Source organism: Triturus cristatus, chromosome 1_2, assembly GCF_964204655.1.
Source record: "Triturus cristatus chromosome 1_2, aTriCri1.1, whole genome shotgun sequence".
In the NCBI taxonomy this organism is placed as follows: Eukaryota; Metazoa; Chordata; class Amphibia; order Caudata; family Salamandridae; genus Triturus; species Triturus cristatus.
In genome coordinates this window covers 391,054,851-391,126,939 of record NC_140580.1, presented here as the reverse complement: position 1 = coordinate 391,126,939, position 72,089 = coordinate 391,054,851, and positions in this window count along the sequence as shown.

The following is a 72,089-nucleotide window of genomic DNA, read 5'->3' as shown; positions in this document are numbered from 1 at the left end:
ATGCTTTCACCTTCTAGTATGTTATTGCATGATTTGCACATGGTACACCGTATAGTTCCTTTGATGGGGTTACTGCCATCAATGGTTTTTTGTACAGAAGAAGATTTTGTTTCTTTAGGAGTAAATCTAGAGTGTACTATAAGGACTTTAATATTTTTATTTCGACGGTGTGCAAAAACCGGTTTAGTAATCTTTTTCTGATCTGGGTTGCAGTTTAGGAGGTGCCAATTGGAGTTGATGATCTGTTTAACTTTCAAGTTCAGAGTAGAGTGTTTGGTGATGCATACTAGTTTTTGGTTTGTTTCTGTTTTATTTGTGTTGAAAAGGTGGTCTCTATCGAAATAACGAGCTCTTTTGTATGATTCTCTTATTAATCGGTGTGGGTAACCTCTTGCTAGAAATTTCTTTTTCATGGTTGTTGCTTGAATGTCAAAGTCTGAAAGGTTTGTGCAGTTGCGCCTTACTCTTAGGAATTGGGAGAAGGGGATGCTTTGTTTTTGGCTACGTGGGTGATTGCTTTCAAAATGTAGCAAGGTGTTTCTTGCTGTCGGTTTTACAAAAAGGTTGACTTCCAGTTTTCCTGTATTATGTCTAATCCAGATATCTAAGAATTCTACTTTTTCTGAACTTATATTAGCGGTGAATTTCAGATTGACATCTGTTAAGTTCAGCCAGGATAGGAATTCTCTGAGAGTCTGTTCTCCATTGGTCCAGACAAAAAAGATGTCATCTATGTATCTGGACCAATGGGAAACAGACTCAAAGAAAGGTGCCACCTCGTTCAGCTCTAGAAGCAGTAGACTGGTTTATAGATAAATTCAACATTCCCTGCTCTAAATCATTCATTTTAACAGGACTACACCTTATCCTCACTGAAAACATCTTTGAATTTGGGCAACAATACTATCGTCAAACTAAGGGAGTAAGTATGGGTGCTTCTGTAGCGCCATCTATAGCAAACAACTATATGGCCCACTATGAGGAGAAACATATCTACAACGAGGTGGCACCTTTCTTTGAGTCTGTTTCCCATTGGTCCAGATACATAGATGACATCTTTTTTGTCTGGACCAATGGAGAACAGACTCTCAGAGAATTCCTATCCTGGCTGAACTTAACAGATGTCAATCTGAAATTCACCGCTAATATAAGTTCAGAAAAAGTAGAATTCGTAGATATCTGGATTAGACATAATACAGGAAAACTGGAAGTCAACCTTTTTGTAAAACCGACAGCAAGAAACACCTTGCTACATTTTGAAAGCAATCACCCACGTAGCCAAAAACAAAGCATCCCCTTCTCCCAATTCCTAAGAGTAAGGCGCAACTGCACAAACCTTTCAGACTTTGACATTCAAGCAACAACCATGAAAAAGAAATTTCTAGCAAGAGGTTACCCAAACCGATTAATAAGAGAATCATACAAAAGAGCTCGTTATTTCGATAGAGACCACCTTTTCAACACAAATAAAACAGAAACAAACCAAAAAATAGTATGCATCACCAAACACTCTACTCTGAACTTGAAAGTTAAACAGATCATCAACTCCAATTGGCACCTCCTGAACTGCAACCCAGATCAGAAAAAGATTACTAAACCGGTTTTTGCACACCATCGAAATAAAAATATTAAAGACCTTATAGTACACTCTAGATTTACTCCTAAAGAAACAAAATCTTCTTTTGTACAAAAAACCATTGATGGCAGTAACCCCATCAAAGGAACTATACGGTGTACCATGTGCAAATCAGGTGGTGAAGGTGAAAGCATGATATTCAACAATGTCACTATTAAAGCACAAGGGTTATGGAACTGCAAAACCCAAAATGTTATTTATCTCCTCCTTTGCCCTTGTAATTTAGGCTATGTAGGAGAGACATCCAGAATCATCCAGACCAGACTCACCGAACACCGTTCAGCAATTAAGACCATCAAAATGACAGCACCTCTTGTCAAACGCTACACAGACTTCAAACACAAACCAGATGACATCCGATGGCGAATATTGGAAAAAATTAAGACCTCAGACACAGAAGGTGGCCAAAAAATCCGGAAGAAAAGAGAAGTATACTGGATTTTTAGTCTAGAAACATTTAAAAATGGGATAAATAATGACCTACCATGGGAAAATGCCATCATCTAATACCTCCAGTTCATGATATCCACCAACCTCCCTCTACTTCCGCATACTACACATACCTCCAGTAATTCAACCACTGTACTGCTTCCAACAATAGTCACTCATAATGTTCCATATATACTGCCCCTATAATAACCATTGTATTTTACACATACAATTAGTTTTTTACCGACATAGAAATAAACCTCTAATATGGATTTTCTTTCCACCTGCTAATATTGTTATCTGTTCAGTTTTGCCCACCTTCTTATCATGTTGTCAAATACACTGCCATTAGCTGTTATACCGGTAACCAGTTCTTCTCTTTTGACCTTTTTTAACAATCGGAGGTCTATGTAGTGTTATTGGAATTTCTTTGTCGTTTGCCGTTTCCCTCATCGTGGACCAATCGTGTCCGTCCACAGACATTGTTAACTTACACTTCACCAATAACCAATGAGATACATTCACATGCTTTCCTCTTGTAATCACATCGTAGGTGGTTTGGAACCCCAAACAAACCAATCACATATAAGCTATCTTTAGCTTTAGGTCCCCCTACCCAACCAAACGCAAGTATACATATTAGATTACGCACATTGCGTCAAAACCACGTGAACTTATCGTTCTCACCTATTCCCCCTATTTAATGCCTCATCACTCGCTTCACAAACGACTGCATCACGCCGCCGACCTTTGCCAGCTCCGGTACTCTTTTCAATCGAGATACATTGCTATCCGGTAAGTGAACTAACCGCCCCCAAGCGTTTGCTCTTAACTTTAAATCCGCATTACAATCCATCCTGTATACTTACTATCTCCTGCTTGTCCTTTTGTTTCGGCCTTTATTAGATCACCGAGACCATCTTTGGTAAGCATTAATTTGTATACCTGTATCTTTAGACACCATTCCCCACACTCATTTTAACCTAACTCTCAGTTTATTTCTTTCTTTCAAGCATATCCCCATGCACGTCTCCCAGCTCCGCTCACATGTAATTCGCAAGTTCATCAACTAACTGCTCTCCTGTGACCAAGCGGACCTAAGAGTACCTTCTGATATAAAACGTACCTTAAGGTAAAAACAAATCATAGTATCATGACAAGATCACATAAATAGACACGTATTTAATTATAAGTATCTGTCACTATATTTTAACAAAGAGCTTTGTTTAACTTGTCAATATAGAAACAACTTTAGAGCTGATCTAATTTAAAGCTCTTCGTACACTCGCAAATCACACCCCCACTTTAAAATCAGTTAAATGACATTCACTTGATTAGAATATACATTTAAACTGCATCACTTATCAAAAATATAATATTATCTGTCCACACTAAGACAGCATTGTCGTTCACAAACTTAATAGATTGTCATTCCCTTATCTGTTTTATTATCTCCATGGTTACAGATTTTATTACTTCCACTAAAATATCTCTACAAGATAAGTTACGTCCTGGCAAACGAACACCTGATTACCAACTATTTGGTTTGAATATAAATAAACATTCCCTACCCAACAAGGAACTACAAAATAGGCAAGTAAATATCAATCTCCCTTATCATCTATTCCATATGAACACCTATTGCAGCAACAAATACCTTATCAACTAGTCTCTAATTTCGATATGTGTCTTTCATTATAGAACAATTTTCTCCAAGGTTCTCCTTAGTTCACACAAATCAAAGATCAACCTCCTGCTATATATATATAAGTAAGCATCATACTATCAACATTAGTATTTCTTTATCCTATCTTATCACGGGTGTTTTACACAATAACAATCATGAGGAAAATTTAAACATTTTCAACTCTTTTGGTGTTCTTTTACCACACACACCACTATTTCCCCTTTCCATTCACTTATATACACCTTTCTCTTCTCTTCTTTCTTCTCTTCCCACCCTCACCCTTTCTCTCTTCTCTTTTCTTTCCCCTTTTTCTTTCTTCCCTTTCTTCCCTCTCTTCCCCATTTTTCCTATTCATGTATCACTTGAATAAAGTTATTAGTTATATTAAAAAAAACTTTTTTAGAGTAAAGAATCGTTTTCCAGACAAACTCAGCACTCTCAATCACAGTCATAGCACAGAAATGTATGTATAATAATTATTGTTTTAATTAATTCTCTAGATTTGTTGTGGCTACTCCTGACGAAGGCACCCCGTGCCGAAACGCGCGTCGTGAAGAATTCCCATTTTGCCACTATTTGTAACATATTATGTTGATTTGTATCACTGGAAAATTCATTTTTAGTACATATTGCTATTTTATTATATGTGATTTTATACGTCTTTTTTATTAAAACTGTGAATTGCATTAATTGTTTTTTTTTTTCATTTCTGCGCTTTATCAATTTGAACTGTTAGTCTTAAACATTGCCTGGGAACTATACCTTCCATTGTGTTTATACCCTGTCCCAGGAATTAAATTATTCCACAGGGGGTCCTTGATACTCACATGTTATTTCTAGTTCAACCACCAAACATACATATTTATTGTGTCTCATCTCGAACCACCAATTCTATATTAGGAAAAAACACTAGGGGGAAGGCAAAAAGTTCCGGGATGACCCTGCAAGCAGGGCCAAGTCCAACAACCTCCATCTCATATTCGGAACGTATGTCAATGCCAAGAGAGGATTTATTCACATGGAATTCGCCTGTGCTTTTGTCACAGTACATTGTTCTAAATTGTGGGATATTTTGGAGGGGATGGGCATTGATAAGGTATTAATTGATTTGCTTTGTTGAATACACACGGTCAGCTGAGCTAAGATCCGTTATTGTAAAAAGGGTGAACTTTCTCCTAAGATAAGATCTTCTTGAGGTGTCCGTCAGGGTTGTGTGGTGGCACCTTTTTTGTTTTAGTGTACATCAATGGCTTGGGGAAGTATTATGTGTAAGACTGCCATGGGCATGCCCTTTTTCCAGTACTTTTGTACTCAGATAATACGGTCCTAATAGCAGGAACTGCAAATGGGCTTCAGGTATTACTGGATGCTTTCAGCTATTTCATGTAAGAACAGGGTTTAAAAAAAATCCAACCAAAATATTTGCATGAGTTGTGGACCAAAGAACTTAAAAGCGAACAGTTTTCCAATTAATAGAGTTTAGATAGCTAAAGTGTGCATGTTTACTTATTTAGGTATCCCCTTTGAGTCTGCTAAACATTTTAATTCTCTGCTTAAACGTAGGGTCGATCGAGTAGATCTTTTGCTTTGCATCAAGACAGGGTCGTAAATCGATCAAGAACAATATTTATATCTACAAGTGGGTGGCAATTGGCTGCTATGGTATGAATGTTTGGGTGTATGTTAGTATTGATAGGCTGCAAAGGGTGGAAATACGTTCTTGTGTGGGGTGATTGCTGTCCCACAATCTTCTTCCATCCATATGTGTCATCTAGAGGACTAGCTAGAGTACCTGGAAGACACAATTAAAGGACTTGGGAGCCCCAGAAGCTAGGATAATTATTACTGATTGTTTATCTTTATACCACATGGGTGCCATAGCTTATATAAAGGCTGCTTTTACTAGCCTGGTGATTCCTGAGCTCTTATCGACCAACAAGCGCTTTTTTCTAGAGTGTTTCCGGGTCATATTAATTGAGAAGTTTGCCTGACCCTTTTTCGGCTGGTTGTAGTAGGAAACATCGTAGTGCTCTTCGTGGTCAAGATTAGCATTTGTAAGATAACAAGAGACTGCAAACGCCGGACACTACTCACAGGAAAACGTGCACATCTATGAGCCGGGAGATCGAGGCTGACTGCATGTGCGTGGAGCGCCAGAGAGATTTCATTCTGCTCTTTATAAAAAACTGTAGTTTTTATCTTTTGTTGTGGTTTTATACGGGGCTTTTAAAATAAGTAACCTTTTATTGTGTTTTTAATCTAAACATTCATCTAATTGTGGCACATTTCAAGCATATCCTTCTGAAAAAACGGCGAAGTACCTGATTTCTTATTCGCCTGCCATCTTGGGAGTAGCGTGGGGAGCAGTCTAGCGTCTGCTTCCCACACGCTATAAACCGGGCAATGGTGCAAGCGCGCAGCGTCGACATCTCCTGAGGCTTGAGCCGGGAGATCGAGGCTGACTGCGTGTGCGTGGAGCGCCAGAGAGATTTCATTCTGCTCTTTTTTAAAAATGGTAGTTTTTATCTTTTGTTGTGGTTTTATACGGGGCTTTTAAAATAAGTAACCTTTTATTTTGTTTTTAATCTAAACATTCATCTAATTGTGGCAAATTTCAAACGTATCCTTCTGAAAAAACGGCGAAGTACCTGATTTCTTGTCCGCCCGCCATCTTGGGAGTAGCGTGGGGAGCAGTCTAGCGTCTGCTTCCCACGCGCTATAAACCGGGCAATGGTGCAAGCGCGCAGCGGGCACGCACAACGGGCGCGCCGGGGCGTGCCGAAAGGTGTGCCAAAGGCAAGCCCGTCTGCGCCCGTCCACGGCCGACCGGGGCTAGGGGCCATGACCCCTGCTCCGTCTTTAACCATTATAAGGAGGTACAGCTCCACGGTGCTACATCAACTTAGAATAAAGGCACTCCCCTATGCCTCCCCCTATGCAATCCAGTAGATCGTGGATCAGCCTGCCCACATTGTGGCTTCCAACCTCTCTGCAATCTCACGGAAAAAAGTACCCAACTTAGCATGTATCTTCTGAACTGTAGATCGCTTCCCAAACATGGCACAGAGATCTCTTTGTTGTTAGAGGAAATAAAACCAGATGCTCTTTTTTTAACAGAAACCTGGTTTCACTCTGAATCAGAACCTGATATTATCCAGGCACTGCAAAAAGAATATCAGATTGTTAGACCTGTCAGCCCTTTGGGTGGTCCCTCCTCATCATTATTTATTTTGTCCCACTTTTGCCTCAAACCCTGTTAGTATTTTTCCTTTTTGGGAACCACCAGACTTTTTAGTGTTGATGCAGGGTCAGGGAGCCATTTTCCCTACCCCTGGAACTTCTGTCTGAGGGCCTGAAACACAAAATGGTGGCCACCCATTGTCACCTGAGACATAGCTGGAACCTACTAGTACCTTCCAGAACATTCTAGAACCCTGTGACAGTGTGAGGCAGGTTTAGAATGTTGGGAAGCCAGCTCAGAGTTGGCAGTTGGAGTAGGCAGTTGGCACCTGACTGGAGAGGAGAGAGGACAGAGAAACAGAAGGAGGAAGGAGTAAGGCAGCAGGGGTGGAAACTTGTGCCTGGAGTGGGGTCCAGAAACCCACCCTTGATACTAGTCCCTACTGACCAAGCCCAGCCTAAAGCCCTGTGTGGGATAAGACCAGAAAATCATCTTAAGGACCTGAACAGCCGGAACAGGCCTTAAAGGAGAAGAACAGCAAGTTCCTGACCTGTTTGGTGGAATCCTCCTGGAGACCCAACGTCGAGAAGCCTGGAGACCTGGAGCCCGAGGTGGAGAAGCGGCGCTGACAGAAGGCAGACGTCGTACCCGGAGCTGCTAGAGGTCGAGTGAGGGCGCCGACGGAGGTCGTGGAGAGACACCGGAGGTCGAGTAGAAGTCACCTGAGGTCGAGGTGAGGCGTCGACGGGGGAGTGAAGTCCGCCCTCCGGAGTCGCCGGAAGCTGAAGTAAAGCGCGCAGGAGGTCGGGAGTGGAGGTCGCACTCCGGAGTCGCCTGAGGTCGAGGCGAAGCGCGCAGGAGGTCGGGAGTGGAGATCGCACTCCGGAGTCGCCGGAACCCGAAGTGGAGCCGACGGAGGTCGGGAGTGGAGGTCGCACTCCGGAGTCGCCCGGAAGCGGGGGAACCGTGACCCTGTGACGCCGGAACACGACATCGAGCCGAGGCCGCCCAGCGACATCCATCCGGAGCCGCCTCACGGCATCGACCCGGCATCAGGTAAAGCAGATCGACGCAACATCGAACCGAGGCCGGCCAGCGACATCGAATCGGAACCGCCCGACGGCATCGACACGGCGTCAAGTGGAACAGATCGACGCGACATCGAACCGGAGCCACCCAGCGACGTCGACCCGGCGCCGAGCGGAGCCGATCTTCGTGAAAAGGGCAGTAAGTGGTAGAACGGGCATCTGAGGCCCTGTGGAGCCCTAAAAGACCAGTCTTGGGGCTAGAGGGGTGTTAGGACCAACCTGAGAGTGCTAGGGGGTGAACTGAGACTGGTGCAGGGACCTGTGTGAGGGACTGTGTAGTTGGAAGAATCAGAACCTTAGGTTTCCCTCATTCTACCTCAGCTTAGGCCCCAGCCTTGGCCACTCTAGGTGGGACATCCCCAGGCCACCCCAGTGACCATAAGCTGTACTTGGGCATGGTAAAATCAATCTACCTCATAAATGTGATCTGATTTGCAATTGTTTGATGGCTTATATTATTCATTGAAGGTGTTTTATTTATTGTCTGACCGTATTTATTCCTGCCTTGTATTTATTGTCTGACAGTATTTATTTGCCCTATGTATTTATCGCACCTCTATTTATTCCTTGTGTATTTATGACCTAATCCTATTTATTGCACCTGCAAAGTGTTATTATTTAATTGACCTGCTATTTCTGAAGAAAATCCTTTTGTATTGTATTTGTGTCATAACCCTGCAACTAAGAGAAAAATTAAGATAAACACAAAGAGATTCTTTCATAAATTTTTACGGTGTAGAGTCGTTTTTGGAACGGATGAACGCATGGTTATTGTGAGGGTGTGACGTACACTTAACACGGTGCCTGACCCCCGACCGCTCGAGCCAAGCTACCCCTCGTGTTGGGAAAAACCGGGTGACTGCTAACCCGATTGCCCGGGGTTTTCTAACATAATTGGTGTTCAGCGGTGGGATAGAGCTGTGCTTGCGTCCACTCGACAATAACTGTGGGTAGTCCATAGGCCTACACCGGGAGTTTTCTCAAAGCGGACTTCCTAATTCTGAGTTTTGTTTTTTCCAAATTTACTCTGGTGGTGGGAGGAGGTATTACAAAAGGTACCCCCCTGCATAGCTTCTGTAAACACCTGTCTTCTATTCTGAGTGGGCAAAATGGAGTTTGTGTTGGAAGATTTGGAAACTTACACTGTGGCCCAACTCAGAGAGTTTTGTCAGCGAGAGGGGGTGTATTGTCCCCCAGGTGCCAAGAAGGCTGAACTCCAGACCAGCTTGAGGGCTTGGGGGGAGGCACGACGGGAGAGTAAGGCTGAGCAGGAGGACAGGGATGGAGAGCCTGTTAGCGAGGGGACTGGGTTGTACCAACCTGAGGTGGGGAACCTGTTAGCGGGGCCCAGAACACTTTCCAGGAAGGGCAGCACTGTCTCTAGCGGTGGCTTATCTGAAGCAGAGTTAACGGACCGGAGGGAGAAAAGACAGCTCACATGGGAGTTGGCAAAGCTGGAGAAAGAGAAGGAGGGACAGAGGATGACTCACGAGTTGAGGCTGAGGGAAATAGATCTCCAGATCCTACAAGTCGGGGCACACACTGTTCCTAATGGTGGCAGCAAAGACAAAGAAATCACCAGGGAACCCAAACCCTATCTGCCAAAAGACATAGTAGCTAGCTATAGTGCAGGGGTGATATTGCCAAGTGGCTAGCGGCCTATGAGGTCTCTTTAAGGGCCCATGGGGTGCCAGAGAAGTACTGGGGAGGGGGATTGTACAAATACATGCCTCCAGCTGGTAGGGATGCATTATTGGCCCTAGAGCAGGATGAGCAGACCCACTACCCCACCATGAAAGTGGCGCTCGTAAGAAAGTTTGGACTAACACCCGAGAAGTACAGACAGAAGTTCCGGGGTAGCCACAAACTGGGCACACAGAATTGGGTGGATTTCCTGGACTATGCAAAGAAGGCATTAGAGGGTTGGATTCAGGGCAGTGAGGTGAGGGACTACGAGGGGTTGTTTGATTTAATGTTGAAGGAACACCTGCTCGAAAAATGTTTCCCTGAACTGCGTCAACACCTGGTGGATAGCAAGCTGACCAATCCCCGGAAGCTTGCTGAGGAGGCGGACATTTGGGCTAGTACCCGGGTGTCCACAAGGGGGACTGGAGGGGATACTCAAAAGGCCGGACAGGGCGCCCCCCAGAAGAAAGAGGGAGGGGAAAAGAAAAAGGAGTTCTCTAAAGGCCCCCAAAATAACTTCCAAGGAAAGGGAACAGGATTCACCCCTAGGGCTAACCCACCCAGAAACCCTAATCCTGGCCAGAGTCAGCAGCCAAGGGTTGTCCATTGCTTCGAGTGCGGTGGCGTCGGACACTATAAGGGTGATGCGAAGTGCCCGAAAAGACCACCCCCTCCCATTGGAGGAAAGGCCCCCGGAGTGGCTAGTGTAGTGCTCGGGGAGGAGATGCCCTTAACTAAGGGAAGGGAGTGGGCGGGTGTCACTTTAGTGTCCCTGGGAGAACGGGAGATGGTTCCTAAGATCCAGGTGCCCGCAAATACCACAAAGTATGGGCAGTGGGTCACCATCAACGGCCAAAGAGGGGAGGCTCTGAGAGACACAGGAGCCAGTATGACTATGGTACGTAGCCAACTGGTGTCTCCAGAGCAGGTAATTCCCGATGTACTCCACCCAGCCGCGATGGCTGACGGCAGAACTGGCCACTATCCGGTGGCCGAGGTTCCCTTTGAATGGGAGGGGGTTGCAGGTTCACTTCGAGTTGCCGTAAGCCCTGCCGTGCCGGTCGATTGTCTACTGGGGAATGACATGGAGCACAATGCTTGGAAGGAGGTGGAATACCGGACTCATGCTGAGATGCTGGGTACACCTGACTGGGCCTGTGTTAGCACAGGGTCCGCGACTACCCGGAGAGGGAGTCTGTTTCGACTGGAGCCTGGAACAAAGGCACAGCCGGCTGCCGACCAAGGGAAGAACCGAGGACAGGAGGAGCCTGCCTCGGCATCCGCGCCCCGTGTGACGGATAGGCCACCGGAGGTGGTGGACCAGGAGTCCGCGGTGGGGGATGTTACCAAACTGGAGGACCTACCCATCCCGGCCGAGTGGCACGTGGAGGGAGGGCCGACCAGGGAGGAATTCTGCAAGGGCCAGAGGGAGTGCCCTACCCTTGAGGGACTGAGGCGACAGGCCGAAGCCCAGGCAGCAGGGAACGTTGAGGGGAACTACAACCTTTACTGGGAGGATGGCCTCCTCTACAGTGAACCCAAGGCACCCCTACATGGATCGTCACAAGCCTTAGTAGTCCCTCAACGTTACCGAGCCTTCCTACTGGAATTGGCTCACGAGATCCCCTTGGCAGGACACCTGGGGCAAGACAAGACTTTCGCCCGTCTTGTCCCACACTTTTATTGGCCTCAAATGAAAGTGTCGTCCGACACCTACTGCCGGACATGTGTGTCTTGCCAAGCCAGTGGGAAAACAGGGGTGAAGCTGAAAGCTCCCCTGGAACCACTTCCTGTCGTTAGCACCCCCTTTGAAAGGGTGGGCATCGACATTGTGGGTCCATTAGATACGTCTACTACAGCTGGTCACAGGTTTATCCTGGTTCTGGTGGATCATGCCACACGGTACCCAGAGGCTATATCTTTAAGGACCATTACAGCACCTGTTGTGGCTAGGGCCCTGATGGGAATCTTTACCCGAGTGGGATTTCCCAAGGAAGTTGTGTCCGACAGGGGGACCAACTTCATGTCAGCATACATGCGGGCCATGTGGAAGGAGTGTGGAGTGACCTACCGGTTCACAACTCCTTACCACCCCCAGACCAATGGTCTGGTGGAGAGGTTTAACAAAACCTTGAAGGGCATGATCAGAAGTCTGCCTGAAAGCCTGCGGAGGAAATGGGACGTCCTCCTACCCTGTCTATTGTTTTCCTACAGGGAAGTGCCACAGAAGGGAGTGGGCTTCAGCCCCTTCGAGCTTTTGTATGGGCACCCTGTGCGTGGACCTCTCAGCCTGGTGAGAGACGGATGGGAAAGAACTCCCAGAAAGCTTCCCCAGGACGTGGTGAGCTACATGCTGGCCTTCCGAAGCCAAATGGCTAAGCTGTGGAAGCAAGCTTCTGACAACTTGGAGGCCAGCCAAGCAGTACTGAAGGCGTGGTATGACCACAAGGCTCACCCGGTGGAATTGGAGCCTGGCCAGAAGGTGTGGGTGATCGAACCAGGAGAGCTTAGCGCCCTCCAGGATCGCTGGTCAGGACCCTTTGAGGTATTGGAGAAGAAGGGTAAGGCTACCTACTTGGTAGATCTTAAGACCCCTCGTCAGCCCCTACGGGTGCTGCATGCCAACCGCCTCAAACCCCACCACGAGAGGCCCGAAGTCATTTTGATGATGGTGACTGACGGAGCAGAGGACGTGGAAAGCGAGCCTCTCCCCGATTTGTTTGCGTCTCAAGAGAAGGATGGGTCGGTGGAGGGAGTGATTCTCTCCCCATCTCTAACTCCTGAACAGCAGGAGGACTGCCGCCAGGTCCTGGGACAGTACTCTTCATTGTTCTCCCTTGTTCCGGGTAGGACTCACCTGTGCGTCCATGATGTGGACACAGGAGACAGCCCACCTGTGAAGTCCAAGATCTACCGGATGTCAGACAAGGTGAAGGCCAGCATTCACAGTGAAGTCATGAAAATGTTGGAGCTAGGAGTGATCGAACCTTCCAGCAGCCCCTGGTCCAGTCCGGTGGTGCTAGTACCAAAAGCCGCACCACCGGGTGCCCAACCGGAACTGAGGTTCTGTGTGGACTACCGGGGACTGAACTCAGTAACCAAGACTGATGCTCATCCGATCCCAAGGGCGGATGAATTGATTGACCGGCTGGGAGCTGCCCAATATCTAAGTACCTTTGACCTTACTTCTGGGTACTGGCAGATCTCTCTGACTGACGGAGCTAGGGAAAGGTCAGCCTTCTCCACGCCCAAAGGCCACTACCAGTTCTGTGTGATGCCCTTTGGGCTCAAGAACGCACCTGCCACGTTTCAGCGTCTGGTGAACCAGATCCTCACTGGAATGGAGAGTTTCTCTGCTGCTTATCTGGATGACATAGCCGTCTTCAGTAACAGCTGGGAGGATCACTTGCGTCACCTGCAAGCTGTTCTCCAGGCCCTGAGACAAGCTGGTTTAACGATCAAGGCCAGCAAGTGCCAGATCGGGCAGGGGTCGGTAGTGTACCTTGGACACTTGGTGGGTAGGGGAGCGGTGCAACCCCTCCAGGCGAAGATCGAGGCCATCATGGCCTGGGAACCCCCCAAGACTCAGACTGAGGTCCGAGCTTTTCTGGGCCTCACCGGATATTACCACCGCTTCGTGAAGGGATACGGTACCATTGTGGCCCCCCTCACGGAGCTTACGTCCAAGAAACAACCTCGACGGGTAGTCTGGACGGAGGCTTGTCAGCAGGCCTTTGTAAAACTGAAGCCAGCCATGTGCGAGGCCCCGGTCCTACGGGCCCCAGACTTTTCCAAGGAGTTCATTGTCCAGACGGATGCATCGGAACATGGCATTGGGGCAGTGTTATCGCAACTCAATGAAGAGGGTCTGGATCAACCCGTGGTCTTCCTATCCCGGAGACTACTTCCCAGGGAACAGAAGTGGAGTGCAATAGAGCGTGAAGCCTTTGCAGAGGTATGGGCTCTGAAGAAGCTGCGGCCATACCTGTTTGGCACGCACTTCCTAGTTCAGACCGACCACAGACCCCTTCGTTGGCTGATGCAGATGAAGGGGGAGAATCCCAAGTTGCTAAGGTGGTCTATCTCCCTACAGGGAATGGACTTTCAGGTGGAACATCGGCCTGGAGTGGACCACGCCAATGCAGACGGTCTCTCAAGGTATTTCCGCCTTAGTGATGAGAACTCCCAAGGGGTTGGGTAGCTCTCCCCACTTTCAGCTGGGGGGGACGCGTGTTAGACCTGTCAGCCCTTTGGGTGGTCCCTCCTCCTCATTATTTATTTTGTCCCACTTTTGCCTCAAACCCTGTTAGTATTTTTCCTTTTTGGGATCACCAGACTTTTTAGTGTTGATGCAGGGTCAGGGAGCCATTTTCCCTACCCCTGGAACTTCTGTCTGAGGGCCTGAAACACAAAATGGTGGCCACCCATTGTCACCTGAGACATAGCTGGAACCTACTAGTACCTTCCAGAACATTCTAGAACCCTGTGACAGTGTGAGGCAGGTTTAGAATGTTGGGAAGCCAGCTCAGAGTTGGCAGTTGGAGTAGGCAGTTGGCACCTGACTGGAGAGGAGAGAGGACAGAGAAACAGAAGGAGGAAGGAGTAAGGCAGCAGGGGTGGAAACTTGTGCCTGGAGTGGGGTCCAGAAACCCACCCTTGATACTAGTCCCTACTGACCAAGCCCAGCCTAAAGCCCTGTGTGGGATAAAGACCAGAAAATCATCTTAAGGACCTGAACAGCCGGAACAGGCCTTAAAGGAGAAGAACAGCAAGTTCCTGACCTGTTTGGTGGAATCCTCCTGGAGACCCAACGTCGAGAAGCCTGGAGACCTGGAGCCCGAGGTGGAGAAGCGGCGCTGACAGAAGGCAGACGTCGTACCCGGAGCCGCTAGAGGTCGAGTGAGGGCGCCGACGGAGGTCGTGGAGAGACACCGGAGGTCGAGTAGAAGTCACCTGAGGTCGAGGTGAGGCGTCGACGGGGGAGTGAAGTCCGCCCTCCGGAGTCGCCGGAAGCTGAAGTAAAGCGCGCAGGAGGTCGGGAGTGGAGGTCGCACTCCGGAGTCGCCTGAGGTCGAGGCGAAGAACGCAGGAGGTCGGGAGTGGAGATCGCACTCCGGAGTCGCCGGAACCCGAAGTGGAGCCGACGGAGGTCGGGAGTGGAGGTCGCACTCCGGAGTCGCCCGGAAGCGGGGGAACCGTGACCCTGTGACGCCGGAACACGACATCGAGCCGAGGCCGCCCAGCGACATCCATCCGGAGCCGCCTCACGGCATCGACCCGGCGTCAGGTAAAGCAGATCGACGCAACATCGAACCGAGGCCGGCCAGCGACATCGAATCGGAACCGCCCGACGTCATCGACACGGCGTCAAGTGGAACAGATCGACGCGACATCGAACCGGAGCCGCCCAGCGACGTCGACCCGGCGCCGAGCGGAGCCGATCTTCGTGAAAAGGGCAGTAAGTGGTAGAACGGGCATCTGTGGCCCTGTGGAGCCCTAAAAGACCAGTCTTGGGGCTAGAGGGGTGTTAGGACCAACCTGAGAGTGCTAGGGGGTGAACTGAGACTGGTGCAGGGACCTGTGTGAGGGACTGTGTAGTTGGAAGAATCAGAACCTTAGGTTTCCCTCATTCTACCTCAGCTTAGGCCCCAGCCTTGACCACTCTAGGTGGGACATCCCCAGGCCACCCCAGTGACCATAAGCTGTACTTGGGCATGGTAAAATCAATCTACCTCATAAATGTGATCTGATTTGCAATTGTTTGATGGCTTATATTATTCATTGAAGGTGTTTTATTTATTGTCTGACCGTATTTATTCCTGCCTTGTATTTATTGTCTGACAGTATTTATTTGCCCTATGTATTTATCGCACCTCTATTTATTCCTTGTGTATTTATGACCTAATCCTATTTATTGCACCTGCAAAGTGTTATTATTTAATTGACCTGCTATTTCTGAAGAAAATCCTTTTGTATTGTATTTGTGTCATAACCCTGCAACTAAGAGAAAAATTAAGATAAACACAAAGAGATTCTTTCATAAATTTTTACGGTGTAGAGTCGTTTTTGGAACGGATGAACGCATGGCTATTGTGAGGGTGTGACGTACGCTTAACACGGTGCCTGACCCCCGACCGCTCGAGCCAAGCTACCCCTTGTGTTGGGAAAAACCGGGTGACTGCTAACCCGATTGCCCGGGGTTTTCTAACACAGATCTTACGGGCAGACCGCCCCACTGGGAGAGGGGGTGGACTAGCAATTATTTATAAGGACTGCTATAGCTGCCGCAGCTTGTCTAACTCTCCACCCAATTGCGAAAGCTTAGCTTTCTCTCTCGACTTCTCTGCCACCAGTACCTTTTCAGGGACACTTATATACCGCCCACCGGGGCCTATGGGGCAATTCCTCAATGACCTATCTTCTTCATTAGCCAGTTTTGCATGTAGCTCAGCTAATTACACACTTTTAGGAGATTTTAACATTCACTTTGATGACATCACCGACCGCAATGCCTTAGACCTGTTCGCGAACCTTGCCGCCTTACAACTTCAGCAATTAGTAATGAAACCCACCCATTGTAAGGGTCACCTCTTGGATCCCATCTTTAGCAACTGCATAGATCTCCTGGTGGAAAACCCCTCCTCGCTGCCCTGGACAGATCACTTTTTGATCCCCTTTTGCCTGACTACCGCGCACAGCCCTTCTCTTTCCTCTATAGTTATTCGGAAAGAACGAAACTGGTCGAAACTCCCACGGGCTGACTGGGCTTTGGCCCTCGATTCATCCAGACCTCCTTCTAATTCTGACCCCACCCTAGCCAATGGAAACTATAATAAATGGATTTTAAACTCTCTAGATTCTGTACTCCCATAGATTACACTAAACCCAAGCGCGGAACCAAAACTGCCCCTTGGTACTCTCAAGACTTGCGAGAAAGCAAGCGTCAATGTAAAAAACTGGAGAGGAAATGGCGTTTGGATTATTCACTCCCCAGGAAAATTGCATACAGAGCTGCGATAAAATCTTATAAGAACGAAATTACAATCGCGCAAGCTGCTTTTTTTGAAACTAAGATCAACGCAGCAGCCTCTAAGCCTAGAGAAATTTACCACATTGCTAAAACCCTTCTTAAACTCCCAGAAAAAAACACCAATCCTCTTAATGCCCAACTTCGTTGCAATGATTTGGCAGAGTTTTTTTATAACAAAATTCAAGCCATTTACACCTCTTTTCCTCTCATCCAGACTTCCTCAATGGCCGTCGAAGCTATTGAGACAGAGCATTCCCCCCTGGCAACACTCAAAATACTCCCCCCCTCTCGACCGTCCCATGTTAAAGTCCATTATGCTTCAGATCAAGTCTGGTTCCCCCAACGATCCTGCGCCCCCGCGATCTCTGATGCTAGTCAGTTCACATATTCTACCCACCATCCTGGACCTGCTTAATGCTTCCTTAGCTACCGGCATAGTCCTGCTACCCTGGAAACGGGCCATGGTTAAAGCTCTTTTAAAAAAACCAAATCTAGATAACAATAACCCTGCGAACTATCGTCCAATTTCTCTATTACCCTGGCTCAGTAAGATTTTAGAGAAACACGTCAACAAGATACTGACGGAGTTTCTCGAGACCAACCACCTGCTGGACCCCTCCCAGACAGGGTTCCGGCCCTTGCATGGGATTGAGACCGCTCTTGTTACAGTGACGGAAGAGGCCAGGAGGATTATTGATCGAGGAGGCACTGTAGCCATCTTCCTCCTGGACCTGAGTGCCGCTTTTGACACTGTAAACCATTGCATCTTACTCCAGAGGCTCACTAATTTAGGAATTTCAACTCATGTCCTTAGATGGTTTAAATCCTTCTTGTCTGATCGCTCCTTTCAGGTCTTTGAGAGCAATGCCTCCTCTCCCAGCAAACCTCTGGGATGTGGGGTGCCGCAGGGCTCCTCGTTGAGTCCCACGCTCTTTAACATTTATATGACCCCCCTGGCTGCTATCGTCCGCCCTTTTGGGATAAAAATTGTGACTTATGGGGACGATACCCAGCTAGTGGTAGCCTTAGATCAAACTCACTTACAGACAAATAATAACATGAGGGATTGTTTAGAAGCAGTTGCTTCTTGGATGACCTCATCTTGTCTCAAATTAAATGGGGACAAGACAGAGCTGATGCTCTTGGGCAACTCTCCCAATACCATCAATAACTCCTTCTGGCCAGCATGCCTTGGACCGACTCCCACTCCCAAGGACTCAATTAAGAGCCTGGGTATCTGGCTGGATAAGTCTCTTAACTTTACCCACCAGGCAACCAAACTCTCAGCTACCTGTGTCGGCATACTTAGGCTCATCCGAAAAATCCTTCCCCTACTTCCCTTTAAAGCCAGACAAATCATGACCCAAGGCCTTATACTATCTCGTCTAGATTTTGGGAATGCCCTCTATCTGGGGGCTCCCCAGGCTACTCTTAATAAGCTTCAGGTCATTCAGAACTGCACAGCACAAATTCTTTTGCAGATTCCTCGCCATCTGTCAGTAACATCCGAACTAAGGAAACTTCACTGGCTTCCAATCAGGGAAAGAATATCCTTTAAGAGCCTATGTATTGCCCATCGCGCCTTCTGGAAGACGGGCGCCACCATCAACCACTCCCTGATTTCTCCCCACTTTCCCACTAGACAACTTAGATCTAGACAACTTAGATCAGCTTCCATGTTTCTGACCACGGTGCCAAAAATTAAGAGAGCCAGATCCGGTGGCATCGTGCTTAATAAATGCTCTTTTCATTCATTTCATTCTTTCATTCATTTCATTCATTCATTCATGTTCAAATCCTGCAAGCATAGGTAAGGGTTCTAATGCTTTAGTTAAAGATGTTTTTTCCAATCATCAGAAAGAGGCCTGCTTGAGAGTGCCAGGTAACACAAAGACTGGTTGTTACTACCAGCTGATTAAAAGAACCCCGAGCTTAGAATTCTATCTAAATTGTATTTCCCTAATTCTGAATATAGATTCTGTTTAGCCCAGTTTAATCTTAATCCAATCGATTTATTTATTGGCATATCCTTTACAAGGCTCTTGGTTTGTAAACCTACCCAAATGTTCTTGCGAGAATATCTCAGAACAAAGCACAGCTCACAGCTACACTTTTTTGTATTTTTTTATAGGACTCTTCAGAAACGCTTTTTAGTGGCAGTTTTACTGGATGCTATTATTCAACATCATAAATTAGCACTAGTGAATTTGCAGCAATTAAGCTCTCCCAAGGCATGTCTGCAAAGATATTGGTAACACCTTGTACTGTCTTGCAACCCTTTTGGCTCCTAATGCACTCTTTAAAGCTGTGACATAGGTGTCAGAGTGCAATTCCGTGAAAGCTTGTTCTAGAATGTTGGTTTCGCAGTTATATGCAGCAGAATAAAGACGTGTAATACTAAGATCTGTGAGTTGCGTAGTAATTGGAGGGTACCCAGGCTGGAAAGACTTTACACACCTGAGTCAGATTGAAAGAAAAGCCCAGGACAGAGGTGGCTGGAGATTCTTGGTTGATGGCCTATACTCCAGGAAGAGTAGTAGGCATAAATAAGTAAGTAAGACATGTCTGGCATTAGTGAACATAATTAGAAGTGGTTTGTCCGTTTGGGAGAGTTATGGAGTAGCAGTTTGTGTTTAAACTGTTTTAGTCATTTATGTGTATTTAATTATTTTACCCTTTTATTATGGGGGAAATTACCTTTATATGAAGTATCTTGTGTGTTAGGGAAAGGTACGGAGCAGCGTTTGGTGCCTAAATTGCTTAAATGTTTTAAATGTAGTCTATGTGTATTTTCAATTAATTGTATTCTTTTTAACCTGTGTGCTTCTATGGTTTGTTTTAAACCGAATAAAGTTGATTTTGTAATTGTAATTGTAACTTCAATATTGTTATCCTTTGCAGGTTCTAAAAAGTTTCTTTATTGAGGGAACCCTATGCCTTCTGTAGGGTTATCACTGTGTTCCATAGTTTTGGTATTTAAGATTTCTTCTCAAAACTAATTCTCAGCCTGCCAAGAGGCTGCCTTCTAATGACTGGTGTTGGGAGGGAAGGTCCCTTGCTTGGTGTAAAGCCATGTCCCCTGCCCTGTATGCCCATCTGCGAGTATGTGTATCCCGGTTTTTGGATTTTGGCCCAAGCCTCACGCTAATCAAGTATGTCCACAAAGGCCTAGGCAAAAGTCCAGTCCTGGCCCTGTCCTGGATGTGGAAGGGGGCAGCAAGCGTGCCCTCCATACTGGCAAAGAACTTCTGTCTCTGTCACAGGGTCATGAGTGTAGCAGGGTGGTGGTAGCATGCCATGTTTTAAGAAATCATATGTGTGATGACACTTTTTTGTACAGGTCAGGAGAGTGGAGGCCTACTGTTCCACTCATGTATGGTTGGTTCTACAGCTACAGATGAATCTGTTTTCTAGTGCCAAGATCCAGAGTACACAGATGCATGCATGTTGCATGTGATAGGCATGTTACACACCGAATCATTGAGTGAACCAGAGTGGCAATAGGCCTATGGGTTCCATTTTGAAAGCTCTGTCCAGTTCACATGCACAAGACTGGAGAGAGACTGAAGAGAGAAAACCTAGACACTGGCATTAGGAAAGAGAAGTCAGGCTTTGTTTGGGAATTTCTAATAGGCCATTTTGATGCATATGGTTGCTAATTAGGCTTCCTCAAACTACCAGTGGTTGGATGGTGGGGGTGAAGGGCAGGGCTGCAGGTCATGTTGTCAGAATATGAAGGTTCATTTAGCAGGGGTCAGCATTTTGTCTCTCTTCCTGATCACTGTCAGGTGCAGACTGCTCACACCAACCCTGTTGTCAGTCCCTCAGCTTAGTGCTGACCCTGCTATGAGGAGCATCACTCTGGATGCTTTTACCAGAGATTCATGAAGAGTGTGACTGGCATATCCCAGACTCTGCACTGCTCAAGAAAAGATCAGTGAAGCTGTGTAGCACACCCAAGTGTGCCCAACAGGCTAGGACTGTGAAAAGCTCTTGGCACTTGTCAATCGTGTGCCCTTGCAGACGGCACCATTGAAAGTGAAATCTGACGTTATTAGGCACTTGAAAACATGTGCCTAAGCAACAGGGTGACTGCCTGTGGCGCTATCCCCAAGTGCGCCTGATGGGATCCAGCTGCTGATTCCCAGAAGCACCTCAAACAAACCCAGTTTATGACTCCGACCCTGCACCTGTAACAGGATTGCATTGATGCCTCTTCCCAGGAAGACCCGAGCAACTGACCCCAAGACTCACCCTTCCACAAGAAGGAGGCCCACCTCCTTCTGTGGTCAGTATCTGCCCGATCAGAGTGGAGCAGCTGCCTGGTCCACCTACAGCCAGCGCAGCTTCTCCCCCAGTGGGGGAGGGCCATGGACCGAGGTGAAGAAGGCTGATGTGAGGCCTACTGCAGCCCAAGACCAAGAGTGAAAGACAGAGCGCTACTACTACCTAAAGACTGGTAAAGGGGGACAGTCTTGCACCTGCATTACTATCTACACTAGTGTGCCCTAGAGTAAGGTAGGGGGATGGCTGGGGACAGAGTGAATAAGGATCAACCTTACCTGGAAGATTTAGGGCCAAATTACGATGGCGGACGGAAAAGCCGTCCGACCGCCATGGTTTCGGAAAAAATCCCCCCGCATGACCCGCGGGATTTCCATTAGTCAAATTATGATGCAATGTACGCAAAATGAGACCGCGGTGGACAGATGTCACAAAAGAACGTCCACCACGGTCGGAAAAGCTGCAAATCCGACTGCGGGGGACAGGGAAAGCTGTTCAACGGCTTGAAAAGGCTGCTCCTGCCTCGGCATTACCGCACGGCTAATTTCGATGAGAATGCACAGCTGGCGGTCCGAGCACTGCGTATGACCGCCATGCACGCTCAAAGGCCAAATGAATGGCGGACGGAACCAACTTCACAACAATGCCCGAAGTGTGCCTGTACTCCCTGCCGCCCTCAATCACAACACACAAGCCACAATCATACACCCCCACTTGCTCCTGGTAAGGAAAGCCATGCTCAGCATGGAAGGGACATCTGGAGGTCATCACTCATGTGGACACACCCACATACCACAGTACAAAACCAACCCCTTCCTGGACCAGCATCATTTGCACACCACAAGCAGAGACAGAGAGACCGGACACCATTGACTCACTCTGCACAATATCACACCCATGTATCTCCCCACAACACCACTTTCACCCACACACCTCACACACTTCACATATCTCCACCACTACCTTGCAACCTGCACCCCTCATTCATTTGCACCATGCCCCCCAAGAAAATGCCCAAATTCACCGACTCAGAGTTGAAAGTGATGGTAGACGAGATGATCAGAGTAGAACCACATTTGTTCGGGCACCTGGTCCAACGCACCCCACTTGCACACAAGTATCAGATGTGGGCAAGGATACACAGCAAAGTCAATGCCGTAGGAACCACCCTACGCACTGTGCATGGCATCAGGAAGTGGTGGCTCGCCCTCAAGGGCTGGGTCAAGCATCGGGCCCAGAGGAACCACGCTGCGGCCCAGAGAACTGGTGGCGGCCCTCCCATTCCACCACTAACCTTCACCGAATGGGTGTTTGCCATAATGCATCCAGAGAGTCTCACAGGAATCGAGGGGGGAGTGGAGGCCGGTAAGTACTAACAAATGTCTCCCATCACACCCCAATATACTGTTGTGCACAACAGGTGAGCCTCAATCGCCAGCCCACATCAAACCCATGTGGAATGCATGCTTGCAATATGAATGGATCACAAGGCTAGCATTTCGTTACTCAGCTTCACCTCACAGGTAGGTAGTCAGCTCATGCACCCTGGCCTTCCTCCCAAACAGCATGGCCCACCCTCCCCGCCCCACAGCCATGTGTCAGCTAACTCCATCGACAGTGCCTCGTAACAGGTGGGTAGCCATCTTACTGGGGTGGGGGTTGTTGAGCCCTGACAGCAAGACCACAACTCTCACAAGGCCCTCTGTCTTCCCTCTCAAACAGTTAGGCCCACCCTCCCTACCCCACAGCCATGTGTCAGCTAACCCTTGCGACAGTGCCTCCTAACAGGTCGGTAGCCATCTCACTGGGGAGGGGGTTGTTGAGCCCTGACGTCAAGACCACAACTCCCACAAGGCCCTCTGTTTTCCCTCCCAAACAGCATGGCCCACCCTACCACCCCACAGTCATGTGTCAGCTAACACAGTCAACAGTGCCTCCTAACAGGTAAGTAGCCATCTCACTGGGGAGGGGGTTGTTGAGCCCTGACAGCAAGACCACAACTCCCACAAGGCCCTCTACCTTCCCTCACAGACAGCATGGAGCCAAATGACCTCCACAGCCCACACTTGGTAGCCAACTCTGGAAACCCCCGTAAGTTGTAGGCAGTGCACATACAGTTAATACCATGGAGAGGCCACATGATTCACAGTGTCAGTGATGAGGTCACATGTAACTGCAAAGCAAAATACAAGAACGCAATCACAAAAAGCCATTGTGCAAGTCCCATTCAAAGCAGAAAGACTCGGGTCAACACAACACATGCATGGAAACTCTGGCAAACCTCACAAACCACAGGAGGTAAGTACAAAAAGCATAACACAAATCACAAAGTTGTGGCATAGTAGTGATATACTCACAGAAAAGACACAAATGTCCAAGCATGAACTGAATTGGATGAGCAACAAGTTGGTACTAGAGGACATGTCCTTGGAAATACAATATCTGTACATATGAATTTGTTTCTTCAGCCATGTCACATTGCTAACGAGCAATGTATATACCTCCACATCACGTTCGACTGCTGACAAAATGTTATGAAAGCATAGTAATACAAAGGTAAAAAGTAAGGACATCTCAAATGAAATGTGCTAAACATGAACATCAAAGTTGTTATGTGTACTGAACATGCTGACAATATAACCTCTCTTACACAGGTGACTCGGTAGCAACAGCAGGTGACCTTGCCATGGGTGAGCCCAGCCAGTCTCCCCCCTCCAGGAAGGTGAAACCTCGGATGCAGACTCCCTGGTCTTTTTTTTGGATGAGGAGGACCGACCTGGCCCCTTTGGCGTGCCCAGAACAGCTCAGTCTCTGGCCCTCACTGCCCCCACCACCACTACCATGACTCCCACAACAGCTGCACCGCCAATGCAGACCCCAGCAGCAACAACCTGTGTGGCAGGGGATGCTGAGGACGGTGTGCGGCAGCAGCGCTTGGCACCGCCACAGGTCCGTGGCAGCAGAGCAGGTGGGAGGCCAACTGGGGGACAGCCACAGGAGGACAATGAGACTGAGGCTCTGGACACCATGCTAATTGTCCTTGGTACATACCAGCAGAACTAGGGACAGATGGGCCAGGTCGTGGAAGAACTGCAGAAACTCCACCTGCTGCAAAGGTCCATGGACACTCGCTTGGGTCAAATTGCTGAGTACATGGGCCAGCTTGTGGGTGTTCTGAGGAACATCCATGCTGCTCAAATAGCGATTTCCCCACCCAGTTGCCAGCCAGATGATAGTCACGCCACCTCAGCAGCGGCCACAGAGAGGGTTGAGTCACACTACGGCGAATCCTCAGACACCTCTGAGCATGCAGCAGGTTCCCCCCGGCCAAACGGCAGAGGGGGCATCCGAAAAAGACCCGTGGAGGATCAAGTGGCACAGCACCGTGCCGTACCAGTTCTCGGAGCAACTGCTGATGTCACCACTGTAACACTGAGCATTGACTTAGTTGTAAATACGAAACCACATTGCCACAAGGATGGGGGTGTTCAGTTGGACTTTGGAACTCTACCATTGTGTGTTCTACCCTAACTATCCGTGTACCATCACTTTCTACTCCACCCCTCACCTGTCACTCATTGAAAAATAAACACAACTCACAACAGTATGCCTTTGTGTCAAGAGCATTTTCATCACAGTAAGTAGCATGTTAACTCACATTGCAATGTATCTGAATATGTAAAAGCGAAAATCCATTGATAGAGTGGAGGAACCTGGAAGACACAAGGAAATAACAGTGCGTTGACATATTATGGAATAACCGCAAAAGCACACCACTAGGCAACACTGTACAATATGCATTACAGATAACACTGGCCAACACCATCAACATGGACAGCAGGGGGACTGGAGCACACAACTGCACCTCCCAACACAGTTTAGCCCTTAGGATCCTGGTCAACGCAGTTCAGTTGAAAAGCTTACTTCTGTTACCGTTGTCGTGTGTCAGCAAGGTTGGTGCAGGTCAGTGCTGTGAATCTCTAGACACGTGTGTCACGTTATCCTCCTACATCAGTAGGGGTAAGATACATTGTGATCGGTGTCTGCTGAGGAAGCTGCCACAATCTACTCGGATCTCTGTAACTGTCATGATCCCCCCGCCGGACTGTAGACTTGAACCCTGTCTCCCGCGCAGCCGGACAGTATGACACATGCACGTTTCCGAGCGTCCTCAAGGATGGCGGGAATCTAGACTACAGCTCCCATGATGCCCTGCCTAGACGCGCATTTATCGGGGACGCGGAAGGACTTAAAAGCATTTCCGCCTCCCTGCAGCGCTGCCGATAATACTGAAGTCCAGTGTGCTGGAGGTTTGGAGTGAGGACGCGTCTCTGTGCTTTCATGGAGGTCCGGTAAGGGTGTTGAAACACCACCTAAACGCAGGCTCTCAATCCTTGGAGGCGTTGCCTTGGAGCCGTTGCCTTGACTTAAAGAGCTTTTGCTTAGTTGGCATTTCCTGATTTACAAACAGCTACCCATTCATACGTGCGGTGTCCCTCCCTGTTGGCGAGACACACGTTTGTGTTCTCATGCAGGTAGAAGGTATACCGGCAGTATGCATATGATGTAGCAAACTAAAGGGCCATATTTTGACTTCGCAACACTGTTTTCTCTCTGTTGGTGGGACACAGGTCTCGTGCAGGAAAAGTGTTATTGTCATGTTCCCTACTCTAAGAAACAACCCAAAACTTTCAAGGTTGGCCTTGCAGGTGTCCTGAAGTGTTGGACACTTGCAGTCGCTATATGTTCTATGTTGTGTTCGTTATTTGTCAAATGTGTGTTATGTAAATATTCCAGTCTAATGAATCTACGCACTGCATTATATGTGATTTACCATCTTTCTAACAGCGAGACATTTACGTATATAAAGTGCTTGATGACTATTTGCTCCAAGTTCAGGCCGCTTGAACAGGGAATGGTGGAAGAGTCTTATTGGTATCTCTTACCACCCTGTGACGAAAGGTCTTGTGTGAAAAGGGTAGGTCAGGAGACCCGTAACACCATGGTGAATGTTATGGTATAAACGATGCTTTAGCCAAAGTGTTGTATTGTTCACTCATACTTCTCTTTGTTCATATTTGTGTACCACGCAGCGTGTGCCCTTTCCCGAACACTTTGGGTCTGATCCTATGATGATTGAACAGGAGATGTGATTACTTTCAGGGCGCATCTGACAAGTTCTTGCTATTTTCCTTTTCAGGTAGTTTGCCATTAGAAGCATTACATATATTGATTGGTGTATATAAAACTTGCCGCTTACAGTATATTGTTTGTTGTCATTTCAGGTCTCCCTCCCCGCTGTCCCCTTCCTTTCTTTCCCTCACTCGACCACTTCAATGATCTGTGCTATTACAGCATACCGACTTGAAGCTGTCGAGAGGTGGACCATTTTTGAGCATCGTTCTGATCCTGAGGAGTTGGTGACAAAACAGTACCTCTCTGTGAGAAGTTGGCCTGGCATATGCTGGTCACTAGTTATAGTGGCCACCTTGCACCAGTCCAATTCGACTCTTATGGTAGATAGGTTTAAGAAAACATTTTAAAGAAAGCTATCCTAGTGGTAGCTGTGGAGAGCAGCCTTCAGGCTAAGTGTCAGAGGAATGTAAAGCAGCTTGTTTTACCTTATAATCTCTTGAATTACCAAATGAAAGGACACCACACAGGTATATATATCAAATATATATGTATTTTTTTCTACACACACTCTACTAATCCCTTTATGAGATTAGAAGCCAAGGACATATTCAAATATCAACGTTTCACAATAAGTTAAGCTCAAATATGGCTGGGCCCTAGGGGCGTACCAGACCATATACTAAAAAAGAGGTTTAGGAAAGTCGACTTGCAGAATGACAAGGTCTAGGGCCTGTAGAATCGCTGGGGCTTCACTAATGCAGTAAAAGCAGGTAAGTAACATACCCACGGGAGACGCATGCAGTGTGAGAACACAGCCGCGGGTTCCCTATTGATTACAATGGAGCAAGTAGCAGTTTGATTTTTTAAGTTTTAGGGTACTTCGAGGAAGTCTAAAGGCAAGCCACTTACAAGGTAAGTCATTCGAGGGCCAACACACACTAGGGCACCGGAGGGCACGAGTTACCTCACCCAGGGAAGCCGGGTGGATAGGTGTCTTTTGGTGTTGGGTCATGTCGCTGTTTTCTATGGAGACCAAAGAAGATTTGCTGCTTGCGAAGACTGAAGAAGTGTCCAGTGGAATCCAAGGCTGGATTCAAGATGCAGATGACCTGAAAATTGAATGGACAGTGTTCACAGGCACTTGCCAGTGACCCGGGGCCAGGAAGATGGATGCCCACGGAAGTCGGGTGATTTCAGGTGATCAATGGTGTTTTGACTCTTCGCTCACGAGGTCCAGGAGAGATCGACGATGACCAGCAGCTGGATTCGGATTTTTATAGGACTCTTCAGAAACGCTTTTTAGTGGCAGTTTTACTGCCACTAAAAAGTTTTACTGCCACTAAAATTAGCACTAGTGAATTTGCAGCAATTAAGCTCTCCCAAGGCATGTCTGCAAAGATATTGGTAACACCTTGTACTGTCTTGCAACCCTTTTGGCTCCTAATGCACTCTTTAAAGCTGTGACATAGGTGTCAGAGTGCAATTCCGTGAAAGCTTGTTCTAGAATGTTGGTTTCGCAGTTATATGCAGCAGAATAAAGACGTGTAATACTAAGATCTGTGAGTTGCGTAGTAATTGGAGGGTACCCAGGCTGGAAAGACTTTACACACCTGAGTCAGATTGAAAGAAAAGCCCAGGACAGAGGTGGCTGGAGATTCTTGGTTGATGGCCTATACTCCAGGAAGAGTAGTAGGCATAAATAAGTAAGTAAGACATGTCTGGCATTAGTGAACATAATTAGAAGTGGTTTGTCCGTTTGGGAGAGTTATGGAGTAGCAGTTTGTGTTTAAACTGTTTTAGTCATTTATGTGTATTTAATTATTTTACCCTTTTATTATGGGGGAAATTACCTTTATATGAAGTATCTTGTGTGTTAGGGAAAGGTACGGAGCAGCGTTTGGTGCCTAAATTGCTTAAATGTTTTAAATGTAGTCTATGTGTATTTTCAATTAATTGTATTCTTTTTAACCTGTGTGCTTCTATGGTTTGTTTTAAACCGAATAAAGTTGATTTTGTAATTGTAATTGTAACTTCAATATTGTTATCCTTTGCAGGTTCTAAAAAGTTTCTTTATTGAGGGAACCCTATGCCTTCTGTAGGGTTATCATTGTGTTCCATAGTTTTGGTATTTAAGATTTCTTCTCAAAACTAATTCTCAGCCTGCCAAGAGGCTGCCTTCTAATGACTGGTGTTGGGAGGGAAGGTCCCTTGCTTGGTGTAAAGCCATGTCCCCTGCCCTGTATGCCCATCTGCGAGTATGTGTATCCCGGTTTTTGGATTTTGGCCCAAGCCTCACGCTAATCAAGTATGTCCACAAAGGCCTAGGCAAAAGTCCAGTCCTGGCCCTGTCCTGGATGTGGAAGGGGGCAGCAAGCGTGCCCTCCATACTGGCAAAGAACTTCTGTCCCTGTCACAGGGTCATGAGTGTAGCAGGGTGGTGGTAGCATGCCATGTTTTAAGAAATCATATGTGTGATGACACTTTTTTGTACAGGTCAGGAGAGTGGAGGCCTACTGTTCCACTCATGTATGGTTGGTTCTACAGCTACAGATGAATCTGTTTTCTAGTGCCAAGATCCAGAGTACACAGATGCATGCATGTTGCATGTGATAGGCATGTTACACACCGAATCATTGAGTGAACCAGAGTGGCAATAGGCCTATGGGTTCCATTTTGAAAGCTCTGTCCAGTTCACATGCACAAGACTGGAGAGAGACTGAAGAGAGAAAACCTAGACACTGGCATTAGGAAAGAGAAGTCAGGCTTTGTTTGGGAATTTCTAATAGGCCATTTTGATGCATATGGTTGCTAATTAGGCTTCCTCAAACTACCAGTGGTTGGATGGTGGGGGTGAAGGGCAGGGCTGCAGGTCATGTTGTCAGAATATGAAGGTTCATTTAGCAGGGGTCAGCATTTTGTCTCTCTTCCTGATCACTGTCAGGTGCAGACTGCTCACACCAACCCTGTTGTCAGTCCCTCAGCTTAGTGCTGACCCTGCATCACTCTGGATGCTTTTACCAGAGATTCATGAAGAGTGTGACTGGCATATCCCAGACTCTGCACTGCTCAAGAAAAGATCAGTGAAGCTGTGTAGCACACCCAAGTGTGCCCAACAGGCTAGGACTGTGAAAAGCTCTTGGCACTTGTCAATCGTGTGCCCTTGCAGACGGCACCATTGAAAGTGAAATCTGACGTTATTAGGCACTTGAAAACATGTGCCTAAGCAATAGGGTGACTGCCTGTGGCGCTATCCCCAAGTGCGCCTGATGGGATCCAGCTGCTGATTCCCAGAAGCACCTCAAAGAAACCCAGTTTATGACTCCGACCCTGCACCTGTAACAGGATTGCATTGATGCCTCTTCCCAGGAAGACCCGAGCAACTGACCCCAAGACTCACCCTTCCACAAGAAGGAGGCCCACCTCCTTCTGTGGTCAGTATCTGCCCAATCAGAGTGGAGCAGCTGCCTGGTCCACCTACAGCCAGCGCAGCTTCTCCCCCAGTGGGGGAGGGCCATGGACCGAGGTGAAGAAGGCTGATGTGAGGCCTACTGCAGCCCAAGACCAAGAGTGAAAGACAGAGCGCTACTACTACCTAAAGACTGGTAAAGGGGGACAGTCTTGCACCTGCATTACTATCTACACTAGTGTGCCCTAGAGTAAGGTAGGGGGATGGCTGGGGACAGAGTGAATAAGGATCAACCTTACCTGGAAGATTTAGGGCCCAATTACGATGGCGGACGGAAAAGCCGTCCGACCGCCATGGTTTCGGAAAAAATCCCCCCGCATGACCCGCGGGATTTCCATTAGTCAAATTATGATGCAATGTACGCAAAATGAGACCGCGGTGGACAGATGTCACAAAAGAACGTCCACCACGGTCGGAAAAGCTGCAAATCCGACTGCGGGGGACAGGGAAAGCTGTTCAACGGCTTGAAAAGGCTGCTCCTGCCTCGGCATTACCGCACGGCTAATTTCGATGAGAATGCACAGCTGGCGGTCCGAGCACTGCGTATGACCGCCATGCACGCTCAAAGGCCAAATGAATGGCGGACGGAACCAACTTCACAACAATGCCCGAAGTGTGCCTGTACTCCCTGCCGCCCTCAATCACAACACACAAGCCACAATCATACACCCCCACTTGCTCCTGGTAAGGAAAGCCATGCTCAGCATGGAAGAGACATCTGGAGGTCATCACTCATGTGGACACACCCACATACCACAGTACAAAACCAACCCCTTCCTGGACCAGCATCATTTGCACACCACAAGCAGAGACAGAGAGACCGGACACCATTGACTCACTCTGCACAATATCACACCCATGTATCTCCCCACAACACCACTTTCACCCACACACCTCACACACTTCACATATCTCCACCACTACCTTGCAACCTGCACCCCTCATTCATTTGCACCATGCCCCCCAAGAAAATGCCCAAATTCACCGACTCAGAGTTGAAAGTGATGGTAGACGAGATGATCAGAGTAGAACCACATTTGTTCGGGCACCTGGTCCAACGCACCCCACTTGCACACAAGTATCAGATGTGGGCAAGGATACACAGCAAAGTCAATGCCGTAGGAACCACCCTACGCACTGTGCATGGCATCAGGAAGTGGTGGCTCGCCCTCAAGGGCTGGGTCAAGCATCGGGCCCAGAGGAACCACGCTGCGGCCCAGAGAACTGGTGGCGGCCCTCCCATTCCACCACTAACCTTCACCGAATGGGTGTTTGCCATAATGCATCCAGAGAGTCTCACAGGAATCGAGGGGGGAGTGGAGGCCGGTAAGTACTAACAAATGTCTCCCATCACACCCCAATATACTGTTGTGCACAACAGGTGAGCCTCAATCGCCAGCCCACATCAAACCCATGTGGAATGCATGCTTGCAATATGAATGGATCACAAGGCTAGCATTTCGTTACTCAGCTTCACCTCACAGGTAGGTAGTCAGCTCATGCACCCTGGCCTTCCTCCCAAACAGCATGGCCCACCCTCCCCGCCCCACAGCCATGTGTCAGCTAACTCCATCGACAGTGCCTCGTAACAGGTGGGTAGCCATCTTACTGGGGTGGGGGTTGTTGAGCCCTGACAGCAAGACCACAACTCTCACAAGGCCCTCTGTCTTCCCTCTCAAACAGTTAGGCCCACCCTCCCTACCCCACAGCCATGTGTCAGCTAACCCTTGCGACAGTGCCTCCTAACAGGTCGGTAGCCATCTCACTGGGGAGGGGGTTGTTGAGCCCTGACGTCAAGACCACAACTCCCACAAGGCCCTCTGTCTTCCTTCCCAAACAGCATGGCCCACCCTACCACCCCACAGTCATGTGTCAGCTAACACAGTCAACAGTGCCTCCTAACAGGTAAGTAGCCATCTCACTGGGGAGGGGGTTGTTGAGACCTGACAGCAAGACCACAACTCCCACAAGGCCCTCTACCTTCCCTCACAGACAGCATGGAGCCAAATGACCTCCACAGCCCACACTTGGTAGCCAACTCTGGAAACCCCCGTAAGTTGTAGGCAGTGCACATACAGTTAATACCATGGAGAGGCCACATGATTCACAGTGTCAGTGATGAGGTCACATGTAACTGCAAAGCAAAATACAAGAACGCTATCACAAAAAGCCATTGTGCAAGTCCCATTCAAAGCAGAAAGACTCGGGTCAACACAACACATGCATGGAAACTCTGGCAAACCTCACAAACCACAGGAGGTAAGTACAAAAAGCATAACACAAATCACAAAGTTGTGGCATAGTAGTGATATACTCACAGAAAAGACACAAATGTCCAAGCATGAACTGAATTGGATGAGCAACAAGTTGGTACTAGAGGACATGTCCTTGGAAATACAATATCTGTACATATGAATTTGTTTCTTCAGCCATGTCACATTGCTAACAAGCAATGTATATACCTCCACATCACGTTCGACTGCTGACAAAATGTTATGAAAGCATAGTAATACAAAGGTAAAAAGTAAGGACATCTCAAATGAAATGTGCTAAACATGAACATCAAAGTTGTTATGTGTACTGAACATGCTGACAATATAACCTCTCTTACACAGGTGACTCGGTAGCAACAGCAGGTGACCTTGCCATGGGTGAGCCCAGCCAGTCTCCCCCCTCCAGGAAGGTGACACCTCGGATGCAGACTCCCTGGTCTTTTTTTTGGATGAGGAGGACCGACCTGGCCCCTTTGGCGTGCCCAGAACAGCTCAGTCTCTGGCCCTCACTGCCCCCACCACCACTACCATGACTCCCACAACAGCTGCACCGCCAATGCAGACCCCAGCAGCAACAACCTGTGTGGCAGGGGATGCTGAGGACGGTGTGGGGCAGCAGCGCTTGGCACCGCCACAGGTCCGTGGCAGCAGAGCAGGTGGGAGGCCAACTGGGGGACAGCCACAGGAGGACAATGAGACTGAGGCTCTGGACACCATGCTAATTGTCCTTGGTACATACCAGCAGAACTAGGGACAGATGGGCCAGGTCGTGGAAGAACTGCAGAAACTCCACCTGCTGCAAAGGTCCATGGACACTCGCTTGGGTCAAATTGCTGAGTACATGGGCCAGCTTGTGGGTGTTCTGAGGAACATCCATGCTGCTCAAATAGCGATTTCCCCACCCAGTTGCCAGCCAGATGATAGTCACGCCACCTCAGCAGCGGCCACAGAGAGGGTTGAGTCACACTACGGCGAATCCTCAGACACCTCTGAGCATGCAGCAGGTTCCCCCCGGCCAAACGGCAGAGGGGGCATCCGAAAAAGACCCGTGGAGGATCAAGTGGCACAGCACCGTGCCGTACCAGTTCTCGGAGCAACCGCTGATGTCACCACTGTAACACTGAGCATTGACTTAGTTGTAAATACAAAACCACATTGCCACAAGGATGGGGGTGTTCAGTTGGACTTTGGAACTCTACCATTGTGTGTTCTACCCTAACTATCCGTGTACCATCACTTTCTACTCCACCCCTCACCTGTCACTCATTGAAAAATAAACACAACTCACAACAGTATGCCTTTGTGTCAAGAGCATTTTCATCACAGTAAGTAGCATGTTAACTCACATTGCAATGTATCTGAATATGTAAAAGCGAAAATCCATTGATAGAGTGGAGGAACCTGGAAGACACAAGGAAATAACAGTGCGTTGACATATTATGGAATAACCGCAAAAGCACACCACTAGGCAACACTGTACAATATGCATTACAGATAACACTGGCCAACACCATCAACATGGACAGCAGGGGGACTGGAGCACACAACTGCACCTCCCAACACAGTTTAGCCCTTAGGATCCTGGTCAACGCAGTTCAGTTGAAAAGCTTACTTCTGTTACCGTTGTCGTGTGTCAGCAAGGTTGGTGCAGGTCAGTGCTGTGAATCTCTAGACACGTGTGTCACGTTATCCTCCTACATCAGTAGGGGTAAGATACATTGTGATCGGTGTCTGCTGAGGAAGCTGCCACAATCTACTCGGATCTCTGTAACTGTCATGATCCCCCCGCCGGACTGTAGACTTGAACCCTGTCTCCCGCGCAGCCGGACAGTATGACACATGCACGTTTCCGAGCGTCCTCAAGGATGGCGGGAATCTAGACTACAGCTCCCATGATGCCCTGCCTAGACGCGCATTTATCGGGGACGCGGAAGGACTTAAAAGCATTTCCGCCTCCCTGCAGCGCTGCCGATAATACTGAAGTCCAGTGTGCTGGAGGTTTGGAGTGAGGACGCGTCTCTGTGCTTTCATGGAGGTCCGGTAAGGGTGTTGAAACACCACCTAAACGCAGGCTCTCAATCCTTGGAGGCGTTGCCTTGGAGCCGTTGCCTTGACTTAAAGAGCTTTTGCTTAGTTGGCATTTCCTGATTTACAAACAGCTACCCATTCATACGTGCGGTGTCCCTCCCTGTTGGCGAGACACACGTTTGTGTTCTCATGCAGGTAGAAGGTATACCGGCAGTATGCATATGATGTAGCAAACTAAAGGGCCATATTTTGACTTCGCAACACTGTTTTCTCTCTGTTGGTGGGACACAGGTCTCGTGCAGGAAAAGTGTTATTGTCATGTTCCCTACTCTAAGAAACAACCCAAAACTTTCAAGGTTGGCCTTGCAGGTGTCCTGAAGTGTTGGACACTTGCAGTCGCTATATGTTCTATGTTGTGTTCGTTATTTGTCAAATGTGTGTTATGTAAATATTCCAGTCTAATGAATCTACGCACTGCATTATATGTGATTTACCATCTTTCTAACAGCGAGACATTTACGTATATAAAGTGCTTGATGACTATTTGCTCCAAGTTCAGGCCGCTTGAACAGGGAATGGTGGAAGAGTCTTATTGGTATCTCTTACCACCCTGTGACGAAAGGTCTTGTGTGAAAAGGGTAGGTCAGGAGACCCGTAACACCATGGTGAATGTTATGGTATAAACGATGCTTTAGCCAAAGTGTTGTATTGTTCACTCATACTTCTCTTTGTTCATATTTGTGTACCACGCAGCGTGTGCCCTTTCCCGAACACTTTGGGTCTGATCCTATGATGATTGAACAGGAGATGTGATTACTTTCAGGGCGCATCTGACAAGTTCTTGCTATTTTCCTTTTCAGGTAGTTTGCCATTAGAAGCATTACATATATTGATTGGTGTATATAAAACTTGCCGCTTACAGTATATTGTTTGTTGTCATTTCAGGTCTCCCTCCCCGCTGTCCCCTTCCTTTCTTTCCCTCACTCGACCACTTCAATGATCTGTGCTATTACAGCATACCGACTTGAAGCTGTCGAGAGGTGGACCATTTTTGAGCATCGTTCTGATCCTGAGGAGTTGGTGACACAACAGTACCTCTCTGTGAGAAGTTGGCCTGGCATATGCTGGTCACTAGTTATAGTGGCCACCTTGCACCAGTCCAATTCGACTCTTATGGTAGATAGGTTTAAGAAAACATTTTAAAGAAAGCTATCCTAGTGGTAGCTGTGGAGAGCAGCCTTCAGGCTAAGTGTCAGAGGAATGTAAAGCAGCTTGTTTTACCTTATAATCTCTTGAATTACCAAATGAAAGGACACCACACAGGTATATATATCAAATATATATGTATTTTTTTCTACACACACTCTACTAATCCCTTTATGAGATTAGAAGCCAAGGACATATTCAAATATCAACGTTTCACAATAAGTTAAGCTCAAATATGGCTGGGCCCTAGGGACGTACCAGACCATATACTAAAAAAGAGGTTTAGGAAAGTCGACTTGCAGAATGACAAGGTCTAGGGCCTGTAGAATCGCTGGGGCTTCACTAATGCAGTAAAAGCAGGTAAGTAACAGACCCACGGGAGACGCATGCAGTGTGAGAACACAGCCGCGGGTTCCCTATTGATTACAATGGAGCAAGTAGCGGTTTGATTTTTTAAGTTTTAGGGTACTTCGAGGAAGTCTAAAGGCAAGCCACTTACAAGGTAAGTCATTCGAGGGCCAACACACACTAGGGCACCGGAGGGCACGAGTTACCTCACCCAGGGAAGCCGGGTGGATAGGTGTCTTTTGGTGTTGGGTCATGTCGCTGTTTTCTATGGAGACCAAAGAAGATTTGCTGCTTGCGAAGACTGAAGAAGTGTCCAGTGGAATCCAAGGCTGGATTCAAGATGCAGATGACCTGAAAATTGAATGGACAGTGTTCACAGTCACTTGCCAGTGACCCGGGGCCAGGAAGATGGATGCCCACGGAAGTCGGGTGATTTCAGGTGATCAATGGTGTTTTGACTCTTCGCTCACGAGGTCCAGGAGAGATCGACGATGACCAGCAGCTGGATTCGGAGTGCCGACGACGTCTGCAGCTGACTGCGGTGTCGGCAACCAAATTGGAGCCAACAAGCCTTGGCAACAGCAAGTCTCGTGGAAAGTGAATTTAGTCAATGGTGCAGACCAGCAAGGTCTGAGGGACTCACCCAGCAAGGGTGAATGAGGGCAAGCCTGGAGCAACCAGGAGAGCTCTTTGAGTCAATAAGAAAGTCTTCGGGGGACCCACAAGCCAATGGGCAAGGGATTGCGAAGACGCCTCGTGAGAAAATGCTTCACAGGAGCCCACGGTAACTCGGGACAGGGTAGGCCTCTGATTTTCGCTGCAAAACTTGCTGGAGTCTTGGGCCATAAGTGGTCCAAAACACAAGTTCGTTGAACGTCGTGAAGGGGTTGCACTCGACAATAGTGCACGGTACCCGGGTATTGCTATACCTCATCACTCGTGGGGTCCACTTGCCTCAGCTCTGCTGGGAACTCACAATGGCTGTCAAGAAGTCAGGAAATCCACTTCTGAGGCTGCAGGGACTTCGGGCTCCAGCGGGAGCGGGAAAGTTTGCGACCATTGATTCAAAGTTTTGGTGCCTGCCAAGCAGGGGAGTCACTCCTTGACTCCAAGGGAGATTCTTCTGTCTTCCAAAGGTAGTGGAACGTCAAAGGGCCAGGATTCTTCTTTGTAGATCGTCGTCCAGGGTTATCTCCTTTGCAATGGCAAGGTTTCCTATCTTATACTGAAGATAGGGGAGGGACTAGCTCTAGGACCACTCCTCTGGTAGGGTCAGGGTAGGGGGTGGTTACACCCACTTCCCTTTGTCCCGTTTCACGCCAGAGCAGGGACAGGTAGCCCCTGAACCGGTTTGAGCTGGAATATGCACAGAGGAGCCTACTGCGCCCCCAGTGCAGGACTTCAAAGCACTCTAGAAATGCACCCACCCAACCCCAATACACCAAATCCTGTCTGGGAGGTGGTGACACCTCTCTGTGACAGGATGCCTATTGTTGGGCCTCCTCCACTGCGAGCTTCAGTCAGCAGCAGGAGGGCAGCCCAGTGTCTGTGCTGGTGGCATCCATCTTGTGATGCCAGGGCTCTTTCAGATTTCTACCGTGTTACCACTGTAGGTACATGTCGTCCCCTCTAGAAGAGTGGGATCATACTCCCACACCAGTTACTGGTGTGGGGGTATGATTCCAAGTTGTTTGACACCAAACACGACATGTTTTGATGCAGTCATTCCAAAGTTAGCATTTACCGGTAGGTTATAATGCACTTAAGAGTATATGGTTTAACCGCATCCACAAAGAGCCACAAGGAATAGACGCTGCCAGCTGCAGAGGGGTCCTGCTCAGGCAGAGGCACCCCCTCACATTGTAATCCAAGCACCCGGCCCTCAGGATTGATAGGGCCTGCCATAGGGGTGGCTGATAGGTTTCTATGTGTGTGTATGGTGAGATATAGGAAACTATACCTCTGTGAGGAGTGCTAACACTACCTCACCCAGGCTGCAGTAGCAGGCCTGTGGTGTCAGATTGAGTCTGCTTCCCAGGGGTGGCATAATACATGCTTCAGCCCCTGGTAGGCCTGTGAAGTACCTATGCCCTTGGTACCTAGGGTACCATATACTAGGGGCTCATAAGGTACCACAGTATCCATTCACTAGTGCATCTAATATGCACACCAGTCATTTAAGGGAGTAAGCGGATAGGCTGGGGTCCTGGATAGCAGGATCCCAGCCAGACTAGTCAAAAACCATTCAAACACCAGGAAAAAAGTGGGGGCAACCATGCAGTCAGATTCCACCTTCCTACACTCTCTCTGCCCAACTGAGGTGAAACACCTCAGTCACATGACAAGTAAGCATCATGACTGAACTGCATTTACCAGAATGCTAAGGGGTGAACTGTGCTGGGAGGTGATACAAAAGGGGGTGGTGATGGACAGAGCATCAGAACCAATCAAACACTCACACCCAGTCAACAGATCTGGGTTTGATCCATCACCGTTCTTTAGCCCACTCTGCCACCCCAGTTCAGACATGGCCATATGCAAATCAGTCTGACCCTGTGCCTCATGGGAACAGTCCAGCCCGAACTGCCAAGCCATGCCTTCCCTGGACCGGAAACAAGCTTCCTAGGACCGGTTTCTGGCATTTCAGCCGTCTTCAGCCAGGCTTGCTTGAATCCAGTGGCAAAGTGAGCAAGGGACTCACGTCTGAGCATACCCTGCCAACTTATGGCGAACAAAGCGGTACAAAAGGGGGTGGTGATGGACGGAGCATCAGAACCAATCAAACACTCACACCCAGTCAACAGATCTGGGTTTGATCCATCACCGTTCTTTAGCCCACTCTGCCACCCCAGTTCAGACATGGCCATATGCAAATCAGTCTGACCCTGTGCCTCATGGGAACAGTCCAGCCCGAACTGCCAAGCCATGCCTTCCCTGGACCGGCAACAAGCTTCCTAGGACCGGTTTCTGGCATTTCAGCCGTCTTCAGCCAGGCTTGCTTGAATCCAGTGGCAAAGTGAGCAAGGGACTCACGTCTGAGCATACCCTGCCAACTTATGGCGAACAAAGCGGTACAAAATGAGGTGGTGATGGACGGAGCATCAGAACCAATCAAACACTCACACCCAGTCAACAGATCTGGGTTTGATCCATCACCGTTCTTTAGCCCACTCTGCCACCCCAGTTCAGACATGGCCACATGCAAATCTGTCTGACCCTGTGCCTCATGGGAACAGTCCAGCCCGAACTGCCAAGCCATGCCTTCCCTGGACCGGAAACAAGCTTCCTAGGACCGGTTTCTGGCATTTCAGCCGTCTTCAGCCAGGCTTGCTTGAATCCAGTGGCAAAGTGAGCAAGGGACTCACGTCTGAGCATACCCTGCCAACTTATGGCGAACAAAGCGGTACAAAAGGGGGTGGTGATGGACGGAGCATCAGAACCAATCAAACACTCACACCCAGTCAACAGATCTGGGTTTGATCCATCCCCGTTCTTTAGCCCACTCTGCCACCCCAGTTCAGACATGGCCATATGCAAATCAGTCTGACCCTGTGCCTCATGGGAACAGTCCAGCCCGAACTGCCAAGCCATGCCTTCCCTGGACCGGCAACAAGCTTCCTAGGACCGGTTTCTGGCATTTCAGCCGTCTTCAGCCAGGCTTGCTTGAATCCAGTGGCAAAGTGAGCAAGGGACTCACGTCTGAGCATACCCTGCCAACTTATGGCGAACAAAGCGGTACAAAATGGGGTGGTGATGGACGGAGCATCAGAACCAATCAAACACTCACACCCAGTCAACAGATCTGGGTTTGATCCATCACCGTTCTTTAGCCCACTCTGCCACCCCAGTTCAGACATGGCCACATGCAAATCAGTCTGACCCTGTGCCTCATGGGAACAGTCCAGCCCGAACTGCCAAGCCATGCCTTCCCTGGACCGGAAACAAGCTTCCTAGGACTGGTTTCTGGCATTTCAGCCGTCTTCAGCCAGGCTTGCTTGAATCCAGTGGCAAAGTGAGCAAGGGACTCACGTCTGAGCATACCCTGCCAACTTATGGCGAACAAAGCGGTACAAAAGGGGGTGGTGATGGACGGAGCATCAGAACCAATCAAACACTCACACCCAGTCAACAGATCTGGGTTTGATCCATCACCGTTCTTTAGCCCACTCTGCCACCCCAGTTCAGACATGGCCATATGGAAATCAGTCTGACCCTGTGCCTCATGGGAACAGTCTAGCCGGAACTGCCAAGCCATGCCTTTCCTGGACCGGAAACAAGCTTCCTAGGACCGGTTTCTGGCATTTCAGCTGTCTTCAGCCAGGCTTGCTTGAATCCAGTGGCAAAGTGAGCAAGGGACTCACGTCTGAGCATACCCTGCCAACTTATGGCGAACAAAGCGGTACAAAAGGGGGTGGTGATGGACAGAGCATCAGAACCAATCAAACACTCACACCCAGTCAACAGATCTGGGTTTGATCCATCACCGTTCTTTAGCCCACTCTGCCACCCCAGTTCAGACATGGCCATATGCAAATCAGTCTGACCCTGTGCCTCATGGGAACAGTCCAGCCTGAACTGCCAAGCCATGCCTTCCCTGGACCGGAAACAAGCTTCCTAGGACCGGTTTCTGGCATTTCAGCCGTCTTCAGCCAGGCTTGCTTGAATCCAGTGGCAAAGTGAGCAAGGGACTCACGTCTGAGCATACCCTGCCAACTTATGGCGAACAAAGCGGTACAAAATGGGGTGGTGATGGACGGAGCATCAGAACCAATCAAACACTCACACCCAGTCAACAGATCTGGGTTTGATCCATCACCGTTCTTTAGCCCACTCTGCCACCCCAGTTCAGACATGGCCACATGCAAATCAGTCTGACCCTGTGCCTCATGGGAACAGTCCAGCCCGAACTGCCAAGCCATGCCTTCCCTGGACCGGAAACAAGCTTCCTAGGACCGGTTTCTGGCATTTCAGCCGTCTTCAGCCAGGCTTGCTTGAATCCAGTGGCAAAGTGAGCAAGGGACTCATGTCTGAGCATACCCTGCCAACTTATGTCGAACAAAGCGGTACAAAAGGGGGTGGTGATGGACGGAGCATCAGAACCAATCAAACACTCACACCCAGTCAACAGATCTGGGTTTGATCCATCCCCGTTCTTTAGCCCACTCTGCCACCCCAGTTCAGACATGGCCATTTGCAAATCAGTCTGACCCTGTGCCTCATGGGAACAGTCCAGCCCGAACTGCCAAGCCATGCCTTCCCTGGACCGGCAACAAGCTTCCTAGGACCGGTTTCTGGCATTTCAGCCGTCTTCAGCCAGGCTTGCTTGAATCCAGTGGCAAAGTGAGCAAGGGACTCACGTCTGAGCATACCCTGCCAACTTATGGCGAACAAAGCGGTACAAAATGGGGTGGTGATGGACGGAGCATCAGAACCAATCAAACACTCACACCCAGTCAACAGATCTGGGTTTGATCCATCACCGTTCTTTAGCCCACTCTGCCACCCCAGTTCAGACATGGCCACATGCAAATCAGTCTGACCCTGTGCCTCATGGGAACAGTCCAGCCCAAACTGCCAAGCCATGCCTTCCCTGGACCGGAAACAAGCTTCCTAGGACCGGTTTCTGGCATTTCAGCCGTCTTCAGCCAGGCTTGCTTGAATCCAGTGGCAAAGTGAGCAAGGGACTCACGTCTGAGCATACCCTGCCAACTTATGGCGAACAAAGCGGTACAAAAGGGGGTGGTGATGGACGGAGCATCAGAACCAATCAAACACTCACACCCAGTCAACAGATCTGGGTTTGATCCATCACCGTTCTTTAGCCCACTCTGCCACCCCAGTTCAGACATGGCCATATGGAAATCAGTCTGACCCTGTGCCTCATGGGAACAGTCTAGCCGGAACTGCCAAGCCATGCCTTTCCTGGACCGGAAACAAGCTTCCTAGGACCGGTTTCTGGCATTTCAGCTGTCTTCAGCCAGGCTTGCTTGAATCCAGTGGCAAAGTGAGCAAGGGACTCACGTCTGAGCATACCCTGCCAACTTATGGCGAACAAAGCGGTACAAAAGGGGGTGGTGATGGACAGAGTATCAGAACCAATCAAACACTCACACCCAGTCAACAGATCTGGGTTTGATCCATCACCGTTCTTTAGCCCACTCTGCCACCCCAGTTCAGACATGGCCATATGCAAATCAGTCTGACCCTGTGCCTCATGGGAACAGTCCAGCCCGAACTGCCAAGCCATGCCTTCCCTGGACCGGAAACAAGCTTCCTAGGACCGGTTTCTGGCATTTCAGCCGTCTTCAGCCAGGCTTGCTTGAATCCAGTGGCAAAGTGCGCAAGGGACTCATGTCTGAGCATACCCTGCCAACTTATGGCGAACAAAGCGGTACAAAAGGGGGTGGTGATGGACGGAGCATCAGAACCAATCAAACACTCACACCCAGTCAACAGATCTGGGTTTGATCCATCACCGTTCTTTAGCCCACTCTGCCACCCCAGTTCAGACATGGCCATATGCAAATCAGTCTGACCCTGTGCCTCATGGGAACAGTCCAGCCCGAACTGCCAAGCCATGCCTTCCCTGGACCGGAAACAAGCTTCCTAGGACCGGTTTCTGACATTTCAGCCGTCTTCAGCCAGGCTTGCTTGAATCCAGTGGCAAAGTGAGTAAGGGACTCACGTCTGAGCATACCCTGCCAACTTATGGCGAACAAAGCGGTACAAAAGGGGGTGGTGATGGACGGAGCATCAGAACCAATCAAACACTCACACCCAGTCAACAGATCTGGGTTTGATCCATCACCGTTCTTTAGCCCACTCTGCCACCCCAGTTCAGACATGGCCATATGCAAATCAGTCTGACCCTGTGCCTCATGGGAACAGTCCAGCCCGAACTGCCAAGCCATGCCTTCCCTGGACCGGAAACAAGCTTCCTAGGACCGGTTTCTGGCATTTCAGCCGTCTTCAGCCAGGCTTGCTTGAATCCAGTGGCAAAGTGAGCAAGGGACTCATGTCTGAGCATACCCTGCCAACTTATGGCGAACAAAGCGGTACAAAAGGGGGTGGTGATGGACGGAGCATCAGAACCAATCAAACACTCACACCCAGTCAACAGATCTGGGTTTGATCCATCACCGTTCTTTAGCCCACTCTGCCACCCCAGTTCAGACATGGCCATATGCAAATCAGTCTGACCCTGTGCCTCATGGGAACAGTCCAGCCCGAACTGCCAAGCCATGCCTTCCCTTGACCGGCAACAAGCTTCCTAGGACCGGTTTCTGGCATTTCAGCCGTCTTCAGCCAGGCTTGCTTGAATCCAGTGGCAAAGTGAGCAAGGGACTCACGTCTGAGCATACCCTGCCAACTTATGGCGAACAAAGCGGTACAAAAGGGGGTGGTGATGGACGGAGCATCAGAACCAATCAAACACTCACACCCAGTCAACAGATCTGGGTTTGATCCATCACCGTTCTTTAGCCCACTCTACCACCCCAGTTCAGACATGGCCATATGCAAATCAGTCTGACCCTGTGCCTCATGGGAACAGTCCAGCCCGAACTGCCAAGCCATGCCTTCCCTGGACCGGAAACAAGCTTCCTAGGACCGGTTTCTGGCATTTCAGCCGTCTTCAGCCAGGCTTGCTTGAATCCAGTGGCAAAGTGAGCAAGGGACTCACGTCTGAGCATACCCTGCCAATTTATGGCGAACAAAGCGGTACAAAAGGGGGTGGTGATGGACGGAGCATCAGAACCAATCAAACACTCACACCCAGTCAACAGATCTGGGTTTGATCCATCACCGTTCTTTAGCCCACTCTGCCACCCCAGTTCAGACATGGTCATATGCAAATCAGTCTGACCCTGTGCCTCATGGGAACAGTCCAGCCCAAACTGCCAAGCCATGCCTTCCTTGGACCGGAAACAAGCTTCCTAGGACCGGTTTCTGGCATTTCAGCCGTCTTCAGCCAGGCTTGCTTGAATCCAGTGGCAAAGTGAGCAAGGGACCCACGTCTGAGCATACCCTGCCAACTTATGGCGAACAAAGCAGTACAAAAGGGGGTGGTGATGGACGGAGCATCAGAACCAATCAAACACTCAAACCCAGTCCACAGATCTGGGTTTGATCCATCACCGTTCTTTAGCCCACTCTGCCACCCCAGTTCAGACATGGCCATATGCAAATCAGTCTGACCCTGTGCCTCATGGGAACAGTCTAGCCGGAACTGCCAAGCCATGCCTTCCCTGGACCGGAAACAAGCTTCCTAGGACCGGTTTCTGGCATTTCAGCTGCCCTCAGCCAGGCTTGCTTGAATCCAGTGGCAAAGTGAGCAAGGGACTCACGTCTGAGCATACCCTGCCAACTTATGGCGAACAAAGCGGTACAAAAGGGGGTGGTGATGGACGGAGCATCAGAACCAATCAAACACTCACACCCAGTCAACAGATCTGGGTTTGATCCATCACCGTTCTTTAGCCCACTCTGCCACCCCAGTTCAGACATGGCCATATGCAAATCAGTCTGACCCTGTACCTCATGGGAACAGTCCAGCCCGAACTGCCAAGCCATGCCTTCCCTGGACCGGAAACAAGCTTCCTAAGACCGGTTTCTGGCATTTCAGCCGTCTTCAGCCAGGCCTGCTTGAATCCAGTTGCAAAGTGAGCAAGGGACTCACGTCTGAGGATACCCTGCCAACTTATGGCGAACAAAGCGGTACAAAAGGTGGTGGTGATGGACGGAGCATCAGAACCAATCAAACACTCACACCCAGTCAACAGATCTGGGTTTGATCCATCCCCGTTCTTTAGCCCACTCTGCCACCCCAGTTCAGACATGGCCATATGCAAATCAATCTGACCCTGTGCCTCATGGGAACAGTCCAGCCCGAACTGCCAAGCCATGCCTTCCCTGGACCGGAAACAAGCTTCCTAGGACCGGTTTCTGGCATTTCAGCCGTCATCAGCCAGGCTTGCTTGAATCCCGTGGCAAAGTGAGCAAGGGACTCACGTCTGAGCATACCCTGCCAACTTATGGCGAACAAAGCGGTACAAAAGGGGGAAGTGAAGCAGTGTGCTCCCATTCCCCTAATAACATCATAATGGATATGACGGAAGTTGTCACAGATCACACAGCGCAGAACAATGAAATCCTTAGCAGTGTGTCCACAAGAGCCAGCATCACAACACATCCTGTCATGTGGACGACGGTGACATTGTCAAATTCACACACTTAAGTACTGTTGCTCAGGGATTTTCATGTGACATGTACGATAGATGCATCTTTACCCACATGAACATCAGTCCTGACAACATATCCACGCTAAATCTGTTTTACAACTGAAGTTATCTTCTCCTGAATGAGCACAACTGCTGCGGTTACAGGGCAGGCATCACATATAGGGGCTGTTGCACGCCGTGTTCCTTGCTGTAGCAATGTTCTCCTTACTCCCCCTTATGTGATTGTGGATAGTCATTTGTGTCCTCACATTCCCACAGCGAAAGCATACTTCAATAAGTGTGCAGGCACAATGGGCTTCTGTTTCAACAAGTAGTCGCTCACACATCAGCCCTGAGACCTTCGAATTCCAGGTGCCTTGACCGTCCCGCACGATTCAGTCACTGCTGAACACGGCACTCCCACTTTTTTCTGGCGAACTGGCACAAAAATTATCGAAAGCCTCTGATACTGAAGACCGTTGCACATTTTTTTCAAACTTGTGGGCTCTGGCCTTGTCCCTTTGTTTCATGCTATTTTTGGTGTACTACCAGGTGTCATTCCTCCAATTTTCAGACTGCATTTAGCAGTTTGTTATCACTACTTGTGGCTGTACAGCTGAGCGCTGGTTCTAAGAGTGCTCTCACGCCATGTCTGCCTGTCTTGTGGTCCAGTGAACCCAGGTCAGTTGCAGCTGTACCATGCCTGAATGCAGCTTCTCTTTGGATGTCGTCCCAATAGCTATGCTACGCATCAGTTATAGGCTAACCTTCCGCTATGCCTATTTCACCTGTGTGCAACCTGTGTTCTATTGTCGCCGATGCCCCTTTCTCTGGGCCATGGATGTCTGCCTTTCCAACACATCCCTTGCTGACCTGGATCATGACCTGTGAGTGAGGACTACTTCGATGACACACGTTTTTGGGATGCCTTTCTATGTGTCAGACAGGCTGCCAGATGCGCCTGTGCGTTTGCGCAATGGCTCCTGTGCCATTCCTACATCGAACCTCTCCCAGGTTGCCATGGGATGCTCCTTTCATTCTCGTGGTGCGAGGAGCACATCTGTTCCTTCATACTGCTGGATTGAATGGCGGTCCTTTTAAGGTCTCGGCTAGAGAAGACTGCGCTTGCGCAGTCTCGCTAGCGAGATTTATTGACTTGGAGAAGAGGGGCTTGAACCCGCCTCTCTTCTCTCCTCTTCTCCATTGGCTGGCCTCTTGAATACTGGCAGCCATTGGAGAAGAGGTTTGTCTCTCCAAACAAGCCCCGTCCTTTTTCGGATTCGGGGGCGTGTTTTTTCGATTATTTCTCTTTTTTAAAACACGCCCATAAGACAGCGAGTCTACGGCATGTCTTGCTCACGCTGCCTACACGCGCCAGTCGGCTCTCTGATTGGTTGGCAACTACCAAATAAGCACTGTGGTTGGTGGACCTTGTCAACCAATCAGAGAGCCTACTGGCGCGTGCAGGCAGCATGAGCAACACACGCTGTAGACTCGCGTGGTGCGATGCAGCCATTTTCCCCCCATCGGCTGGCCTCCTCGAAGAGGGCTGCCCTGCACAGTGGAGAAATCCACCGAGAGGCTCGCGGCCGCCGCCTCCGAGGCTGCCTGGCAGAAGAGCAGCGCCTGGCAGCACTTCATTCATGTCTGCTCTTTTTGCAGCACCTGAGCAGACTGTGTGCATGTATCGCGATATCTCGCTGGTCCCTACTGACAGTGCTTGATACTTTGCTCAACTTATTGTATAGCCTGAGCTGTCTGCATGTGACCCATTGTGTCCGATTGCCGACCATATTCTTTTCAGCAGCTGGTTCTGCCTGGACCAGCTTTCAGTTTCACCCCGAGTTGAGTGCCCCATGCCGACATATCATTATGCTGATCATGGTTTTTTTCATGAGCCGTTTCCGACTGGACCAGCTTATTGCTTTACATCTTATATCGAGTTCAGTGCCCTATGCTGATATTTAATCGAGGTTTTCCTTCTCGTGCTGGGACTACATTTCCCTAGGCGCGCGCTTTCAAAAACTACAAATCCCAAGCACCCCGGTTTATCTACACGGAAGTGGACGCACCGTAATAAACAACAAGTTGTTTCTCAGAGTATCCTGCTGGTTGGACGCACACTAGAGAGACACCGCGACATCAGAGCGGTAAGTTACTTCGCCTATTTTGCCCGGGTTGCGTTACCATCCCTGGCTTGCTTGAACCGCGACCTACTTGGTCTAGGCTTTACCGTGCCTCAAGACTTGTAGACAGGGACCATCCCCCAGTTCACTTTCCTTGCTGTGGCGGCTTAACTACCCTAGCCTTGACAGCACCATTGAAGCGCTTTGTCGTGCCACGCACTCACCGACTGGGCCCCGGATTCACTTGCCCATGTGCAGGGCCCCCATTAAGGTTGAGCATTCAATCCGGACCGTCTTACACGCTCCCCAGACCCACTGCAAGCTCGCCATTCCACTGTCCTACAATGGGCTTCCATCTACATGGATGCACCAGTTTTCACTTCTCAGGGCGTACTTGTATGGTCACAGTTCCTTCTGGTTTCTCCCCCTCAAATGGCACCCATACCATGTCTGGGTCCACTCATGCACAGCCTCCCTGGGTTTATCCATGAGTTCACCGTGCAGGCAGCATGAGCAAGACACGCTGTAGACTCGCGTGGTGCGATGCAGCCATTTTCCCCCCATCGGCTGGCCACCTCGAGTAGATTAGTCCCTCGCACATTCCCGCATGACAATGGGGGTCCCTGGCGAAACGCGCCCTCACCGGCGGGAAGCCACGCAGAGAGGCGTTTGTTTTTCAAAGCTCTATTTGTTATTTCCAACATACACCAGCCTTTCAGCGGCCCGGGGCTTTCTCCCAAAGTAGTGGACGTGTCCGCGTTAATCTGTAAGTGAAGGAGGGGAAAAACATCACGAACAATCAACTGCAAAGTGCAAACAAACCTAGGGGTTTGCCTCTCTTCGTGCCGGACACGCCATCTCAACTCGTCGTCTGTACTTGTCATCTTGCATCGTGCTCGCTTTGCCCCAGGACTGCAGGAGCATTGAGGGAGGTTGCCGGTGAGTCGTTCATGCCCCCCTCCTACCCACATGCCTCCGCCACCCACCCCACCCGAGTGGTTGCGGGTGACACTGGTGCTTGCTCTGGGCTGCCCTGGGGGGCGCGGGCTCTGGATTGCCGGCCAGCTAGCAAGCTGCGGCCTGGCACTCTGGTTTGGGGGTGCATGGGCCTTTAGCTATCTAGAGTCCCTTGTCCCCGGCACTCTCCGGTTCCCCCTCAGGGGTCTACCCCTTATGAGGTGTTCAAGTGCTTTTTGCCGGGTAGCACGCTACTCCAGATTCCAAGCATGATTAGTGGGGAAATATGAAATTAATTTGAGTGGTGGACATGCTTCACTTGCCTTACTACAAGTACCAGAAGGCCCTACGTCTGCGCGAATTAAACTGGTAGTCCGGTCGCTCCATGTTGACTGTACACAAGCACTACAGTATTGGGCTATGCATTTAAAAACAGTGTATGACTTGGTTTGTAGAATCCGTTGATTTCATGATTAAAAATCAGGCCCGGAAACATTGTCATTCTGACACTGAGTAATCTGGCAACTCTGTGTGTGTGGGAGGCTCTGTGTGTGTGGGAGGCTCTGTGTGTGTGGGAGGCTCTGTGTGTGTGTGGGCGGCTCTGTGTGTGTGGCTCTGTGTGTGTGCCTTTTTTGTAGGTGGCTCTATGCGTGGTGGCTCTGTGTGTGGGTAACTGTGTGTGTAGGTGGCTCTGTGGGTGGCTCTATTTGTGTGTGGGTTGCTCTGTGTGTGTGGGTGGCTCTGTGTGTGTGGGTGGCTTTGTGTGTGTGGCTCTGTGTGTGGGTGCAAATGCAAAAGGTCTCGCATTTGAGAGTGATTAAGCTATTGGCATTGTAAATAACAATGCCGTTTCTTTAAATGTTTTAAAAACATAAACAAAAATAATGTCATCAGCAATGCCAATAGCTCTAACTTTAACAATGCCAAGACCATTGCATTGTAAATGCTTGTTGCTGAAGATGATTTGGATCGTCTTTTGGAACTGATTGCCTTCGAAGCTGCCTGTGCCTTCTTGGATTCGTAACTACTTCAGCTCTGTGACTTTTCCTCTGTCTGCATTAGCTTTGACTCTGCTGACCTCTGCGGTCTGTTTCGCTTGGTACCACAAACCTGAGCAAGGGGAGGCTGTCATCTGAACGTCATGGACATTGTTGACTGGCATGAGCCCGGCTTCCATCATGCAGCTGTAGCGCGCAAAATGTACATGGCGTAGTTGTTTTGCAAGTACATTCGTATATGTCTGTCACATGAGCTTGTTCTCTGCGCGGTCCAGGAGTTCTGCCTGAACATTCTGTCCGTGGTCGGAGGACATTGTCCGTTGTCATTCTGCCCGGGTCAGGCCCTAGCACTCCGACTCAACAAAGTGTCACAGCTGCTAGAGGACACGGGTGCCTTTAAGATGTCATGGGAAGGCGGGCTAGTTGCCCCACATTTGGAGAGTGATCCATCCAGTGATGAGAGCGACACAGCACAAGGGATGTACATTTCACCATGTATTGGCTGAGGAATGGGGTCTGCTGACAAAGCCCATAGACCTGGGACATCTCATACAACTCCTCCCAGCAAGGGATGGGGGGACATGCTTGTGGGACTTCGTTCAGAGGGATTATTGATATGACATCATGCTTCATGTGATATGGATGTGTCACTATGGTAACTGTTTTTGTACTCATGCATTCTCAACTTGTTGCGGCACGTATGTTGCATGTTTTGACACTGTAGTAAAAAATTCACATTTCAAAGCGTTTCTTGTCTTCAACTTATCTACTTGTGTTCGGGTGCTTGAATACCTCTGAGTGAGTAGGAGAGGTAGTGAGGCACTATAGCAATTGGGTCCTGTGCTTCTGGGTGCTCAGTCCCTGCCTGGCCAAGTTGTCTAATCCTGTGCATAGTCCTTTATGTGTACAAAATGCTAGCAACAGTTTTTAAAGTTTGTGAGACAACAGCAAGGCACACAGACACAGTCATAGTCACTCATTGTTAACTTACACTCAACGGAAGTGGTTGACGATGAGCTGTTGACGCTGGTGATGGCCTTCTTCCTCACCACTGTCATCCTCACTGGGCATGTGTGGGTTTGGAGCGTGGGTTGCTGCTGTTCATCGTCGTCCAGAATCAGGGGGATCATTCTGTGCAAGACCAGGTTATGTAGCATGCAGCAGGCGACTACCGTCTGGCATACCTTCTGTGGTGAGTACATGAGTGCAACACCAGTCTTGTCCAGGCACCTAAATCTTGACTTCAGCAGTCCAAAAGTCCGCTCCACCACACGACGTGTCCTCCCATGTGCATCATTGTATTGGACTTACCCCGGTGTTGTTGGATTGCACAGTGGGGACAGCAACCACGGACGATTGGGATACCCAGAGTCACCTAGTTGTGAGACAAACAGGCAAACAGTGTGATCTGAATGTGTGAGGAGAGCAGCATGTTACATATATATCACAGTCATTGACACAGCCCACTCACTAACAGATTGGCTATCATTTAGGATATGGTGCTGTTGCGCAAGATGTAGCAGTCATGTGCTGATCCAGGATACTTTGCACACACATGTGAGATGATCTGATCCACCTGGCATAACTCTTGCATGTTGATGGAGTGGTAGTGTTTGCGGTTCCTATAGATGTGTTCACTTGCCTGTGGTGGAACAAGGGCAATGTGGGTACCATCAATGCCTCCCACAACATTTGGAATGCCTCCCAGTTCATAGAACTCCCCCTTCACAGCTGCCAATTCCTCGGGAAGTGGACATGGCTGTCCTTGTAAAGCATCAATGCTGACAGGACGTCATGCAACACCACGCAACACCATGCTGAACATGGGCTGTGACATCCCACTGGCGCTGGCCACAGTGTACTGGAAAGACCCAGTAGCGAAGAAATGCAGTGCAGCCATAACCTTCATTGTAGCAGACAATGCAGACGGATATATTCTTTTGAGCTTCAATGGGGCTCCAACTGGGCACATAGGTTTTGTAGTGTGTGGCGATCCAAACGGAATTTCTGGATGATTTCGATATCCTTCATCGTCGCCAGGTCGGGAACAGGATGGGTGGTCTCCTCCTATGTATGTCAGGGTACACAAGCAAGAGCTGAGTTATAGATGAGATGTGGTGAACAGCTTACCCAGAGACTCACACAACCACAACATTGACAGCACTCATGGTCATGTGAAATGCACAAGTGACCTGCATTCAGACATTGTTTTTCTTCGTTCACTCGACATACTAACACTACGACATCCAAAGAAGTCGATGTGTATGGCATATAGTACACTGCTACATCAAGGATGAGCTGCCCTGTGATTAGATGGCACAGCACTTGTGTTTCCCAGCATCAGTGCTGAGTTGCATGTAGCTGCTGTCACCATACGACCGCAAGCTTTAGTCCCACAATACACAACAACATTATGGGATGAGGGCAGTGAGTGTCATCTCGACATCGCAACATGGATATACAGCACAGTGGACAGACACATGTGGACATTTTGGGGTCAGTCCAGCGTGAGTGTGTGAGGAATTTGCCTAACAGACATTACAATGTTCACTTGAATGAGGCACAAATGCCAATGGGTTGTGTATACATGCCCACATGGCTAACAATGACCGATGATGTCGGTCAGAGCTATGTTTGTTTGTTCCACATGTGCACTCCTATGACGTGTGTGAGAACATTTACAGGCAATGGCAGCTAGCCACACTGCACGCCACGCCGGTACGTGTGTTGGAAGTGCCAGGGACTACAAGTATGTCTGATTTGCAGACAATGGACACCTCTGATTATCTGCTTACCTCTCTGGCCCTTCACAAGACGACCCCTGGCCAAGAAACACCAGTCAGATGTCAAGGGATATACAAGCGATGTTCACAGGTTGGATGTTTCATTACACAATATTCGTACAGTGCGAGAGACCTTTGTCCTTTTTGACTCCTTCCCTCATTTCAGTGCATGCTGGCCACGAGGCATGAAAATGTATGTCATTTCACTCTACTTTTCTTGGATATACCATGTGTGTGAAGACGACTCAAAGGTCACGGTGTCTCATACCTTCACAGTGTAGTGACCAGCTGGTCACTGTTCGAGTTGTTCTGATGTACCAGCCACTCCCAGAGGGCTGGCTTACCCCCCACCCCACAGCCACCCAGCACAGGCATCACTGGACATGTGACCTTGCCTACAAACGGGGCTGGACGCACATGCCCTGGGCCAGTTTGCCTATACATGTACGGTGTCTCTGTGGTTACTTTATATGCATGGGGGCCTCGTGCCCCACAACCTTACACATGGGGTGCACCAATCACTTCAGGCAAATGAGTTGTGATGTGTGATGTAATTCGCATGCGCCAATCCAAAAGCAGTATGTGTTCGCATGCGCGGTCGCTGGCATCCGCAGCAATGACATGCATTGGCCCCAATTGAATGATACAGGTTTGCGGTCGCAGCTTTCAGGCCGCCGCGGTGTGGCAACCACTATGCGAATGAGCCATCAGCCAATGGGAGCCTTCGGCGTCCATTTTTTTATATTGCGCGCTCTGCAACTGCGGGGCTCGTCATTGGCCCCAATTGCCTTCAGGGGTACCGAGGGTCACTCTTGAGGATTGGGTGGGCCTTGCACTTTGCATTTGGCAGGTTGCCACATTCATCGTGGTGCCGCCACGCTTGCTGGGAGTTGTAGTTGTTCAGGGGTTGCATGCGTGGAGATGTTTGAGCATGGCGGCATCTTGTCTGCCGGAGGAGCAGCAGGTAGAGCAGCGGGAAGGCCTGTAGCGCAGGATCCATGGGTGGTTTAGATGGGTTCTGTATCGGTTCTTCCTCTCCGTTGTTGTGTTTCCGCCATCCGCAACGTGATGGTTTTTACGCGGCGGTGGGAAGGGCTGTTTGCAACATCGTAATCTAGTTGGCTGACGGAACGTGTTTGTGCACGCTGGTCTTGCTCTGTTGGCTTCATCCAAAAAAACATGCGGAGCCTGAAAGACTGCGTCTGGCGAAAAATGGTCTCTGATGGACCATTGTAATTCAGTGGTCACAATGACCGCATCCGGAGCGGGGAAATGAACGTTTTTCCCGCTCCGTCCGTCATTGTAACGAGCCCCTTAGTCTTGTATGCGTACCCAAGGTATTTTATACTCTTTGTGTAGTATTGCATTTTAAAGTGTAATAAAGGACTTTTCTTTCATCAAAGAAAACCACTGGGCTGAACAATCAAGTTATTGCCCTGCTGAGTGGTGAGCCTGTTGTACTCCCCGCTAATCTATCGGAGAAGCCTATGACTGCTTACCATCTCTCCCACTGTGAATCAAGTGCTGATGGGGTTTGTACTTGACCCAGTTTGAAGAGCCATAGTAGGGAGGGCCCCAGGACATATTTGTCAAACAAATGTAGCTCCTGTGGTTGTAGCCCAGTAGTCTCTATTTGCTCTGTGTGCCTGTGAATACGGTCTGACAGCTGCTCTTGGTAAAAAAATCCCTACCCTGATAGATGGAGTTGTAAAGTTATTATTGCTATAAATCTATGTTTAAAAAGAACTGTTGATGGACAGAATGCAGAACAATCTCATACATTCACCCCAGTACAGAGATCTGGGCCTCAATCCATCGTTTTCTTGCTCACCATGCCATTCCAGTTTGGACCCAGCCATATGAAAATCAGTCTTGACCCTGTACCCCATGGTAACAGTCCAGCCCGAACTGCCAGGCCAGGTCCTCCCTGAACTGGAAACAAGCATCCTAGGACCGGTTTCAGGGTTTCACCACTTTTCAGCCAGGATAGCTTGATTCCAGTGGCATGGAGAGCACGGGACTCACGTCTGAGCATACGCGTCCCACTCGGGGTGACAAATGCAAAAAGAACTGTTGATGGACAGAATGCAGAAAAACGTCATACATTCACCCCAGTACAGAAATCTGGGCCTAAATCCATCGTTTTTTTGCTCACCATGCCATTCCAGTTTGGACCCAGCCATATGCAAATCAGTCTTGACCCTGTGCCCCATGGGAACAGTCCAGCCTGAAATGGGGTGGTGGAGTGAGCTAAAGAATGATGATGGATTAAACCCAGATCAGTTGACTGGGGGTGAGTGTTTGATTTGCTCAAACACTCCGTCCATCATCCCCTTTGGTATCACTTAGGTCAATCTATGTTTGGCTACATGTTTTCTCAATTATTAGCACAATTTCCTACTTCCCCTCGACTTCTGCTAGGCCTCATACACGCATGTTGATAATTGGTACTGTATTTCTTTAAGGTTTAATAGGCAATCCCTTCCTTTTTCTAGCTAGGCTCCATTCTGAGATCTGATGTTCATACTCTTTGATATTTTCAATATTTTCCCTAGTACTTTTAAATGCTGTCTCTCTTCAAGTGTCCCATTACTTCTTGGATTCAATCTAATGCTGCCTGTACATATTTACATCTTGGCGTCTAGTATACTTATCAACAGTTTCCACTGAATAGAAGGGCTATGACTTCACTTTAGAAGTTGATGTGTTGCTTGTACCGCTCATAAAATGATTCACCATTGATCTCGCTTCTGGCTAGTTTTCTCAATTTAACAGATCTTGCTGCCTCTTATATTTTCACGTGCAAGTGGTTTAGGTTTCTCGTTTAATACCAGCAGTTTTTTCTACGTTTTATTGGCTCTGTATTTCTGATTTTCCATTATATTTATATATCCTTAAACCATTTCTGTAGTCATGGTATCCAATTTCTGCATTTGTTTTCACACATTTGCCCTCAATATAAAATCAGCCCATTTGTTCACGCTATTACTTGCAGTATTAAATTATAGTCTTTTAGTTACCTTATGAGTCAACAGCCACCTTCACATTCTATAGCCCTGTTTTTGTTGGATATTCATAATACACCACATGAAAAAATCTGTGTCAAAATTGTGGTATGCTCTAGTGATGGCTGGTGACAGTTGAAAGTAGTGGGGCGTAGCAGTGCATGATGAGTGCCCTGTGGCAAGTGAGCGTAGAGAGCGAGCCCTACCATCATAATGAGGTTTTTGGGGGATCTCCCCCTGGGAAAATTAGAAAAAAGAGTGGGCAAATGGTGCGTGTTCCAGCAAATTTGAGAAAGCAAGATGGTTAATAAAGCAATTGTGAAGGTGTAGTTATTAAATCAATTAAGAGATTTAATATGATAATGACATAGGTAGCTGCTTGTTCAGTATAACCAGAGAACTTCACTTCACAACTCCCAAACACCGGCTCACCTGCATGCAGTGTATTTTAATTTAATGTTGCCTTCTCAATATTTTGGCAACTGTGTGTCTCTTTCACACACAGTTGAACAGAATCACAATTGCAAGTGGAATAAGTGAACATTGCATTGTGTGTTCAGAAGAGAGGCAAAGGATTGGATGACCAAGTATTCTGAACACCTTTTTGACCCCCTGACAGGCACTCTGAGAAATTCACACTGCCTTTAGCCTTTGCTCGAGAGCTCTCAGTGGTGGCCCGTAAAAAATGCCTGAGACGACTCAATTCAAAGTATGCACAGTACAAGATGAATATGCTACACAAAAAAATACTGAAATTCAACACCCTAGAAATAGTGAGCACTTTTACGGAATGCAAGATTAAGTAAAACGTGAAATATAAACAGGAACTAAATTGCTGACATGAATTACCTAACTGTTTTATACATTAATTGTTCAGAAATCGATCAGCATTATTTGCTAGTTGTGGATGGGTGGATTGGTGGATGCATGTATGCAGATATGTATGTATGGATGAATGACTGGTGATGTGGATGGTTGGGTGGATGAGTGGATGGATGTGTTTTAGGAGGATGGATGGATGAATGGGCAAATGTGCCTATGGGTGAATGAATTGATGTGTGGGTTGTGGATGGATGGGTGTATGGTTGAGGTTGTGGGGCAAACAGATGGATACAGGAAGGAAGGGGTGGATGGATGGATGAATTAGAAAGTAGAACAGATGGCGTTGTGGAAGGATGGATAACTTGGTGAATGGAAATATGACATATGGATTGATGGGTGAATGCATGGTCAATTGAATAGTTTTGGGTGCAATATAGATGAACAGGATGATGGAAGAGGTGGATTCATGGATGGAACCCTAATGGAAGGGTAGATAGATTCTTGATGGAAGGTTGAATGGATGGATATGTGTATGGTAGGATGAGTGCATAAAGCACTTCTTTAACACAATGCACTGTGCCAACAGCTGTAGACTGAGATGGTGAAAACGTGTAGCATGTATCTAACATAGGGGCATATTATCAAGAAACGGTGTTAAAATTATCGCCGCATTAGCGGCTGAAAACTGCCGCTAAAGCGGCGATAATGAGCTTGATAATATGCCCTTGAGAATTCCCATAGAAGCCCATGTTCTGGTGTGAACATGGGCTTCTATGGGAATTCTCTGCGGCATATTATCAAGCCCATTATCGCCGCTTTAGCTGCAGTTTTCTGCCGCTAAAGCGGCGATAATTTTAACGCCGTGCTTGATAATATGCCCATATATTAGTAATTAAACTGATTAGGTGTTAAAACAATTAGACTCACATATTGCATGTTGCAATTTTAAAAGCTACTGTCTATTGAGAATCCAGTCAGGAGAGAGCCTGAAGGAGCCACGACGAAGGGGCCAGACCACTAGCCCCAGCCTGCCCTGTTGCAGCCCCCGCATCACCCGTTCACGCCAGGAGGCTCTTAACTGCAGAGCCACGCTACCGCAACCTGCGGGAGATAGCCTGAAGGAGCCGTGAACAGGGGGCCAGACCACAAGCCCCAGCCTGCCCTGTTGCAACCACCGCGTCACCCATTTGCGCCCGCAGGTGCTTTATCGCAGAACCGGGCTCCTGCAGCGCCAGACACACGTGGGCCTGCCCTGTTGCAGCCACCGCGTCACCCATTTGTGCCAGGAGGCGCTTAGTTGCAGAACCCGGCTCCTGCAGCCAGCGGGAGAAAGCCTGAAGGAGTCGTGAATAGGAGACCAGGCCACAAGCCCCAGCCTGCCCTGTTGCAGCCCCCGCGTCACCCATTTGCGCCCGCAGGTGCTTTATCGCAGAACCGGGCTCCTGCAGCGCCAGACACACGTGGGCCGTGCCCAGGCATGGCCCAGGCAAAAATGGGGCCAAGAGTGGGCCCACTCTCTGAAAATCTTCCTTTTGGGTGAGTGCCCTAGTGCATGTGTATTTTCTTTTGTCCTCTATAATCCACTGCCTGTGTCTTATTGGACTAACTCAACATAGGCAAAAGGAAAGTTATTCTACCTAAGCCAATTCCCCCCTAAACTACAAGCATAGATAAAATGCTCCAAAGAGCCATGGGGATTATATCAACTCAAATTGAACTCACGGAGAGGAGGTCTTTGGGAACTCCTGTAGTCCTTAACGGTGGGGCAGCGCCGCTGCTGGACTCCACAAGGGAGGATAGTGTGACGATGCCCCGGGAGGGTAACCACTCAGTAGTTGATGTGGAAATAGCCAATGATGTGCCTCCAACCCAATCCAAACTGCCCTGGGGGGCTATAAAGAAACAAAATACCGGACAACCCAGACTGCTAAAACAGTCAGAATTCTGCCTCTCCATCCCTTCTGGAGCCTGCTAGGCCTGTAAATGTGCGAATCAGTGCTCCAACACAGAACTTGGCAAAGGTTGCTACATTACCTTGTACAAAGGAACAAAGTAATTTGCCAATGTGGGCGACCGACCTTATGGAATCATTATGTGGGAAGGTCAGAGACCTTGTGACTAAAGAGATCAACTCACTTCATGATAGGCTAACACAAATTGAAAAAGTCCTGGGCAGCATTCCAATACACCAAGAATGAGAGAATACTCACGTGCCTGACGTGGTTGATGGTACATATATTTTAAATTCCCAGGATTGCCACAACACATAGCCTAGCAGGCTTAGGAGCTATATCCTGCCATCCAAAAGAGATGTAACTGGATTAAATTCATCTACCAACATTTCAAAACCTGTGGATAAATCAGCTGAAGTGTTGAAGTTCCAGTGTACTGGGGTTGGTTTGCCTCCTGCTTCCCTCCAGCACAATGGGGCTCAGAATGGGACAATAGCCTCTAACTTGCCATCCACCCCTAAAGGTCTTCCGGTGATAGATCTCCCCCTCCTGCTTCCTGTCCCTATATGCTTGTGTTAACTGGAGTTCCAGAACTGCGGGCAAACCAGAAGGAGGACTAACTAATAAATGCCTCAATTGGTCAGGGGTTCAGAGGCAGTATCCTGCATCAATGAATGGAGAGATTTTTCTCCCAAGGAGAGTCATGTTTGTTGGGGACGGGGCCAATGCTCCAAAGTGGTGACTGTGTTATTATTAATTTTAGATCACCTAGGATCGTTCTCAAGTTTTTATTTTGTACCTACCAAAGGCCTAGAATAATGACCAAGATTGAGCTAGTGCCATTGGGATACTTTTACAGACCCCCTAGCTTAAAGGAACATGATTATCCATCCAATAAGATTGCTTTTAGTTGCAATAGGGCCTGTATGGACTACTCGACAGGCTCCCAAGGCTTTAATGTACCTGTCTTTAAGAGATTTGATGCACTAGATGGGGTCAAATTACTGGAATCAAGCGGGAATGGCATTGTGCGATTACCTGCCTTCACTGTAAAAGATATGAACATGTAGAGAGGCCCAAGGATTGTTACACCAAATGGGGTGTGTGACCAGGGGTCTACTTTCATAGTGGTAGGAGACAAAGGGTCCATTGCTCCAGTGGGCAGCAAAGAGGGAAAAGTAGATATTTACTCATCATGCTCCAATCCCTACAGTATTGAGGCAACTAAGTGGCTGTACCCGGGCATCGGCCGACAGACCCAATGGGGCAAGAATATGCCATCCATCCATGCAACGCAGCTGGTTGGGTCTAAGCCTGAATCACCTGATGGAGACAATAAAAGTGATGCTCTGTAGGTTGCAGCCAGACCGGAGGTCCCATGCAGAAAATCTTCTGGTGGCAGGTCCAAGTTTAAACGATTTTCTTGGAATATTGCAGGCCTTAACTCAAAGCTTAACATTCCCTCCCATGCCACCTTTATTGACTATCATGCCATCTGTTTTTTTCAAGGAGCTTGGGCCCTTAAACCTTTATATCGGGTTTGTTTGTAGCACAATGTTGCGACTAAGCTAAGCCCATAGTAAAATCAAGTATGTTCATGCGTCTCGCCTTTTCTTCTTGTTCTGTTTTTTTCCAATCCAGGTGCGAGACTAATGCAGGATGTTCTTTGCGGTGAAGTAGTAGGAGGAGGCTCAAGGGAGCTGGCAAGACAGAGACCTGGAAGCCGAGAAACACGAAAGTGGCAGGCGAAGAGGTTAATCAAAGGGGAGGAATGTGGATTTATTTATTTGATGAGTTTTATATAGTGCTGGCTAGACCTGGAGGTATCAGAGAGCTTTACATGATGATCGTTGAGTTACAAGTTACAAATTACATCCGTTACAAGAGCATAGTAAAACACAGGAAAAAGAACAATGTTACGGTATTTCGTCGGAGGGAGGGGGCGGAAGGAGAAATAAGAGGGAGATGAGGAGAACTGTGCCTAATGTCCGGCTGGGTAGGTGACGGCCGAGGGGGTGACCCAGGGCCAATCTCCTCTATAGCTGTCTAGCAGCTCCACAGGCATCAGCCATGTTGCTCAGGTTTCTGCGGTCATGAATAACAAGAATACCAGTATTGCATGTTATGTTAGTTACAGTTGCATAATCAAACATAGGAGAACAAGTCCCAAGTAGAGGATGGGGGGAAATATGGCAGGGGCGTAGAAACAGGGGGCTGGGAAGCAGATCAGTTCTGGAAGACCGGCAGTGGAAGAAAAGTACTTCATGGGGGCCCAAAAAGTTAGAGTAAGCAGTACCAAAACTCAGGAGGGGCCACATAGTCACTCGGTCCATTGCCAATTTCAAACATCACGCTAGGTCATCTTGGCAACTAATTTGAAATTGTTTGAAATGAGTCCCAAGGGGGAAATCCTTAAGATGTGGAGCCCAGGCGACATACTTTAGGGAGATTGAGGGTATAGTACAGCCACTTATGAGTCATGCAGCAGCTCCAGTGCTGATCACGATGATCAAATCACTCATTAAATACTCCAAGTTCCAAAACACAGGTGCCATCCTAAGGTCAGGCTAAGCACTCATGAGAAATGCGGTGTCAGGTGAGAACGGATCAGCAATAGTTCACACCTTACAACCAGGCACCACAACTGAAACACTTGCCCAGGACCATAGGATTCCAACATGAAGCCCAGCAGGGGAAGGAGAAGTGCTCTCAGCACTTCTCAAATGGTCGCCATCTTAGGGTCAGGCCGTTCAAGCAATGATCGCCGGAATGTGGCGGCCACTCCCTCTCACCATAAGTCTAATGGCCCCAGGGCATCCGAGTGCATCACTCCTCGTTGCTGACGACCTTGAGGGGCTTCGCGTACTCTCGTCCAGTACCGGGCAAACTCCCGCCGATGCACCGCTCCAGGCTGCTCAAGCGGGTCAGCCCCTTGCGTTCAAAATGGCACGCGCTGTTTGCAGTTACCGGATCAAAGTCCCGGTAAGGCCACTCTCAGTAGAATGCTCCGTCGCATCCCCAGGAACATCCCAGGCGCCGTCAGCAAAGGTGGGGCAGGCCTCGGCAGGGGTCTCTGCGCCGCTGCGAGCCCCAAGGACTCGGCGGACCTCCACAGCAAGATGGCGGCCACTTCTTGTCACCCTCACCTCCAGGGTCCAATCCGCTCTGTATGCTGCAGTTTTGGCCCGCAACATGTCCCCAGCTCTGCCACTGGACCTCCGACTGCACCGGAAGCCCTCAGGGCTAATTACAGAAGACCCACGGTGGCGGGAAGCTGTGCGGTGGGCCCTGGGAGTACGGAACACAATGACTACATGTCCTACTCCATTGCTGCTCCCTTGCTTCGGGACGGTCTTTAAATAAGACTGCTTTAGAATGTTCACAAAGGTTGCATTCTAATTGCTTATAGCAAGGAACAGGTGCAGATGATTAATTTTATGAGGGCTGTCTTCGGGAAGGTTCATGCTGAGCTCATGGTAAAACATTCGTAAAAGCCTTTTAAAACAAACGGGAACACTTGCTGCAGCTAGCTATCACTCACAGCATTTAATATGGTCAAAAGTCATGGTACAAGATGTTTGTTGATTCATAAGTGTTGGTAGGAATGATATGAGTCATTCCGGTATATTGTGATGGTCAAGAGAGGTGAGCTGTGCCTTGAGTGATATCATGTACAGTAATAAACTTAAGCAGTATAGCCTGTACTGCCTTTGACCAGAGACTCCGGGATTGGTGGTGATTGCTTTGAGCGTTTCAAACTTGCCTTAGTGTCCTTGTCTTTTGTGTGACTACTAGCACTCTCTGCCATTGTCCCTCTGGAGGTGACAGAAGTTTATTGGAAGGGCTAACTAAGACTATACCACTTGTTGAGGGCTAGGCAGGATCGCACGTCACAGTGCTCCCAAGGCTTAGGAGGTAGAAAGCAGCCGTAGATAGCTAGTTCTTCAACAAACGCTTTACGCTGCCTATGCGTTTTATGTCTTCCTTCCTGATCTGGGTACATTTCTGTGAAGTACTTACGCTTTGCATAATGATTCTTAATGTTGACCACTCTGCTCTGTGGATAGCACTTACGTAGTGCTCCGCTGGTATGTCACCATATTTATATCATCTATCTTGCCAGTATGACCACTGATTTCAGGAGAATTGCCAAGCTGTGATCTATGACCTGACCACTCTGTGCACAGAGCACGCTATTTGCTCTAGTAATCTACACTGTATTTAAACAAGGAAAATGCACTTACTTTTTATTGATGCCAGTACACAATGGCTACACTATAATTCACACTCTCTTAAACAGGGAAAATGCATTTAATTTTTATTGATGCCTGTAGGCAATGGCTCTAATATAATTCACTAATTAAAAGGCAGTTCGCTCTTGTGTGCTCCGTATCCATTGCGAGAAAGGAGGATGTACAAAGAGGGAGCAGAGATCGTGTTCAGTATATAGCCATGGTGGAGTGTTTTGCAAGTCTGGGTTTGTCCCTTGGGCTGCTAGAAAGGCTGTTTGATAAAGGTTCCTATTTGGGAGACTACCCCCCCCCCCCCCCAATGAGGCAAACCTCCAAAGAGATTTGTATGAGATTCTAGCTCTCTTATCATTCTAGAGGAACTTTGAGGTGATATTATCCAATTCCTGAAAAAGTGGAGAGAGAGTTTTAGAGTGAGCATGGATGATGAGAAATTAACTATCGGGGTGATCATCATTTTGAGTATTTGAAGCCTACCCCACCTGGTGATGAATTTGGGTGACCAGGCATTCAAGAGACCCCTGACCTTGATAATAGTGTGAGATTCATTAAAGAGTATTGTATCTGTGAGGTCTCTACAGAACCAGATCCCTAAATATTTGAGATGAGTAGATTGGCACTTAAGACCTCAGTCACCTAGGTGAGAAGGGAGACATAAAAGGTTTAAGGGGAATACTTCCATCTTGTCCTTATTTAAAGTATAACCAGACACTTTTGAAAAAGCATGGATAGTGTTAATTACAGCAGGAATAGCCGTCTCAATATCTTCAGAGTGTATGTAGCTGTTTTAAAATTGAAGGACTTTGGCGTTCAGGTTTGCATTGAGTAACCTAAGTAAAGGGTCAAGGGTTTATAAAAGAAAGTAAGGGAGAAAGGGGACATCCGTGTCTCATTGCATGGTGAAGGTGGAAATTTAGAGGAGGTAGAGCGATGCCCTGATCTTTGCTTTGGAGTTTGCATAGAGAGCCAGGACCATGTAAATGAAGGGGTCACCCAGTTCTGTGACTCCATTAAGGCATGTAGAAAACGCCAAGACACCTTGTCAAATGCCTTTTCTGTGTCAAGTGTAATCGCCGCAGTTGGTAGCGAAGAAAGTCAAGCTTTTTCGAGAATGTTGCAAATAGTGTAAATATTATCTCTAGCGAGACGTCCTTTAACAAAGCCAATTTGGGAATTATGGATAAGTTGAGGAATGTGGCCCTCCAGCCTTTTGGCAAGATTTTTTACGAAGATTTTGGCTTACATATTTAAAAGTAAGATGGGGCGGAACTTTTTTGGTCACCTGAGGTTTACCTGCTTTACCTAAGCAAATGCCCTTTATTGCTTCAACAATCTTGTCTAGTTCTTTTGTTTTTTCAGGAGAAGAGCTGTCTTTGTCCGATACCGTAGACATAGGGAGTAAGGTCCAGAATGCGGCAGCCAGGGCGATTCTCATGCTGGGACCCAGAGCACAGGTCTCCACTCACATGAAAGCTCTGCACTGGCTTCCTGTTCGAAAGACAATTTGTTTTAAAGCTCTGATCTTGGCTTGTAAAGCTCTACAAGATACAGGCGCCCTTTACATCAAAAAGAGAGTTCAGCACTATATCCCTGGCAGAACCTTGAGTTCCTCCTTTCTGCAGCAGGCGATTGTTCCCAAGTTTTCCCGCGCCTATATGGGTAGCCGCTCCTTCCAAGTTCAGGCTGCCTGTCTGTGGAACTCTCTGCCGGTGTCACTCGGATGGGCGCCTGACTTACTTACCTTTAGGAAACAGCTGAAAACCTTGCTATTTCAACAATAGCTAATGGCCTCCTCCAGCCTTCAGTAATAGCGACAGTTATGGCCTGAGGTCTTTTAGCACTGGGACACTCTTCCTGAGTAGCTGCGTGCACTATAAATACAAATTTAACATTAACATAACATAAGTTAGGCATTTTGACTTATCACATGTCAATTGATGGGTATATAACTGTTGGTAACATTATCTCAACACCTCAAGAATGTCTTGGTTGTTGATTTTTTGTGAACAGAGTGGAGGCCAGTAATTTAGCACCTCTGTTGCGTAGTAATAGTTGTTGGGATTTTTGAGCAGAAACACCAAGATAGGCTAATTTACTGACAATAGAGTTAAAGGAGTATTTTAACTGTTTTATGTCCTGTAGGAGGGATTTATTATGAGAGTGTCTGAACAAAGCCTCTTTCTTTTTGATATCTTCTCCAAGAGCCTGAAGAGAAGACTTAATTTCAGTTTTTCTTGGACATTCTCTTAATGATCTGTCCTCATTGCACATTTAAATGCTTCCCATAGTATTATAGGTGAATTAACAGAGTTTTCATTCTCATTGAAAAAGAGATTTATCTTCTTATTGAGCTACGCAACATCATCTTTATTCTTAAGATCTCAGTATTAAGGCACCAAGTTTGACTCCCACCTTTTGTCAGCAAGGCTACGAATGGACTTCAAAATTGTGGCATGGTCAGAGAACAACTATCTGATACATTTTTGTGTCAGCCATGTCTTTTAAAAAAGAGTCATCAACAAGGAGATAATCAAAATGGGAGAAGCTAGAGAGAGGGGGGAGAAAAAAGTGAAATCAGTACCTTTCGAGTTGTGATGTCTCCAGGCATCCAGCATACGATTTGAGATGCAAACGTTAAGTATTTGTTTATGCACTTTGGGGGGTTCTACACTTAAACGCTGAATGTTGATCGAAGATGGGGTCCAGAGGGAGATTAAAATCTCCCCCTACTATTACTTTAGATCCTCTCGGGATATCTGCTAATTGTTTGTTGATAGTACACCAAAAGTTAGGATCATCTATATTGGGAGAATAAATATTCATATCATATAGCTCCTGAGCACCATTAATTAGCCTTGTAAGTAGCCATCTTCCATTAGTATTGTGTTCTGCTGTGATTATGTTTAATCCAGAGTTCCTAGATATGAGGGTAAGAACCCCATTTTTTTCTGACTAGCTTCAGGGCACGCTATGTTTGAAACCCACCCCCTCCTCATTAGCAAAGCCTCTTGGAAGCCTATCTTGGTTTCTTGCAGGAGAACCAGGTCTCCAGTTAGTTCCTTACAGTAATCTAGGATTGTTGCAGGGATTCTGCACATACACAGAACTATGAGCAGGAAAACAGGACCTCAGTGTATAGGCGTGTACCAACCTACCCCATTAGTGCCCAAAATCCCAATACCGACTAGCTATAGTGTCTCATTCGTTCTCCTCCAAATATCACAAAGCTACAAATGATTAGACAACGCAGAACACAACACTAACGACTCTCTCAGGAATCGCAGGAGCAAGACATACTCTTTTGCTTACTCACGCATACTTGTCCACAATAAGAATTAGCAGAGTCACTGAAAATATTTCAAAATGTTTATTTCAACTGTCGTGCTCTACAATACAGTATACGAGCCAGTACCAGAAGCAAAATACATAAACTCAGCACAGTTAGCATTGTTACAATTCCATAGAATACAAAGGGAGAAGTCATTATATAAAGACTGTGGAAAAAAGGGCAATTAGGCCTAAACACCCTCCCCTTGACTAGAAGACGTTTATTTTATATAAAGGAAGATCTCTGGGCTTTGACAGCAAACCCTATACCTTAAAGCCTGGATGTAAGGTTTACATCATAGGGACAGCGGAGCTCTTCTCCATGGAACAGATTTCTCCAAGTGTGTTAAAACAACACGCAATAACGTAATATCAAAGCATGAGTCTTCAGTACTGCAGCTGTGGGTAGCATGTTATGTCTAGGTTCTAGGGACTGACCAGAACAGAATAACAAGAGGTATTGTTTATCGACCTTGCACATCGTGTTCAGACTAAACTCCAGGAAAGGCAGAGAACCCGAAAAGCAGCCCATTCAGCTGTGAAAGGCACAAACAGAGTCTTGCAAAAACAAAGTTATGTAGTAACGTGTGCAAAAGCAGCATCATGGCAGCCAAATGCATGCTAACTTAGCAATGTCGACAATGTCCCTAAGGGCCATATAACAGGATCTTAGCTCTTTTGACTGGGCCGTTCAGACCTTTGGTGTTTAAAGAAACAACTTTCACGTCTGGCATTGAGGCACTGTGTGGGGGAACACATATACGCTTTGGTGTATTGGGCTCAATATGAGATTGAGAGCGATGAAGGGTCAATTGTGATGAAGCAGACATCCCATCAAACAAAAAAGTGGGGGTGGTTAGGGAAAAGCAAACAGTTGTGAGGAGTCACACTTGCTCCAGGCCATTCCAGAGAGGTGTTAGGGACCCTACTCACCAAGGGCTCTCTGTAGGAGACAAATTGCGTGGGGCAAAAACGTGGTTGGAATACAGCAAGGACTGCCACCACCAGCAAAGAAACACCCACTGGGTAATATTTTGTTGAGAGAGGGAGGTGGACAACACCAATTGTAATGAAATCTGTCCACGAGTGTAAGATTTAGAGAGAGAAAAAACAAGGAGAAAGATATCCAAACCATAGGCCACTTATGAGTTATCAAAGTGTACAGAGAAGTAACATAAACACATAATCCTAAATGGCTATGCAATCTGTTTTAAACATTACATACATCAGCCATTTTCCAAGTATATTCCAAACCAATTTATGTCCCAAACAGACAAACATTTTGAGAGAAACAGAACATCATACCATTTGGATAGAACCGTATCTATGCACAAATAGAGGCAATTGTATGAAGTAAACAATAAGCATAGTTGAGGATTTTGAACTTATACTCAGGCTTACTAGCCGCTTCTCCACCAAGATTGAATCACCATTGAGATAAGTAGCGCTAGGTGAAGAGCTAGGACTAGTGTAACCAACTATTAGAAGATTATGGGTAGAACTGCAGTAAGTGTCATATTTAAAGAATAGATCTGAGGTAGGAATGTGTAAGACATTCGAACAGACATGTTAAAAAGCACTGCTGAGGGGGTTAGTCCTAATATATGTTGTGAGTGAAAAAGGTGTAGTAAGTCTATCTAGGCTATGTTAACCGGTATCATTTCAGGGAAATACTGGCCAAGGTGAGTATATGCGAAGTGACATAGAAGCTGAGAATGGTGATAATCATTAGCATGCAATACAGTGATTCTAGCTACATAGTCTGTGTTGACTGGTGATGAGGATCGTTGTGAGAGTGCTTATGTAGAGGACAAATGGACTCAGCACCATAGAGCTAGAGTCACTGTCTGTCAGCCAAACAGGGATCATAGATGGCCCTTGTAGCAATAATTAGGCCCTAAATTCTAAAACAGCGTGTGGTATAAAACGTAGAGCACTTTCCTTGAGAGAAAGGTCATATAATGAGCATAAAACAGTTAGCGTAACCTTAGAAGTACATAGGAGGAAGATAAAATGGGTTTCCAGATAACAGTGAATGGATATGTTCGGAAGATTATAAGCGTTGTTGCGATTGGAAGGTGTCAGGTCACACATCTGAATCCATTTGAGATTCGGATTGATTATCCAGGAATGTTGCTAGATCTGATGGTTCCACAAAAATCTTGGTTTGCCCCCTGAAAGTTATTCGGAATTTTGATGGACCTGAAAAGGAAAAATTGATTCCCATGTATAGAAGTCTTCTCTGTAGGTTCAAAAATCCTTTACGACAAATCACAGTGTCTCTTGCATAAACCTGCGAGATACCTATTCTGTAGCTCTTCCACTGAATCATTCGTACCTTCCTCTTGTGAGCCAAGATTTGCTCCATGTGTTGGTGGGCAGGGGTTTAAAAGTCAGGGGTCGTTGATTAGACATGTCCTTGGGTTTAAAGGTGGGAACCCTGTGATCTCTTTCAATCTCAAAGTCCATTTTGAAGGATATTTGTAATACTTCTGGGATCCAGGATAGCAAAAAGTCAGCAACTGAAGGTGCAGAAATGTTTATGTTTTCCGGCAGCCCGAAGATGCACAGGTTACTCCTTCTGTTGCAGTCCTCCGGTTCTGTGAGGTCTCTTCTTAGGGATGAAATGGACCTTTCTAAATTCTGAAGATGTTTAGCTTGGGAGTTTGTGAAGTCTTCAGCTGTGCTTATTTTTGTTTCTGCATTTGAAAGTCTTATTGTTAGCTCTTTAAAATCTTTGTGGATTCCCGCCACTTCTACCTGAAGGAGGTCTGTGTTTGTTTTCATGCCTTGAGTGATATCATGTAAGGTGTTAAGCTTAAGCAGGAAAGTCTCTAGAGTGGAGGCGGATTTTGTACTGCCTTTGACCGTAGACTCCAGGATTGTTGGTGATTGCTTTGAGCATTTAAAACTTGCCTTAGTGTCCTTGTCTTTCGTGTTACCACTAGCACTCTCCACCATTGTCCCTCTGGAGTTGACCGAATTCGATTGGAAGGGATAACTAAGAGTATACCAGTTGTTGTGGGCTAGGCAGGATCACACAGCCACGTCACAGTGCTCCAGAGGCTTAGGAGGCAGAAAGCAGCAGTAGGTAGCTGGTTCTTCAACAAACGTTTTAAGTTGCCTATGCTTTTTTGTCTTCTTTGCTGATCTGGATATGTTTCTGGGAAGTACTTATGCGTTTTGATTCTTAGTGTTGACCTCTTCTCTGTGCCTGGCCCTTACATAGTGCTCTGCTGGTATGTCACCTTATTTATATCATTATCTCTCCGGTATGACCACTACTTTCAGGAGAACGGCCAAGCTGTGATCTGCGACCTGACCATGCTGTGTGGAGAAGTGTGGCTCAATGATTAGAGCGGCAGACCCTGATGCAGAGGTCTAGCCTGGGACCAGGGTTCAATTCCCCGCCTTGGCGGGTCTTGGGCTCAAAAATTCCACGGACCTGATAATTCTCGCCTCGGTGCCATTCCAATCATCGAGTGCAACTCTGGGCAATAGCTTGCTTAATCTCCACAACGGACCCCACAACGCTAAGGATGCCTGGTCTCCACCTTGGGGGTGCCCAGGAGTAGACGCCTCACAGGGAAAGCCAGGATGGGTTCCACAGCGGTATTCGTACAAGCGCCTTGAGACCCTTGTGGGTGAGTAGTGCGCTATACAAGTATCAATTTACATTTACACAGAGCACACTATTTGCTCTCGTAATCTACACTGTATTTAAATAGGGAAAATGCACTTCCTTTTCATTGTTGCCTTTACACAATGGCTCCACTATAATTCACACTGTCTAAAACAGGGAAAATGCATTAACTTTGTATTGATGTCTGTAGACAATGGTTCCACTATAATTTACTAATTATAATTCACTATATTTCCAGGCAGTTCGCTCTCCTGTTCTCCGTATCCCTCCTTGAATCCTTTCCACTGCATCATTGTCCTATCTCTGCCAGAACTGCAATGTCTGGTTATGGTCAAGACACGCAAACTGCAGCTTACTCGTAATGTACATATAGTGTAGTGCGCAGCTTCGCCTTCTGAAGAGAAGGATGTGAGCTGCACTTCGCAAAACACAGGAATAAAGTTGCACTTCTACACTATATGCACTCTGCTTGAGACCGGTTATGGCAGTAGAAGTCTCCACTGAGGAGGCAGTGCAAATGCAAGGCAGCATGAGGAGAGATTACGGGTCTGCCATTTTAGAGCATTGAGGAGCAGCGCATCAGAGTGAGAGGGACCATTAGCGCCGGGGAAGCATAAATCACTAGGAGTTACTGCGTCTGCTATATGAGCTGAAGGGCCCTAAGATGTTGTCTTAGGCAGGCACTCACACCAGTCTGAGAAATGGTACCGGCAGATATGGTACCTTTAAACAAACAAATAATAAGGCTTTAGACTAGTATTAACGCTATCTGTTAAGGTATCACCTCACAAAAGCTTTTGAAATTGCAACCAACCTTTTGTTTTCTTGTTTTCTTGTCTTTTTGTTTTTATTTAGATTGTCCGTAGAGGCTCCTTTATCAAAATGTTCGAAACTGTAGTAAGTATGATTTCAGTATCAAACCCACAAGCAAATTTGGACATGGTTAACTTCACCCAAGTCCTCTCTGGCAGAGCCCTGCCAACAGTATGTACAAGTTGAATAAAAACGCTGATTACCTTTGTTTGTAGCACGATGTTGGAATTAAGCTCACCCCATAGTAAAATCAAGTATGTTCACGTGTCTCTCCTTTCCTTCTTGTTCTTTTTTCCCGATCCAGGTGCGAGACTAATGCAGGACGTGCTTTGCAGTGAGGTCAAAGCAGGAGGATCAAGGGAGCTGAAAAGACAGTATCCTGGAAGCCGGGGAATAGGTAAGTGGCAGGCTTAGCGAAGGGGAGGAGTGTGGACAGTCTCAAAATAAGACTGCTTTAGAATGTTCATAAAGGTCACATTCTAATTGTTTGTGACAAGGAACAGGTGCAGATAATTAACTTAATGAGACTGTCTTCTAGAAGGTGCTTTAGAATGTTCACAAACGTTGTGTTCTAATTGCTTATAGCAAGGAACAGGTGCAGATGATTAATTTGATGAGGCAGTCTTCTAGAACGTGTTTTAGAGTGTTCACAAAGGTTGCTTTCTAATCGCTTATAGCAAGGAAAAGGTGCAAGGAATTCATTTTATGAGGGCTGTCTTCCAAAAGGTTCATGCGAGGTCATTTATGCCGGTTGCTTTATGCTTATTCTGGTGGATTTTCTGGATATTTCCAGGGTGCCTGAAACCTGATCTTACCTATGCATACTAAAACTTAATAAGCCTTTTTAAACAAACCGGGGGACACCAGCTGCAGCTAGCTATTACCAACAGCTTCTAATATGGTCAGAAGTCAGGGTCCAAGATGTTTGTTCATTCATAAGTGTTGAGAGGAATGAAATGAGTCATGGCGGTATATTGTGATAGTCAAGAGAGATGAGCTGTGGCAGGAATCCTGACATGCCTCTTCCAAGGTAGAACTCCCTGACCCTTAATCCAACACACTAGTCCAGCACCAACGCTGCTCATCAGAGGGCGGCGCTGCCCACTTAATAATACTACATAGCACTGCAGTTCTATCCGCTGCACGGGATGAGAGGGCATGATTACCTGCATCCAAGGATGGTGCTGAGCCTCGCATCGCAGCTGCCTCATCCAGGGAAGGACTCCCTATCCTTTAATCCAAAGCGCTAGTTCAGCACCAGCGCTGCTTGTCAGGAGGGGCGTGGCTGCCCACTCAATAGCGCTACATAGCTCGGCATTCTACCTGCTGTGTGGGATGCCCAAAGAATGATTACCTGCATCTGAGGGGGGGTGCTGAGCCCCACATCGCAGCTGCCTCTTCCACAGAAAGACTCCCTGTACCTTAATCCAATGGGCTAGTCCTGCGCCACTGCTGCTTGGCAGGAGGGGGCGGGCCTGCCCACTCAATAGCACTACATAGCACAGCAGTTCTACCTGCTCCACTGGACGCATCTGGGCCAAGCATTGGCCAAGGATGGTCCCATCCATGCCTAGAGGACGATGGGCTGGGCCACCCATCTAATGTCTGCACTAATCCAAGGTACTTTTGCTCCCTGGCTGTTGATTCGCCCTTCTAAGTGACCTTCCTATTTGTTTGTTTGCCCTTTAAAACGTCTTGTGGGGGCTTCTTTGTCATCTTTCTTTCTCTTGTGAACAATCCACCTGCTCCTATTTGTATTAATTTGGCTGCACCTAATTGCATAGTTTTGTGCCCTGCTTTCTGAGATGACCATGCAGATTATGGGTAAAAGAAAAACCACGGGGGGTCAAGTGCACCAAAAGTGAAGAAAGTAAATAAAACCCTAAAATCTGCCGGGACAACTGAATCATAGATAGAATAGACAATCTATTGACCGAATGTAGGCAGATTTTAGCTGCCACCCTGCCCGTCCCCTATTCTGGCTCTTACCCAGGTGACTCTAGCCCCAACTCCAATAATGTCCCACACAAATAGAGGTGAATCCCATGAATGTTAAGGAGATCCATGAAGCAGAGCCAGGAAACTCTCTCTTTCCACAAAGCAGATTTATCTCCAGCATGCCTCTCTGCCTCTACAATTTTATTTTCACCTGTTGATAGTTTACCCTGTAGCAATTGCTTTGTCCTCTTGAGTGAGCCATCTGTTGAGCAAATGTCTAATAACACCATTCAATACCAATACGAGAGCTCAGCAAACAGAAATTCGAGGTGTACTGAGCCCACATTACTCGCATCTCCTTGCGCATCTAGGGAGGCCCATGGGCCTCTCTTCCAAGAGCTCCTGGACAGGTTCCTAGAGCTCTCTGTAGAGAGGTTTAGGGTTATTCTGAAAGCTGAGCTTGACTCTTTGTTGACCTGCCTCAACCTGTTGGAAGATAAATTGGAGGCTTTGAGGGCCTTGTCTACCCCCAATGAGAGCAATGACCCGCCAACTATCTTAGGGCCCAATCACCAACATACCCATTCCCAGTTAGTAATCAGTGGTTCTAGTCCACCTATTCAAATCCACTTGCATCCCAAAGCGTAGCCAGGCAACCAGAGAGTAACTGACAATGCAGGTGGACAAGGGAGGGTTACCAACATGGCTCATCCCCCTGGCAAAAGCAGAAAATTCACCCCAACCGTCCATAATGGCAGGCCTTCCATTTGCTACCCACA